Genomic DNA, 72089 nt, shown 5'->3' with positions numbered 1-72089 from the left:
TTGGCTTGCGAATTCAATCGTACAATAAATCAATCCGGAGTGCTCAAGCTGCCTGGTTAAAAGGCGTTCACACCCTATATTTTAGGAATTTTACAGACTTCTTGCCTCAACATTAGGTTCACCGTATCGGATCACGAGCACCGCTCCCATTGTCCGGTAATGGTTCTGCTGTTCTCACTAACACCTCCTATGGACCATCCTTTGCTACGTTATTCCCCGATTACCACCCACTTTGTCGTTTCCCATTGTGCTATTGATTAATTAATCACTCTTGCGTTCCACTGTATCACAGACGCTCGCTTTTGTCCTTTCTCGCTGCCTATATTTTCCAGGCTCTTTTTTGTTGAAAAATATCAGTAATCTTTAACTTTTCCCTAAAAGATCGGAATGATTATCCGACTGAACGTGATAACGTGTAAATTGGATTTGTCGGGTTGGTTTTACTTCCCTCCCTCCTTCCTGCCTGTCTATCACCTGGGGCTTCACAAGCGTTCCCAGCCCCACGCGGTCCTGAGCCCCACGCTCATTCACGCATAACCCAATTGCCTTCAGGAATTATAGAAGTCTCACTTTATTCTTTTAAAAGTGAACTGCTGTCAGTCAAGGGTCATTCTGTCTCTGTGTAAGAGGGATAGGCTTCAAGTCCCGGATCATTCGGTGTCTGTTTAAACCGGATAGTTGTCAGTTCCGGTTCATAAATTGCACCTTTCAGTCCGATTTTCTCATAATGCCGGATCATCCTGTATATTTAAAAGGAGTGTGATTTCAGCTGCGATAAACGAATTGTTAAACTGTTGTGTTTCAAGCTACATTGAGGTTGCCTGTGCCCTTGTGCATCCATATCGCAGCGCATCTATTCATTGCTCGAAATATGCTCATGTATTTCGAAATCCACCCCTTGATAGAACCCTTGTCCCAAATTTGCTCTCAATATAAACAACAACAAATGTTGTGCCGACGGTAGCTGCTTCGTGGCGTAATGGACAAGGCGTCTGACTTCGATTGTTAAGCGCAATGTTATCAGAAGTTTGAAAGTTCCAGTCCTGATGGCGGTCAACCATCTCGCCGCGTGAAATTTTATATTCTTTGTTTTGATTTTGCCTCAAAACGAACCATCTCATACAGTCACTCACCTGAAGTAAAGGAAAGCTTTAAGAAGCTAATGGCACATTTTCATCACTGCCGATCTGGTTGCAGTGGCAGAACAGGCGGTGTAGTAGACTTTCGTCCACATTATTTCTGTTTGGAAGCAAAACGTTGGGGATGGATGTCTGACGTTGCTGTAAATGAGGGACGAGGTGGCCGAGATGTTCAGGCGATGGATTGCTAATCCAGTGTGATCCCACCCTCGTCGTTATTGTGTTAAACATTTGACCCCTTTGGGTTTTTTGTCAATCACATTTGACCTCAAAATTCAACTTTCACTGACAAGGTTGCTGCACTTTGTTTATGTTGTGTCTCAAATTAATAATACATTCATCAAAGGGAAAACATTAGCAGGACGATGGAGCGGGGAGCTCATTAGATCGGCCTCTGAGAAGCAGCACAAGCACGATGGGCCGAATAGTAAACTACCGTCAGAATCTGAGAGCTACGCTCCTCACTGTCGGTGGCTCGCTTTTCTCGAAGTATGATTCTCACTTAGCGATATTCATAATTAAAATGCGAGAGGACACGGGTTCAAATCCGGGGCTAGCCCTGCCAACTTTCAGTCAAAGTACCGCTTCTCTGCCAATTAACATGTGAGAAAACAGACATATTTCAGATTAAACGTGTGATTTTGCTCCGTTTTTCCCATAGCGTGCAAATCATCGAGTTTCAGAGGAGCAAAGTGAAACTCAACGCACTGAGTAAAGTTAAAGTATCTCAGATGTACTCGGCTTTGTGTTCATTGGACAACCTAAACCCATGTTTGTTCCGGCCAATACTTGATCAGTATACCTTCCTTTCTGCACACATGAAATCACCTCCATTGGAATAAACATACATTCCGCGTCTATCTCCACTTCAACATGAAATATACTCTTCCCTCAATATGAGTGCGTCCTGTTTCTCGAGCACTGAAAAGATGTGAGAAGCTGGCTTTTGAATTAGTCCCTTGGCTGCTGAATTCAAACCGTACAGGAAATCATTCCGGGGTGGCCAAGCTGCCTAGTTTGATTAAAAGGCATTCACAACCTATATTTCAGGCATGTTATAGTTTTCTTGCCTCAACATTAGGTTCAACGCATCGGATCAGAAGCACCGCTCCCATTGTCTGATAATGGTTCTGCTGTTCCCACTAACACCTCCTCTGGACCATCCTTTGTTACTTTATTGTCCGATTATCATCCACTTTACCTTTTCGCATTCCGCCATTTATTATTTAATCACTCCTTAGCTCCACTGTATCACAGACATTCCCTTTTGTCCTTCCTCGCTGCCTATTTCTTCCAGGCGCTACTTTTGTTGAAATAAATCAGTAATCTTTAACTTTTCCCTAAAAGATCGGAATGCTTATCCGACTGAACGTGAAAATGTGTAAATTGGATTTGTCGGCTTGGTTTTACTTCCCTCCCTCCTTCCTGCCTGTCTATCAACTGGGGCTTAAACAGCCGTCCCAGCCACACGTGGTCCTGTGCCCCACGCTCATTCACGCACAACCCAGTTGCCTTCAGGAATTATAGAAGTCTCACTTTATTCTTTTAAAAGGGAACTGCTGTCAGTCAAGGGTAATTCTGTCTCTGTGTAAGAGGGATATGCTTCAAGTCCCGGATCATTCGGTGTCTGTTTAAACCGGATGGTTGTCAGTTCCGGTTCATAACTTGCACCTTTAAGTTCGATTTTCTCATAATGCCGGATCATCCTGTATATTTAAAAGGAGTGTGATTTCCGCTGCGATAACCGAATTGTTAAACTGTTGTGTTTCAAGCTACATTGACGTTGCCTGTGCCCTTGCGCATCCATATCACAGCGCATCTATACATTACTCGAAATATGCTCATGTTTTTCGAAATCCACTCCTTGATATAATGCTTGTCCCAAATTTGCTCTCCATATAAACAACAACAAATTTTGCGCCGGTGGTAGCTGCTTCGTGGCGTAATGGACAAGGCGGCTGACTTCCATTGTTAAGCGCAATGTTATCAGAAGATTGAAAGTTCCAGTCCTGTTTGCGGTCAACCATCTCGACGCGTGAAATGTTATATTCTTTGCTTTGATTTTGCCTCAAAACCAACCATCTCTTACAGTCACTCACCTGAAGTAAAGGAAAGCTTTAATAAGCTAATGGCACATTTTCCTCACTGCCGATCTGGTTGCAGGAGCAGAACAGGCGGTGAATAGACTTTCGTCCACATTCTTTCTGTTTGGAAGCAAAAAGTAGGGGATGGATGTCTGACGTTGCTGTAAATGAGAGACGAGGTGGCCGAGATGTTCAGGCGATGGATTGCTAATCCAGTGTGATCCCACCCTCGTCTTTATTGTGTTAAACATTTGACCCCTTTGGGTTTTTTGTCAATCACATTTGACCTCAAAATTCAACTTTCACTGACAAGGATGCTGCGCTTTATTTATGTTGTGTCTCAAATTAATAATACATTCATCAAAGGGAAAACATTAACAGGACGATGGAGAGGGGGACTCATTCGATAGGCCTCTGAGAAGCAGCACAAGCACCATGGGCCGAATAGTAAACTACCGTCAGAATCTGAGAGCTACGCTCCTCACTGTCGGTGGCTCGCTTTTCTCGAAGTATGATTCTCACTTAGCGATATTCATAGTTAAAATGCGAGAGGACACGGGTTGAAATCCGGGACCAGCCATGGCAACTTTTAGTCAAAGTACCGCTTCTCAGCCAATCGACATGTGAGAAAACAGACATATTTCAAATTAAAACGTGTGATTTTGCTCCGTTTTTCCCATTGCGTCCAAATCATCGAGTTCCAGAGGAGCAAAGTGAAACTCACTGCACTGAGTAAAGTAAAAGTATCTCAGATGTACTCGGCTCTGTGTTCATTGGACAACCTAAACCCGCGTTTGGTTCCAGCCAATACTTGATCAGTATACCTTCCTATCTACACACATGAAATCACCTCCATTGGGATAAACATACATTCCGCGTATATCTCCACTTCAACGTGAAACATACTCTACCCTGAATACGAGTCCGTCCTGTTTCTCTGAAAAGATGTTAGAAGCTGGCTTTTGAATTAATCCCTTGGCTGCTGAATTCAAACCGTACAGGAAATCATTCCGGGGTGGCCAAGCTGCCTGGTCTGATTAAAAGGCATTCACACCAGATATTTAAGGCATGTTATATAGTCTTTTTGCCTCAACATTAGGTTCCATGTATCCGATCATAAGCACCGCTCCCATTGTCTGGTAATGGTTCTGCTGTTCCCACTAACACCTCCTCTGGACCATCCTTTGTTAATTTATTGTCCGATTACCACCCACTTTGCCTTTTCGCATTGTGCCATTTATTATTTAATCACTCCTACGCTCCACAGTATCACAGACATTCCCTGTTGTCCTTCCTCGCTGCCTATTTCTTCCAGGCGTTACTTTTGTTGAAAAAAAATCAGTAATCTTTACATTTTTCCGAAAATATCGGAATGATCATCCGACTGAACCTGGACCCGGGTTCTTCATCCACAGAATCTGCACGACGTGCTGAGTTTTACAGAATTCTCTGTTTTTGTTCATTCTGTTTCCGTATCCCTTTTGAGGTGATGTGCTGTCTATCCGGGGTCATTCTCTGTGTCTCTAAAACGCTGTGCTATCATTCCCGGATCAATCTGTGTCTGTTTAAAGGGACGTGCTGTCTGTCCCGGATTTCAAATTTCAAAAACTGCCTTTGGAGTGTGCAGGAATTTTAGTTTATTTGTGTGTTTGTGTAAGCGAGAGAGTGCCTGCAAACGTGCTGTCCAATCTTACTGTGCATTTCATGTCATGTGAGAAAAAAGGCATTACATGCAACTTGAAGCCATACTGATTTGATTGAAGGCGCATTCGAGGACTGCCTGACAGGAGAAAAATCTGCTGTGTGATTTTGCTTTTCCACATCTTAAAGAAGGTAAATTACATAAGTTACAAACATACAAACATTGAAAATAGGTGCAAGAGTAGGCCGTTCGGCCCTTCGAGCCTGCACCACCATTCAATATCAAGGCTGATCATTCTCTCCGTACCCCTTTCCTGCTTTCTCTCCATACCCCTTGATCCCTTTAGCCATAAGGGCCATATCTAACTCTCTCTTGAATATATCCAATGAACTGGCATCAACAAATCTCTGCGGCAGGGAATTCCACAGGTTAACAACTCTCTGAGTGAAGAAGTTTCTCCTCATCTCAGTCCTAAATTGCCTACCGCTAATCCTAAGACTGTGTCCCCTGGTTCTGGACTTCCCCAACATCGGGAACATTCTTCCCGCATCTAACCTGTCCAGTCCTCTCAGAATCTTCTATCTTTCTATGATATCGCCTCTCATCGTTTTAAACTCCAGTGTATGAAGGCCCAGTTGATCCAGTCTCTCCTCATATGTCAGTCTAGCCATCTCGGGAATCAGTCTGGTGAACCTTCGCTGCACTCCCTCAATAGCAAGAACGTCCTTCCTCAGATTAGGAGACCAAAACTGAACAAAATAATCAAGGTGTGGCCTCACCAAGGCCCTGTACAACTGCAGTAAGAACTCCTTGCTCCTCTTCTCAAATCCCCTTGCTATGAAGGCCAACATGCCATTTGCCTTCTTCACTGCCTGCTGTATCTGCATGCCAAATATCAATGACTGATATATTATGACACCCAGGTCTCATTGCACCTCCCCTTTTCCAAATCTGCCGCCATTGAGATACTATTCTGCCTTCATGTTTTTGTCACCAAAATAGATAACCTCGCATTTATCCACATTATACTGCATCCGCCATGCATTTGCCCACTCACCTCACCTATCCAAGTCACCCTCAGCCTCTTCACGTCCTCCTCACAGCTCACACCACCAACCAGTTTAGTTTCATCTGTAAACTTGGAAATACTACACTCAATTCTTTCATCTAAATGATTAATTTTTGTAGTAAAGAGCTGGGGTCCCAGCACTGAGCCCTGCAACACTCCAGTAGTCACTGCCTGCATTCTGAAAAGGACCAGTTTATCCCGGCTCTCTGGTTCCTGTCTGCCAAACAATTATCTATCCACGTCAGTACGTTACCCCCAATACCATGTGCTTTGAGTTTGCCGACAAATCTCTTGTGTGGAACCTTGTCCAAAGCCTTTTGAAAGTCCAAATACACCACATCCACTGGCTCTCCCTTGTCCACTCTACTAGTTACGTGCTCAAAAAATTCCAGAATTTGGTCAGGCATGGTTCTCTTTCATTAATCCATGCTGACTTGGAACGATCCTGTCACTGCTGTCCAAATGTGCTCCTATTTCATCCTTAATAATTTATTCCAACATTTTCCCCACGACTGATGTCAGGCTAACCGGTCTATATATAACCGTTTTCTCTATCCCTCCCTTTTTAAAAAGTGGTGTTACATTAGCTACCCTCCAGTCCATCGAAACTGATCCAGAGTCGATAGACTGTTGGAAAATGATCACCAATGCATCCATTATTTCTAGGGCCACTCCCTTAAGTACTCTGGGATGCAGACTATCAGGCCCCGGGGATTTATCGACCTTTAATCCCATCAATCTCCCTAACACATTTTCCCGCCTAATAAGGATATCCTTCAGTTCCTCCTTCTCACTAGATCCTCGGTCCCCGAGTACTTCCGGAAGGTTATTTGTGTCTTTCTTCATGAAGACTGAACCAAAGCTTTTGTTCAATTGGTCTGCCATTTCTTTGTTCCCCATTATGAATTGACCTGAATCCGACTGCAAGGGACCAACATTTGTCTTCACTAATCTTTTTCTCTTCACATATATATCGAAGTTTTGCCATCAGTTTTTATGTTCCCGGCAAGGTTCCTCTCGTACTCTATTTTTTCACTCTTAATTAAACCCTTTGGCCTCCTCTGCTAAATTCTAAATTTGTGCGAGTCCTCAGGTTTGCTGATTTTTCCGGCTAATTTATATGCCTCGTCCTTGGATTTAACACTATCCTTAATTTCCCGTGTTAGTCACGGTTGAGCCACCTTCCTCATTTTATTTTTACTCCAGGTAGGGATGTACAATTGCTGAAGTTCATCCATGTGATGTTTATAAGTTTGCCATTGCCTTTCTAACGTCAGCCCTTTAAGTATCATTTGCCAGTCTATTCTAGCCAGTTCACGCCTCAAACCATGGAAGTTACCTTTCCTTAATTTAGGACCCTAGTTTCTGAATTAACTGTGTCACTCTCCATCCGAATGGTTCGCTGGCTGTGAGAATTCTGCATTGTGATTGGCTGCTAGACAGTTTTTAACGTCACAACACCTCATGCGATGGATTTCCCACTAAACTCTACTGATTTTAACTGCACATCGAAAAAGTCAGACTTCTCGCTACTGAGATCATGAGATTTTTACTTGCACCACTGACATTGTTAGGACACTGTAATGGCAAATTAAACTGTCGCTTTCAAATCAGAACTTCAGCCAGTGTGCTGTGCGCAACTGCTACAGTTAATACGACCTGCGATGTAGGATGCTCATCACTCTATTTAAATACGCCGCAAATGCTGCCTGCTGCATCCTGCGAATGTCTGGTTTTTCAGGCGTTTCCTGGGGAGGGCGTATAATGAGGCGTTAGGGCCTAATCTTCCATCCGGGGTGCTGGCAGAGCAATGCATGACGATTGACATCATAATTTCAATGAAACTAGAAGGCGGGCCGGTAAGCTTTTTCACCGCCGCAAATCATGAGCTGAATTTTCCAGCCCAGTGGTAAAAGCTGGATAAAAAATAGCGATTTTAGCGTGAGCTTGCGTGCGGGGTGTGTGACATGTTGAACTCCTTCCCCCTTATTTTCAAATACAAATCAAAGCAAGACAAGACAAGACATGACTGACTGACTGAATTTGTTAATGTATATACATATGTAAATATTTATATATAAGCAAATTTACATACATTCCCTACTTTTTAACTTTGACTACAAATGTGCTTTTTCTGTTCTGCCTGCACTGGGCTCTATTACATTTGACATCTTTCACAGCACACGCAGCTGCTGTCAGATCCAGCAGAAAGGCACTCGCGACTTTAAAAGATCGCCTTTGTTGCCTAGATCTTCCCTCGTGGTTTGTCTTCCACCATGGGCTTACTGAGTTTGGGTATTTACTGACTGCACCCCTGATTTCCAATGGAATTCATCCAGTCACCCAGCCTTCGTCCAAGCAAAAATATACAGATTATGAAACAATTATTTATTTATTTAAATCAAATCAAATTCAATTTTTGCAATAAAATTGTAAATTTATTTACTTTTTTATTATGATAAATATATATATAGTTTAAATTGGCTTTTTGTCTGGTTTGGTTTTACTTCCCTCCCTCCTTCCTGCCTGTCTATCACCTGTGGCTTCAACAACGGTCCCAGCCCCGACTGGTCCTGAGCCCCACACTCACTCACGCACAGCCTTCAGGAATGATAGAAATCCCGTTTTATTCTTTGAAAAGGGAACTGCTGTCCGTCAAGGGTCATTCTGCATCTGTGTAAGAGGGATGTGCTTGCAGTCTCGGATCATTCGATGTCTGTTTAAACGCGAAGGTTGACAGTTCCCATTCATAATTTTCCCCTTTAAGACGTATTTCCTTATAATCCAGATCATCCTGTATAGTTTTAAAAGGAGTTGATTTCAGCTGCGATGACCGAATAGTTCAACTGTTATGTGTCAAGCTACATTGACGTTGCCTGTGCCCGTGCGCATCCATATCGCAGCGCATCTATTTATTACTCGAAATATGCTCATGTTTTCCGAAATCCACAACTTGATTTCACCCTTGTCCCAAATTTGCTCTCTATATAACCAACAACAAATTTTCTGCAGCCAGCAGCGGCCGCGTGGCCTAATGGATAAGCGTCTGATTTCATTTGTAACTGCGATGTTATCAAAAGATTGCAGGCTCGAGTCCTGCCATGGTCAACTAACTCGCCTTGTCGAATTTTATATTCTTTGTTTTATTCTGCCTCAAAACCAACCATCTCGTACTGTCATTCACCTAAAGTTAAGGAAGGCTGTTTGCTTTCAGAAGCTAATGGCACATTTTCATCACTGTCGATCTGGTTGCACGGGCAAAACAAGCGGTGAAGTAGACCTTCATGCACATTAGTTCTGTTTGAATGCAAAAATAAGGGATGGATATCTGACGTCGTTGTAAATAGGAGACGAGGTGGCCGAGAGGTTCAGGCGATGGGCTACTGATCCAGTGTGCTCCCACCCTCGTCGTTATTATGTTAAATATTTGACTCCTCTGTTTTTTTTATTAATCTCATGGCAAAATTCAACATTTACTGACAAGGATACTGCAGTTTGTTTATGCTATGTAATAATACATTCGTCAAAGGGAAAACCTAAGCAGGACTATGAAGAGGGGGCTCATCAGATCGGTCTCTGAGAGTGAGCACAGGCAGGATGGGCCGAATAGTAAACTACCGTCAGAATCTGACAGGTACGCTCCTCGTTGTCGGCGGCTCCTTCGTGTACAGGTATGATTCTTGTTTAGGGATGTTCATATTTGAAATGCGAGAGATCCTGGACGAGCGCTGCCAACTTTTAGTCAAAGAAACGGTTCTGATCCGGTCGACATGTGAGAAAACAGATATATTTAAAATTAAAACGTGTAATTTCGCTCCGTTGTTCCCACAGCGTCCACATTTATAAACTGCCTTTGGAGGGTGAAAGAATTTTAGTTTGTTTGTGTGTTTGTGTAAGCGAGAGATTGCGTGCAAACGTGCTGGGCGATCTTACTGTGCATTTCATTTCATGTGAGAAAAAAGGCATTATATGCAACTTGAAGCCATACTGATTTGATTGAAATACGCATTCGAGGACCGCCTGACAGGAGAAGAGACTGCTGTGGGATTTAGCTATTCCACATCTGAAAGAAGGCAAATTTCAAAAGTTAGAAACATAGCGATTTTAGCGAGAGCTTGCGTATGGGCTGTGTGACCTGATGACGTTCTTCGCCCTTATTTTCAAATAAAAATCAAATCAAGACAAGACAAGACATGATTGACTGACGACTTTGTTGATATATATATATATTTATATATAAATATTTATATTTACGTATATTTACATACATTCCCTACTTTTTAACTTTCACAATAAATGTACCTATTCTGTTCTGCCTGCACTGGGCTCTATTACATTGGACGTCTTTTACATCACACGCAGCTGCTGTCAGATCCAGCAGAAAGGCACTCGCGAATTTAAAAGATGACCTTGTTGTCCACATCCTCCCTCGTGGCATGCTCTCCATCATGGGCTTTCTGTGTTTGGGTATTTGTTGACTGCACCCCCTGATTTCAAGTGAAATTCATGCAGTCACACAACTTTCGTTCAACCAAAAGTATATAGATTATGAAACAATTATTTATTTATATAAATCAAATCAAATTCAATTTTTTGCAATAAAATTGTACAATTATTTATTTACTTATTATGATAAATATATATATATTTTAAATTGGCTTTTGGTCTGGGTTGGTTTTACTTTCCTCCCTCCTTCCTGCCTGTCTATCACCTGTGGCTGCAACAACAGGCGCAGCCCCGCGTGGTCCAGAGCCCCACGCTCAATCACGCACAGCATAATTGCCTTCAAGAATGATAGAAATCCCACTTTATTCTTTTAAAAGGGAACTGCTGAGGTCAAGGGTCATTCTAGGGATGTGCTTGCTGTTCTGAATTATTCGGTGTCTGCTTAAACGGGATGGTTGTCAGTTCCGGTTCATAATTTGCCCATTTATGACGTATTTTCTCACTATGCGGATCATCCTTTATAGTTTTAAAAGGAGTGTGATTTTAGCTGCGATGACCGAATTGTTAAACGGTTATGTTTCAAGCTACATTGACGTTGCCCGTGCCCGTGCGCGTCCATATCGCAGCGCATCTGTTCATTACTCGAAATATTCTCATGTTTTCCGACATCCATTCCTTGATATAACTCTTGTCCCAAATTTGCTCTCAATATAAAAAATAGCAAATTTTCTGCGGACTGCAGCGGCCGCGTGGCCTACTGGATAAGGCGTCTGACTTCGGTTGCAACCCGTGATGTTATCAGAAGATTGCAGGTTCGAGTCCTGTCGCGGTCAACTTACTCGCCGGGTGAATTTTTATATTCTTTGTTTTTATTCTGCCTCAAAACCAACCATCTCGTACAGTCACTCATCTGAAGTAAAGGAAGGCTGTTTGCTTTAAGAAGCTAATGGCACATTTTCATCACTGTCGATCTGGTTGCACGGGCAGAATAGGCGGTGAAGTAGACTTCCTTGCACATTATTTCTGTTCAGATGCAGAAAGTAGGGGATGGATGGCTGACGATGCTGTAAATAGCAGACGAAGTGGCCGAGAGGTTGAGGCGATGGACTGCTGATCCAGTGTGCTCCCACCCTCGTCATTGTTGTGTTAAACATTTGACCCTTCTGTTTTTTTCTCAATCACATTTAACCTCATTGCCAAATTCAGCATTTACTGACAAGGATAGAACTCTTTGGTAATGTAATGTCTCAAATTAACAATATATTCATCAAAGGGAAAACATAAGCAAGACGATGGAGTGGTGTACTCATTTGATATGTCTTTGAGAGTCAGCACAGGCACGATCGGCCGAATAGCATACTACCGTTAGAATCAGAGCTACGTTTCACACTTTCGGCGGCTCGTTGGTCTAGGGGTATGATTCTCACTTTGGGATTTTCATAATTGAAATGCGAGAGATTCCGGACGAGCCCTGTCAACCTTTAGTCAAAGAATCGCTTCTGAGCCGGTCGACATGTGAGAAAAAAGACATATTTCAAATTAAAACGTGTGATTTCGCTGAGTTGTTCCCACAGCGTCCAAATCCTGGAGTTTTGCAGGATCAAAGTGAAACTCAGCGAACTAAGTAAAGTTAAACTATCTAAGATGTACTCTGCTCTGTGTCTCATTGGACGACCTAAACGCGTGTTTGGTTCCGGCCAATACTTGATCAGTATATCTTTATTTCTGCATGCATGAACTCACCTCCTTTGGGATAATCATACATTTTGCGTCAATCTCCACTTCAACGTCAAACATTCTCTGCCCTGAATCTGAGTGCGTCCTGTTTCTCGAGTGCCGAAAGGATGTAAGAAGTTGGCTTGTGAATTAGTCCCTTGGCTGCTGAATTCAAACCGTACAGGAAATCAATCCGGGGTGGCCAAGCTGCCTTGTCTGATGAAAAGGCGTTCACACCCCATATTACAGGCATATTATAGTCTTCTGGCCTAAACATTAAGTTCAACGTGTCGGATCATAAGCACCGCTCCCATTGTCTGGTAATCGTTCTGCTGTTCCCGCTACCACCTCCTCTGGATCATCCTTTGTTACTTTATTGCACGCTTACCACCCACTTTGACTTTTCGCATTGTGCCATTTATTATTTATTCACTCCTACGCTCCACTGTATCACAGACATTCCCTTTTGTCCTTCCTCGCCACCCATTTTTTTCCAGGAGCTATTTTTGTTGAAAAAATCTGTAAACATTCAATTTTTCCTAAAATATCGGAATGATCATCTGACTGAACGTGAACCCGGTATCTTCATCCACAGAATCTGCACGACCTCCTGAATTTTAAAGCTTTTGTTCATTCTGTTTCAGTATCCCTTTTAAGGTGTTGTGCTGTCCATCCGGGGTCATTCTGTGTCTCTCTAAAATGATGTGCTATCAGTCCCGGATCATTCTATTTCTGTTTAACAGAGATGTGCTGTCTGTCCCGGCTTTCAATTTCAAATTTCAAAAACTGCCTTTGGAGGGTGCAAGAATTTTAGTTTGTTTGTGTTTTTGTAAGCGAGTGAGTGCGCGCAAACGTGCTGCGCGATCTTACTGTGCATTTACTTTAATGTGAGAATAAAGGCATGACATGCAATTTGAAGCCATACTGATTTGATTGAACACGCATTCGAGAACTGCCTGACAGGAGAGTAAACTGCTGTCGGATTTTGCTATTCCACATCTGAAAGAAGGCAAATGATATAAGTTCGAAACATAGCGATTTTAGCGAGAGCTTGCGTATGGGCTGTGTGACATGATGACCTCCTTCCCCGTTATTTGCAATTACAAATCAAATCACGACATGACTGACTGACTGACTTTGTTCATATTTATATATATATATGTATATATTTATATATACGTATATTTATAAACATTCCCTACATGCTAACTTTTACAATAACTGTACTTTTCTGTTCTGCCTGCACTGGGCTCTATTATATTTGACCTTTTTCACTGCACACGCAGCTGCTGTCAGATCCAGCAGAAAGGCACTCGCGACTATAAAAGATCGACTTTGTTGCCCACATCTTCCCTCGGGGCTTGTCTTCCACCATGTGCTGACTGTGTTTGGGTATTTACTGACTGCACCCCCTGATTTCCAGTGGAATTCATCCAGTCACACAGCCTTATTTCAATCAAAAATATATATAATATGAAACAATTATTTATTTATTTAAATCAAATCAAATTCACTTTTTTGCAATAAAATTGTAAAATTATTTATTTTCTTATTATGTTAAATATATATAGATATTAAACAGGCTTTTTGTCTGGGTTGGTTTTACTTCCCTCCCTGCTTCCTGCCTGTCTATCACCTGTGGCATCAACAACCGTCCCAGCCCCGCGTGGTCCTGAGCCCCACGCTCACTCACGCACAGCACAATTGCCTTCAAGAATGATAGAAATCCCACTTTATTCTTTTAAAAGTGAACTGCTGTCAGTCAAGGGTCATTCTACATCTTTGTAATAGGTGTGTGCTTGCTGTTCAGGATCATTCGATGTCTGCTTAAACGGGATGGTTATCAGTTCCGGTTCATAATTTGCCCCTTTATGACGTATTTTTTCATAATCCGGATCATTCTGTATAGTTTTAAAAGGAGTGTGATTTCAGCTGCGATGACGGAATTGTTAATCTGTCGTGTTTCAAGCTACATTGACGTTGCCTGTGCCCGTGCGCATCCATATCGCAGCGCATCTATTCATTACTCGAAATATGCTCATGTTTTCCTGCATCCATTCCTTGCAATAACCCTGATCCCAAATTTGCCCTAAATATAAATAACAACAAATTTTAAAAATTGAAATGCAAGAGGTCCCGGGTTCAAAACCTAGACGAGCCCTACCAAATTTTAGTAAAAGAACCGCTTCTGAGCCGGTCGACATGTGAGATAACGGACATATTTCAAATTAAAACGTGTGATTTCGTACCGTTGTTCCCACAGCGTCCAAATCCTGGAGTTTCCCAGGAGCAAAGTGAAACTCACCGAACTGAGTAAAGTTAAAGTATCTCAGATGTACTCGGCTCTGTGTCTCATTGGACAACCTAAACCCGTGTTTGGTTCCGGCCACTACTTGATCAGTATATCTTCCTTTCTGCATGCCTGAGCTCACCTCCATTGGGATAAGCATACATTCGGCGTCAATCTCCACTTCAACGTGAAACATACTCTGACCTGAATATGAGTGCGTCCTGTTTCTCTAGTGCCGAAAAGATTTGAGAAGCTGGCTTTTAAATTATTTCCTTGGCTGCCGAATTCAAACCGTACAGGAAATCAATCCGGGGTGGCCAAGCTGCCTGGTCTGATTAAAAGGCGCTCACACGCTATATTTCAGGCATGTTATAGTCTTCTGGTCTCAACATTAGGTTCAGCGTATCGGATCATAAGCACCGCTCCCATTGTCTGGAACTGGTTCTGCTGTTCTCACTAACAACTCCTCTGGTCCATCCTTTGTTAATTTATTGCCAGCTTACCACCCACTTTGCTTTTTTGCATTGTGCAATTTATTATTCAATCACTCCTACGCTCCACTGTATATCAGACATTCCATTTTGTCCTTCCTCGCTGCCTATTGTTTTCCAGGCTCTATTTTTGTTGAAAAAACATGTAAACTTTACATTTTTCCGAAAATATCGGAATGATCATCTGACTGAACCTGAACCTGGGATCTTCATCCACAGAATCTGCACGCACTGGTGAGTTTTACAGAATTCTCTGTTTTTGTTCATTCTGTTTCCGTATCCCTTTTAAGGTGATGTGCGGATCGCCGGGGTCATTCTCTGTCTCACTAACATGGAATGCTATCAGTCTCAGATGATTCCGTGTCTGTTTGAAAGGGATTGTGCTGACTTTACCGAATTTCAAATTTAAATTTCAAAAACTGCCTTTGGAGAGTGCAGGAATTTTAGTTTGTTAGTGTGTTTGTGTAAGCGAGTCAGTGCGCGCAAACGTGCTGCGCGATCTTACTGTGCATTTCATGTCATGTGAGAAAAAAGGCATCACCATGTAACTTGAAGCCATACTGATTTGATTGAACATGCATTCCAGAACTGCCTGACAGGAGAAGAAACTGCTGTGGGATTTTGCTATTCCACATCTGAAAGAAGGCAAATAACATAAGTTAGAAACATCGCGATTTTAGAGAGCGCTTGCGTATGGGCTGTGTGACATGATGAATTCCTTCCCCCTTATTTTTAAATATAAATCAAATTAAGACAAGACACGACATGACTGACTGACTGACTTTGATTATATATATATATATATATATATGTATATATTTATACATACGTATGTTTATAAACATTCCCTACCTTTTAACTTTCACAATAAATGTACTCTTTCTGTTCTGCCTGCACTGGGCTCTATTACAATTGACCTCTTTCACATCACACGCAGCTGCTGTCAGATCCAGCAGAAAGGCACGCGCGACTTTAAAAGATCGACTTTGTTTCCACATCTTCCATCGGGGCTTGTCTTCCACCATGGGCTTACTTTGTTTGGGTATTTGCTGACTGCAACCACTGATTTCCAGTGGAATTCATCCAGTCACACAGCCTTCGTTCATTTAAAAATATATAGATTATGAAACAATTGATTATTTATTTAGGTCAAATCAAATTCACTTTTTTGCAATAAAATTGTGAAATTAATTATTTTCTTATTATGATAAATATATATATATCTGTTAAATTGTCTTTTTGTCTGGGTTGGTTTTACTTCCCTCCCTCCTTCCTGCCTGTCTATCACCTGTGGCATCAACAACCTTCCCAGCCCCGCGTGGTCCTGAGCCCCACGCTCACTCAGGCACAGCACAATTGCCTTCAAGAATGATAGAAATCTCACTTTATTCTTTTAAAAGCGAACTTTGTCAGTCAAGGTTCATTCTACATCTTTGTAATAGGTATGTGCTTGCTGTTCAGGATCATTCGGTGTCTGCTTAAACGGGATGGTTGTCAGTTCTGGTTCATAATTTGCCCCTTCATGACGTATTTTCTCGTTATCCGGATCTTCCTGTATAGTTTTAAAAGTAGTGTGATTTCAGCTGCGATGACCGAATTGTTAAACTGTTGTGCTTCAAGCTACATTGACGTTGCCTGTGCCCGTGCGCATCCATATCGCAGCGCATCTATTCATTACTCGAAATATGCTCATTTTTTACGACATCCATTCCTTGCAATAACCCTTGTCCCAAATTTGCTCTCAATATAAAAAACAACAAAGTTTGAGCCAATGGCAGCGGTCACGTGGCCGAATGCATAAGGCGTCTGACTTCGATTGTAACCACGATGTTATCAGAAGATTGCAGGATCGAGTTCTGCCGACGTCAACTAACTCACCGATTGAAATTTTAATTCGTTGCTTTGATTCCAGCTCAAAACCAACCATCTCAGCCGGTCACTCACCTGAAATAAATGAAGGCTATTTACTTTAAGAAGGTAATGGCACATTTTCATCACTGTCGATCTGGTTCCACGTGCAGAACAGGCGGTGAAGTAGAATTTTTTGAGCGTTATTTCTGTTTGGTTGCAAAGGGGATGGATGTCTGACGCTGCTGTAAATAGGAGACGAGGTGGCCGAGAGTTTCAGGCGATGGACTGCTCATTCAGTATGCTCCCACCTTCGTCGTTATTGTGTTAAACATTTGACCCCTTGGATTTTTTTGTCAATCACATTTAACCTCATTGCCAAATTCACTTTTTACTGAAAAGGATGCAACTCTTTGGTAACGTAATGTCTCAAATTAATAATATATTCATCAAAGGGAAAACATTAGCAGGGCAATGGAGAGGGGGACTCATGAGATTGGTTTCTGAGAGTCAGCACAGGCACGATGGGCCGAATTGTAAACTACCGTCAGAATCTGAGAGCCACGCTCCACGTTGTTGGTGGCTCGTTGGTCTCTGGGTATGATTCCCGCTTTGGGATTTTCATAATTGGAAATGCATGAGGTCCCGGATTCAAATCTCTGACGAGCCCTGCCTACTTTTAGTCAAAGAACCGCTTCTGAGCCGGTCGACATATGAGAAAAAAGATATATTACAAATTAAAACGTGTGATTTCGCTCCGTTGTTCCCACATCGTCCAAATCTTTTAGATCCCCAGGAGCAAAGTGAATCTCACCGAACTGAGTAAAATTAAAGTATCTCAGATGTACGCGGCTCTGTGTCTCATTGGACAACCTAAACCCGTGTTTGGTTCCGGCCAATACTTGACCAGCACATCTTCATTTCTCCATGCATGAGCTCACCTCCATTGGGATAAGCATACATTCGGCGTCAATCTCCACTTCAACGTGAAACATACTCTGCCCTGAATCTGAGTGCGTCCTGTTTCTCGAGTGCCGAAAAGATGTGAGAAGCTGGCTTGTGAATTAGTCCCTTGGCTGCCGAATTTAAACCGTACAGGAAATCAATCCGGGGTGGCCAAGCTGCCTTGTCTGATGAAAAGGCGTTCACACCCTATATTTCAGGCATGTTATAGTCTTCTGCCCTCAACATTAGGTTCAGCGTATCGGATCATAAGCACCGCTCCCATTGTCTAATAATGGTTCTGCTGTTCCCACTAACACCTCCTATGGACCATCCTTTGTAACGTTTACCACCCACTTTGCCTTTTCGCATCGTGTTATTTATTATTCAATCACTCCTACGGTCCATTGTACCACAGACATTCCCTTTTGTCCTTCCTCGCTGCCTATTTTTTCCAGGCGCTATTTTTGTTGAAAAAATCTGTAAACTTTACATTTTTCCTAAAATATCGGAATGATCATCTGACTGAACGTGAACCCGGGATCTTCATCCACAGAAATAGCACGAACTGCTGAGTTTTACAGAATTCACTGTTTTTGTTCAATCTGTTTCCGTATCCCTTTTAAGGTGATGTGCTGATGGTCGGTGTAATTCTCTGTCTCTCTAAAATGGTGTGCTATCAGTCCCGGTTCGTTCTGTGTCTGTTTAAAAGGGATGTGCAGTTTGTCCCGGATTTTAAATTTCAAATTTCAAAAACTGCCTTTGGCGGGTGCAGGAATTTTAATTTGTTTGTGTGTTTGTGTAAGCGAGATAGTGCGTGCAAACGTGCTGCGTGATCTTACTGTGCATTTCATGTCATGTGAGAAAAAAGGTTTTATTTGCAACTTGAAGCTTCACTGATTTGATTTAACACGCATTCGAGGACTGCCTGACAGGAGCAGAATCTGCTGTGGGATTTTGCTATTCCACATCTGAAAGAAGGCAAATGACATAATTATAACCATAGTGATTTTATTGAGAGCTTGTGTATGGGCTGTGTGACATGATGACCTCCTTTCCCCTTATTTTCAAACACAAATCAAATCATGACAAGACAAGACATGACTGACTGACTGAATTTGTTTAGATATATTCATATATATATATTTCAATATTTATATCGATGTATAGTTATATACTGTTGGAGCGGATTTTTGGACATATATTTGGTTGTATACGGGACCAAACTTTTGTTTTATTTTCCCCTTTAAATGAATTTTATAAGGGATATTACTGATGCGTTATGCTTTAAACAGTTAAACTCAAGGTATAATGGCCTTGAGTTAATGGAGATTGGAAAGTGAGATAATGAACACTGGAGAGCTAAGTATGTTTGTTTGTACCGGTGTCAAAAGCCTGCACTTGTTTATACTGCCCTGTCACAATGCAGGGTGGGTTATATCAAAAGCTTAGCCTTCGATAGTAACAGCTTTGTAGTGCTAAAGCATGTGTTGTAAAGTGACGTAATTTGTAAGATAAAAGGACTTCACTGCAGATACAAATTTGAGAAGATGGCTCAAAGACCGGGGTCTTTAACACTTCTCCCAAAGCTTTGTCTCCGATTTAACAAACCTCTCTTGAAATATTATACAGTCTAGGAAATATTTTTCCACAACAAAATGGCGTCACGACAGGATACTGGCTGATCAGACGTGATCACTTAAGGCAGTATCTGGAATCTGGTGTTAGAGACTGAAAAGAAAGGTGTACGGGCACGACGGGATAGTGTATAAGATACGTGTAAACAGGTAGCTGGAAGCGGCTGACTAACCAGTTTGAGTTGTCCCTTTAGTAAATAAGGTCGGTGCGGAAGGGAACTGATCGATCCAACCGAGAGCCGAAAACTCCGGTGGTAAGGAAATACGCTAGCTTTGTTGCGAAGACAAAGGCTCTCCACAGAGTAGTCGTGGCCGTGACTATTACAGAAACAAAGGGCAACGTCCGAGACTGGCGTACATGGAAGGTAAGGAAGGGAATATAAAACGCGGGCTGCCCGGGTCATTAATTAATTCCTATCATTAATTGTAACTTGCGTAATTACGTAATGCCTTAAAAAAAGCTGATAGTGACTATCTTAAGTGACATATGGATCCAAACATAAGCTTTGTTGAATGAAGAGATACTTTTGTGAGTATCTATTTTGAATGAAGAGAATACTCGAGTGATTTTGACTGTGGAATGAATGAAAGCCTGTTTGGGAAGGTGTGTAGTTGCCTGCCTGTTTTAGCTACACCCACTCTTTCCAAACAAAGTGAAATGCTGTTTTAACCCTTCGTAGTGTTGTCCTGTATGTGGGAAGTGTAAGAAACTGTGACCCTTAAGTTTTAAGTTAGAAACGAAGGTGTGGATATATTTGGATGATAACTTATGGAGCTAGGAAATGCACAAAGGATAGGTTTGTTGAGTAAAAGATAAAAATCCATGGTCCCGGTCGTAGAAAAAAAAGAATTTGACACGCTCACTTACTTGTCGAAAAAAAACATGCAATTGTGTTGAAAGACATAAATTTAGTCAAGGAATGAGATAAATAATGCCTTTTAAAACGCTTCATTTTCCTTTATATAAAACCTTGACAGGAAAGCTTCGAGCTCAGTGAAAAAAAAAGAGTTTTAAATTTAGAAATACTTCAGGGATCAGGTCAAACTCCTGGGCGAGTGCTGAGCTATCTGTGAAGGTGTAAAGGGGAATTTTGAAAAAGGCTGAAAGAGTAAGCTTTTGCAGTTTAGGAAAGACAAAAATAAAGCAGGAAAGGGTCTCTGCCACGGGAACAGGAGGAGGGCAGAAAAGGGGGACTTGCCATAATACCCGAAGCTAGAATAGTGGTTGTAGAAATAGTAAAAGGGCTAGTGGAAAAGGGTATCTAAAAAGAAACAGTTAGCACCACTAACTCCACAAAAGGCCCAGGATGGGAAATCCCAGGTCCTGTACCTAGGGTACTGCCTCTCAAGGAGCTGAAAGAAATGCCCTCGGATAGGAACAATGCTGTCAAGGACATGCCTAGACCAGTAACGGTAAGGGGGGTGAGGAAGGTACTTGGCCTCTTGAATTACAGCCAAAACTTTATCCCTGATAAAAGAAGACCTACAGCCTATTACTCTACCACAGAAAGCTCGGTGGTGACTGGGTTATCCAGATGTATAGCCGCGCTAGATTGCGCAGCTTGGGCAGTAAAATTAAGCGATCCTGTCGTGATGACTGGAAACATCATTCTCCACACTAAACACACATTGGTAGAAATGTTAAACACAGGAAAACTGAGAACCGTATCTAATATGAGATGGGCAAAGTGGGAAGCATTCCTCTTAACACCCAACAAAGCGATAACCATTATTTGGGATGTAGGAAACGACCTGCAGAACGTATGATGGGTGAAGGGGAACCCCACTTTTGCGAAGAGGTATGTGAGGATATGGAAGAGGATAGAAGAAATGACGCCCCCCCTTCAAACCGCAGAACAAACCTTGTTTGTGGACGGCTCCCGAAAATACGTAGAGGGACTACCTCGTACCGGATGGGCCGTAGTTAACCAGGATCGAGAGACAGTTAAATCAGGGCGAATTAATGGGAGGTCGTCAGCTCAAGTGGCAGAACTGGTAGCCCTCACCCGGGCACTGGAATGATTGTTAATATCTATACGGACAGTAGTTATGCATTCGGAGTAGTACACGATTATATGACAGCATGGGGAAGAAGGGGTGTTTGCGATGGATAAAGACATAACTTACTAAATGCCAGTTGATATCAGCTGTGAAAAAGATATTGGTTTAATTGAAAACAAAAGAAATTGAAGAGGTAAAAAAACCACTCTGCATTGATAATGATTTTAAATTATTAAAATTAAGTCAGTGCGGCTGGTGCCCGAGACGAACAGATAAGTATTGAGAAACTACACCAGGACATTTCTGAGGAGGAAATAGGTATGTGGACAAAGCAGGGCGCAACGCAAGGGAAGGATAACGTTTGGAGACGAAACGACAAGGTAATGGCGCCTGAATGCATACAGAATACCTTATTGGAGTTGCATCATGGCCTGTCTCATTCAGGTTGAGAGGCCATGACCGGGAATCTTGGGAGAGATTGGTGGTGGAAAGGGATGGGGAGAGATATCGCCAAATATTGCCAAGTGCGCACAATATAATCCAGGCAGGCACATTAAAATTAAAATGGGACACGAGCCCCGTCCACGGAGGTCATGGAACACGTACAAATTGATTTCACAGGCCTTTTTCCCCCATCCCATGGAAAAAGATATTGCCTAGTGATTATAGATCAATTTACCCGGGAGGTGGAAGCTTTCCCCACACGTGATTGCACTGCCTCAACAGTGGCAAGGATATTGCCCGAGCATGTCATTCCCCGATGGGGAGTGCCTCTTCAAATAGATTCCGACCAAGGCACCCACTTCACTGGAAAAATTGTAAAAACAATATGCCAGTTGATGGGCATAAAATAAAAATTCCACATCCCCTACCACCCGCAGAGTTCTGGGATCGTAGAGGCGTTGAACCGTACCCTTAAGAACGCCCTGGCAAAGGCCATGCAAATGTCAGCAAAAACTTGGACAGAAGTATGAACTAATGGATAGGACCGTATGAGGTTTTAATCAGCCTGCCTTGATGTTAAAGGGAATGGACAATGGAAGCATTGGACCCAGCTTAAAGTTTTTGAACCAGCCGTTTAGCACACGTAATATTTGTTGTTGTTTGTCTATTTACAGATTGACAGCGAGAGATTCTTCTAGCAAGCCATACGGCCATTTTGCCTTTGACTATTTGTTAATTGTAGAGTAATAAGATGAAACTATATATTGCGATCGGTACGATTATCATAGTTCGTGTTCGGTCCGTCCTGCTAGCTAGACCGAAACGAGAGTTACATGTGAATACCTTTTTGTACATGTCTTCTGTTTATGCGCAAAATGAGAACTTTTCTAGTTGCTGGGTATGTTCGCAAATCCCCATACATAGCAAGTAGGCATCCCCTTGAGGTCAATCTCCCTTAACATTTCGGAAGTAGCGGAGTGGATAAGGCGACAAAACGATACAGGGGAAGTAAATGATACTTGGAACAAGAGTGGGTAATAAAGAAACATGGAGATCGGGGTGTCACCTTTTATATGCATTTGACGGATGGTACCAGCCGGAATACAATAGGTAGGTACGACCCCCGTTCCTGGTTTTGACCAACACCTCAGGAGTTGGAAGGCCCACCGCTGACATTTGTTTCACTAGAAACCTGACTGTTGAGGAAACAGATTTTGCAGCAGGATACTTTAACCTCACCAGGTGGAACATAATAGCCAGCGAAACAACAAACCAGGGGCTCTTTGAAAGAGAAGGTTGAAAGAATCAGACAAGTAGCCAGGACTGGGACCCTAAGATTAGGTGGCGACGGGGGCTGAGAGAGAGATTGGGATCGAATCTAACAGCATAGAATGGCATTATTTTGTGTGTGGGCATAAGGCCTACCCCTGGTTGCCTCAGAACTGGAGGGGGTCCTGTTATTTGGGATATGTGGTCCCTTTTGTCAGACCGGTATGTGCTTTAGCAGAAGTACAGACACCAGTCGACAAAGACGAGATCTTACCCCGGTAGAGAGGCTATTTGGGGTCATGATGCTCCCATTCGGGATAGGACGCACCATGGATGAATTCCGTAACCTAGAGAGGGTACTGGAACAGAAAGTGAACAAAACTGCTGAAGCAATAGAGGGCATAACGGCTGAAATGGTAGCCATACGCACAATGTGCCTTAATTGGAGCTTAATGTTGCACTTACATTCCCGATAATTCAGAAAACATAACCAACCTCGCCGATCACATAATAAGGGAGGTAAAGAATGTATCCACGACAGCAGTAGGATCTGGCTGGTTTGACTGGCGGTTAGGGGGAATCCTGGGGGTCCTATCTTATGCATGGAGTAATTATTCTGCTGTACTAATAATTACTTGCTGTCTGATTATCAGGTGTTTTAATATCTGCTGTAAAGTTATGATGGCTCGACTGATACCAGTAGCCAGTGTAATCGCCGAAGAAGAGGCATACCTGATGGAAATACCTGAAGACACCGTGGATGAAGAAACAGACGACGATGACACCGACCACTATCTTTGAACCGTAGCCTCGAGCTACAGGCAAGGTGGACATACGGAACATCAGGGAAGTAACATACCCCAAAGGACGAATATATGCTACTATCATTGTGGTCATCTGGATTTCATAAACATCCTCCAGGACCAAAAGGGGGAATATTGTTGGAGCGGATTTTTGGACATACATTTGATTGTGTACGGGATCAAACATTTGTTTTATTTTCCCCTTTAAATGCATTTTGTAAGGGATAATACAGATGCATTATACTTTGAACAGTTAAACTTCAAGGTATAATGGCCTTGAGTTAATGGAGATTGGAAAGTGAGATAATGAACACTGGAGAGTTAAGTGCTAGGTATGTTTGTTTATACCGTTGTCAAAAGCCTGCACTTGTTTATACTGCCCTGTCACATTGCAAGGTGGGTTATATCAAAAGATTAGCCTTCGATAGTAACAGCTTTGTAGTGCGAAAGCATGTGTTGTAAAGTGACGTAATTTGTAAGATAAAAGGACTTCACTGCAGATACCAATTTGAAAAGATGTTTCAAAGACAGGGGTCTTTAACAATTCTCCCAAAGCTTTTTCTCCGATTTAATAAACCTCTCTTTATATATTATACATTCTCGGAAATATTTTTCCACAACAAATACTTTCCCTACTTGCTAACATTCACAATCAATATGCTTTTTCTGTTCTGCCTGCACTGGGCTCTAATACATTTGACCTATTTCACAACACAAGCAGCTGCTGTCAGATCCAGCAGAAAAGCACGCGCGACTTTAAATAATCGCATTTGTTGCCCACATCTTCCCTCGTGGCTTGTCTTCCACCATGGGCTTACTGACTTTGGGTATTTACTGACTGCACGCCGTGATTTCCAGTGGAATTCATCCAGTCACACAGCCTTCGTTCAATCAAAAATATATAGAATATGAAACAATTATTTATTTATTTAAATCCAATCAAATTCAATCTTTTCAAATAAAATTATAACTATATTTATTTTCTTATTATGATAAATATATATGTATATTTCAAATTGGCTTTTTGTCTGGGTTGGTTTTACTTCCCTCCCTCCTTTCTGCCTGTGGCATCAACCATCGTCCCAGCCCCGCGTAGTCCTGAGACCCGCGCTCACTCACGCACAGCACAGTTACCTTCAGGAATGATAGAAATCCCACTTTATTCTTTTGAAACGGAACTGCTGTCAATCTTGTGTAATTTACATCTGTAAGAGGGATGTCCTTGCAGTCCCGGATCATTCAATGTCTGTTTAAACGGGGTGTTTGTCAGTTCCGGTTTATGTTTTGCCCTTTTAAGACGTATTTGCTCAAAATGCCGGATCATCCTGTATAGTTTTAAAAGGAGTGTGATTTCAGCTGCGATGACCGAATTGTTAATCTGTTGTGTTTCAAGCTACATTGACGTTGCATGTGCCAGTGCGCATCCATATCGCAGCGCATCTATTCATTACTCGAAATATGCTCATGTTTTCCCACATACTTTCCTGTCCCAAATTTGTTCTCAAGATAAAAAAACAAAAAATTTTGTGCCGATTTCGCTGGCAGTGGCCGCGTGGCCTAATGCATAAGGCGTCTGACTTCGATTGTAACCACGATATTATCAGAAGATTGCAGGATGGAGGTCTGCCGTTCAACTAACTCGCCGCTTGAAATTTCAATTCGTTGCTGTGAATCTGCCGAAAAACCAACCATCTCGGACAGTCACTCACCTGAAATAAAGAAAGGCTGTTTGCTTTAAGAAGGTAATGGCACATTTTCACCGCTGTCGATCTGGTTCCTCGTGCAGAATAGGCGGTGAAGTAGACTTATTTGCATGTTATTTCTGTTTGGTTGCAAAGGGGATGGATGTCTGAAGTTGCTTCAAATCGGAGACGAGGTGGCCGAGAGTTTCAGGCGGTGGACTGCTAATTGAGTGTGCTCCCACCCTCGTCGTTATTGTGTTAAACCTTTGACCCTCTGGATTTTTTTGTCAATCACATTTAACCTCATTGCCAAATTCACTTTTTACTGACAAGGATGCAACTCTTTGGTCATGTAATGTCTCAAATTAATAATATATTCATCAATGGGAAAACATTAGCAGGACAATGGTAGGGGGACTCATCAGGCAGGTCTCTGAGAGTCAGCACAGGCACGATTGGCCGAATAGTAAACTACCGTCAGATTCTGAGAGATGCGCTTTTCGTTGTCGGCGGCTCGTTGGTCTAGGGGTATGATTCTCGCTTTGGGATTTTCATAATTGGGAATGCGAGATGTCCAGGGTTCAAATACCTGACGAGCTCTGTCAACTTTTAGTCAAAGAACCGCTTCTGAGCCAGTCGACATATGAGAAAAAAGACATATTACAACTGAAAACGTGTGATTTCGCTCCGTTGTTCCCACATCGTCCAAATCTTTTTGATAGCCAGGAGCAAAGTGAATCTCACCAAACTGAGTAAAATTAAAGTATCTCAGATGTACTCGGCTCTGTTTCTCATTGGACAACCTAAACCCGTGTTTGGTTCCGGCCAATACTTGATCAGTATATCTTCATTTCTCCATGCATGAGCTCACCTCCATTGGGATATGTGTACATTCGGCGTCAATCTCCACTTCAACGGGAAACATACACTGCCCTGAATACGAGTGCGTCCTGTTTCTCTCGCGCCGAAAAGATGTGAGAAGCTGGCTTTTGAATTAGTCACTTGGCTGCCGAATTCAAACCGTGCAGGAAATCAATCCGGGGTGGCCAAGCTGCCTGCTCTGATTAAAAGGCGTTCACACCCGATATTGCAGGCATGTTATAGTGTTCTGGCCTCAACATTAGATTCAGCGTATCAGATCATAAGCACCGATCTCATTGTCTGGTAATGGTTCTGCTGTTCCCACTAACAACTCCTCTATACCATTCTTTGTTACTTTATTGCCCGCTTACCACCCCCTTTGCCTTTTCGCATTGTGCCATTTATTATTTAATCACTCCTACGCTCCACTGTATCGCAGACATTCCTTTTTGTCCTTCCTCGCTGCCTATTTTTTCCAGGCGCTATTTTTGTTGAAAAAATCTGTAAACTTTACATTTTTCCTAAAATATCAGAATGATCATCTGACTGAACGTGAACCGGGGATCTTCATTCACAGATTCAGCACGACCTGCTGAGTTTTACAGAATTCTCTGTTTTTGTTCAATCTGTTTCCGTATCCCTTTTAAGGTGATGTGCTAATGGTCGGGGTCATTCTCTGTCTCTCTAAAATGGTGTGCTATCAGTCCCGGTTCATTCTGTGTCTGCTTAAAAGGGCTGTGCTGTCTGTCCCGGATTTGAAATTTCAAATTTCGAAAACTGCCTTTGGAGGGTGCAGGAATTTTAATTTGTTTGTTTGTTTGTGTAAGCGAGAGAGTGCGTGAAAACGTTCTGCGCGATCTTACTGTGCATTTCATGTCATATGAGAAAAAAGGCATTATTTGCAACTTGAAGCCACACTGATTTGATTGAACACACATTCGAGGACTGCCTGACAGGAGAAGAATCTCCTGTGGGATTTTGCTATTCCACATCTGAAATAAGGCAACTGACATAAGTTAGAAACATAGCGATTTTATTGAGAGCTTGCGTATGGGCTGTATGCATGATGACCTCCTTCCCCCTTATTTTCAAATACAAATCAAATCAAGACAAGACAAGACATGACTGACTGACTGACTTTGTTTAGCTATATATTTATATACATTCCCTAGTTGCTGACATTCACAATAAATGTGCTTTTTCTGTTCTGCCTGCACTGGGCTCTATTACATTTGACCTCTTTCACAGCACAAGCAGCTGCTGTCAGATCCAGCAGAAAGTCACTCGCGACTTTAAAAATCGCATTTGTTGCCCACATCTTCCCTCGTGGCTTGTCTTCCACCATGTGCTTACTGTGTTTGGGTTTTTAACGACTGCACCCACTGATTTCCAGTGGAATTCATCCAGTCACACAGCCTCCGTTCAATCAAAAATATATAGAATATGAAACAATTATTTATATATTTAAATCAAACCAAATTAAATTTTTTGAAATAAAATTGTAAATTTATTTTTTTTCTTATTATGATAAATATATATATATTTCAAATTGGCTTTTTGTCTGGGTTGGTTTTACTTCCCTCCCGCCTTTCTGCCTGTGGCTTCAACAATCGTCCCAGCCCCGCGTGGTCCTGAGCCCCACGGTTACTCACGCACAGCACAGTCGCCTTCAGGAATGATAGAAATCCCACTTTATTCTTTCGTAACGGAACTGCTGTCAATCATGAGTCATTCTACATTTGAAAGAGGGATGTACTTGCAGTCCCAGATCATTCAGTGTCTGTTTAAACGGGGTGTTTGTCAGTTCCGGTTTATGTTTTGCCCTTTTAAGACGTATTTGCTCAGAATGACGGATCATCCTGTATAGATTAAAAAAGAGTGTGATTTCAGCTGCGATGACAGAATTGTTCAACTGTTGCGTTTCAAGCTACATTGACGTTGCCTGTGCCCGTGCGCATACATATCGAAGCGCATCTATTCATTACTCGAAATATGCTCATGTTTTCCCACATCCATTCCTGTCCCAAATTTACTCTCAAGATAAAAAAACAACAAATGCTATGCCGGTGGCAGCGGCCGCGTGGCCTAATGCATAAGGCATCTGACTTCGATTGTAATCACGATGTTATCAGAAGGTTGCAGGATCGAGTTCTGCCGCGGTCAACTAACTCGCCGCGTGAAATTTTAATTCTCTGCTTTGATACTGCCTCAAAACCAATCATCTCGGACAGTCACTCACCTGAAATAAAGGAAGGCTGTTTGCTTTAAGAAGGTAATGGCACATTTTCATCACTGTCGATCTGGTTCCACGGGCAGAACAGGCGGTGAAGTAGACTTTTTGCACGTTATTTCTGTTTGGTTGCAAAGGGGATGGACGTATGACGTTGCTGTAAATATGAGACGAGGTGTCCGAGAGTTTCAGGCGAACGACTGCTAATCCAGTGTGCTCCCACCCTCGTCGTTATTGTGTTAAACCTTTGACCCCTCTCGATTTTTTTGTCAATCACATTTAACCTCATTGCCAAATTCACTTTTTACTGACAAGGATGCAACTCTTTGGTAATGTAATGTCTCAAATTAATAATATATTCATCAAAGGGAAACCATTAGCAGGGCTATGGAGGGGGGGACTCATTAGATAGGTATCTGCGAGTCAGCACAGGCACGATGGGCCGAATGGTAAACTACCGTCAGAATCTGATAGCTACGCTTTTCGTGGTCGGCGGCTCGTTGGTCTAGGGGTATGCTTCTCACTTTGGGATTTTCATAATTGAAATGCGAGAGATCCCGGACGAGCCCTGCCAACTTTTAGTCAAAGAACCGCTCCTGAGCCAGTCGACATGTGAGAAAACGGATATATTTCAAATTAAAACGTGTGATTTCGCTCCGTTTTTCCCACATCGTCCAAATCCTGGAGTTTCCCAGGAGCAAAGTGAAAATCACCTAACTGAGTAAAGTTAAAGTATCTCAGATGTACTCGGCTCTGTGTCTCATTGGACAACCTAAATCCGTGTTTGGTTCCGGCCAATACTTGATCAGTAGATCTTCATTTCTGCATGCATGAGCTCACCTCCATTGGTATCAGCGTATATTCAGCGTTCGTCTCCACTTCAACGTCAAACATACTCTGCCCTGAATATGCGTGCGTCCTGTTTCTGTCGTGCCAAAAAGAACTAAGAAGATGGCTTTTGAATTAGTCCATTGGCTGCCGAATTCAAACCGTAAAGGAAATCAATCCGGGGTGGCCAATCTGCCTGGTCTGATTAAAAGGCGTTCAGACCTTATATTGCAGGCATGTTGTAGGCTTCTGGCCTCAACATTAGGTTCAGCGTATCGGATCATAAGCACCGATCCCATTGTCTGGTAATGGTTCTGCTGTTCCCACTAACAGCTCCTCTATAGCATTCTTTGCTACTTTATTGCCAGCTTACCACGCACTTTTCCTTTTCGCATTGTGCCATTTATTATTAAATCACTCCTAAGCTCCACTGTATCACAGACATTTCCTTTTGTCCTTCCTCGCTGCCTATTTTATTTCAGGCGCTATTTATGTTGAAAAAATCTGTAAACTTTACGTTTTTCCTAAAATATCGGAATGATCATCTGACTGAACGTGAACCCGGGATCTTCATCCACAGAATCTGCACGATCTGCTGAGTTTTACAGAATTCTCTGTTTTTGTTCATTCTGTTTCCGTATCCCTTTTAAGGTGATGTGCTGCCTGTCCGGCGTCATTCTCTGTCTCTTTAAAATGGTGTGCTATCAGTCCCGGTTCATTCTGTGTCTGTTTAAAAGGGATGTGCTGTCTGTCCCGGATTTCAAATTTCAAATTTCAAAAACTACCTTTGGAAGGTGCAGGAAATTTACTTTGTTTGTGTGTTTGTGTCAGCGAGAGAGTGCGTGCAAACGTGCTGCGCGATCTTACTGTGCATTTCATGTCATGTGGGGAAAAAAGGCATTGTTTGCAACTTGAAGCCACACTGATTTGATTGAACACGCATTCGAGGACTACCTGACAGGAGAAGAATCTGCTGTGGGATTTTGCTAATCCACATCTGAAAGAAAGCAAATGACATAAGTTAGAAACATAGCGATTTTAGCAAGAGCTTGCGTATGGACTGTGTGACATGATGACCTCCTTCCCCCTTATTTTCAAATAGAAATCAAATCAAGACAAGACAAGACATGACTGACTTACTGACTTTGTTTATATATATATATATATATATATATAAATATTTATATATATGTATATTTTTATACATTCCCTACTGTTTAACTTTCACAATAAATGTGCTTTTTCTGTTCTGTCTGCACTGGGCTCTAATACATTTGACCTATTTCACAACACAAGCAGCTGCTGTCAGATCCTGCAGAAAGGCACTCGCGACTTTAAAAGATCGCCTTTGTTGCCCACATCTTCCATCGTGGCTTGTCTTCCACCATGGGCTTACTGTGTTTGGGTATTTACTAACTGCACCACCTGATTTCCAGTGGAATTCTTCCTGTCACACAGCCTTCGTTTGATCAAAAATATATAGATTATGAAACAATTATTAATTTATTTAAGTCAAATCAAATTCAATTTTTTGAAATAAAATTGTCAATGTATATATTTTCTTATTATAATAAATATATATATATTTCTAATTGGCTTTTTGTCTGGGTTGGTTTTACTTCCCTCCCTCCTTCCTGCCTGTTTATCACCTGTGGCTTCAACAACCGTCCCAGCCTCGCGTGGTCCTGAGCCCGAGCTCACTCACGCACAGCACAATTGCCTTCAGGAAAGGTAGAAATCTCACATTATTCTTTTCAAAGCGAACTGCTGTCAGTCAAGGGTCATTCTACATCTGTGTAATAGGGATCTGCTTCCTGTTCAGGATCATTCGCTGTCTGCTGAAACGGTGTCTGCTTAAACTCCTTGTCCCAAATATAATCTCAATATAAAAAACAACAAATGTTGCGTCAACGACAGCAGCCGCTTTCCCTCATGGATCAGGGGTCATACTTCGGTTGTAACCGCAATGTTATCAGAAGATTGCAGGTACGAGTCTTGCCGTGGTCAACTAACTCGCCCCGTGAAATTTTATATTTTTTATTTTGATTCTGCCTCAAAACCAACCATCTCGTGCAGTCCCTCAGCTGAAGTAAAGGAAGGCTGCTTGCTGTAAGAAGCAAATGGCACATTTTCATCACTGCCGATCTGGTTCCACGGGCAGAACAGGCGGTGAAGTCGACTTTTTGGCTCGTTATTTATGTTGGATGCAAAGGGGATGGGTGTCTGACTTTGCTGTAAATAGGAGACGAGGTGGCCCAGCGTTTCAGTCGGTGGACTGCTAATCCAATGTGCTCCCACCCTCTTCGTTATTGTGTTAAACATTTTACCCCTCTGGTTTTTTTGTCAATCGCATTTAACCTCATTGCCAAATTCAACATTTACTGACAAGGATGCAGCTCTTTGGCAATGTAATGTCACAAATTAATAATATATTCATCCAAGGGAAAACATGAGCAGGACTATGGAGACGGGGACTCATGAGATAGGTCTCTGAGAGTCAGCACAGGCACTGTGCCGGATCTGGGAGCTACACTCTTCGTCGTCGGTGGCTCGTTGTTCTAGCGTTATGATTCTCAGTTAAATATCCTCATAATTGAAATGCGAGAGATCGCGGGTTCAAATCCCGGACGAGCCCTGCCAACTTTTAGTCAAAGAACCGCATAAGATCCGGTCGACATGTGAGAAAACAGACTTTTCAAATTAAAACGTGTGATTTCGCTCCGTTGTTCTCACATCGTCCAAATCCTGAAGTTTCCCAGGAGCAAAGTGAAACTCACCGAACTGAGTAAAGTTAAAGTATCTCAGATGTACTCGGCTCTGTGTCTCATGGGACAACCTAAACCCGTGTTTGGTTCCGGCCAATACTTGATCAGGAAATCTTCATTTCTGCATGCATGAGCTCACCTCCATTGGTATAAGCGTATATTCAGCGTTCGTCTCCACTTCAACGTCAAACATACTCTGCCCTGAATATGCGTGCGTCCTGTTTCTCTCGTGCCAAAAAGCTGGCTATTGAATTAGTCCCTTGGCTGCCGAATTCAAACCGTACAGGAAATCAATCTGGGGTGGCCAAGCTGCCTGGTATGATTAAAAGGCGTTCACATCCTATATTTCAGGCATGTTTTAGTCTTCTGTCCTCAACATTAGGTTCAACGTATCGGATCATAAGCACCGCTCCCATTGTCTGGTAATGGTTCTGCTGTTCCCACTAACACCTCCTCTGGAGCATTCTTTGTTACATTATTGCCCGCTTTGTGCCATTTATTATTCAATCAATCCTGAGCTCCACTGTATCGCAAACATTCCCTTTTGTCCTTCCTCGCTGCCTATTTTTTTCCAGGCGCTATTTTTGTAAAACAAATGTTTAAACTTTACATTGTTCCTAAAATATCGGAATGATCATCTGACTGAACGTGAACCTGGGATCGTCATCCACAGAATCTGCACGACCTGTTAAAATTAAATAAATCTCTGTTTTTGTTCAATCTGTTTCCGTATCCCTTTTAAGGTGATGTGCTGATGACCGGGGTCTTTTTCTGAGTCTCGAAAATTGTGTGCTATCAGTCCCGGATCGTTCTGTGTCTGTTTAAAAGGGATGTGCTGTCTGTCCAGGATTTCCAATTTCAAATTTGGAGGGTGCAGGAATTTTAGCCTGTTTGTGTGTTTGCGTAAGTGAGAGAGTGCGTGCAAACGTGTTGCGCGATCATACTGTGCATTTCATGTCATGTGAGAAAAAAGGCATCACGTGCAACTTGAAGCCATACTGATTTGATTGAACACGCATTCGAGGACTGCCTGACAGGAGAAGAATGTGCAGTGGGATTTTCTATTGCACATCTGAAAGTAGTCAACTTACATATCGTAGCCAAGTTTGCTGACGATAAAAAATGTGAGGAAAAGCAATGTGTGAGGAGGACACAAAATATCTGCAAAAGGACAAAGGCAGGCACAGTGAGTGGGCACAAATTCGGCAGCTAGAGTATAATGTTTGAATGTGTGAGATCATTCACTTTTGCATAAAATTCACGAGCAGATTATTATTTAAATGGAGAAAGATTGCAAAGTGATGCAGTACAGCGGGAACTGAGGGTACTTGCATGAAACACAAAATGATAGCATGCAGGTATAGCAATTGATCAGGTAGGCCAATGGTATCTTGGCCTTTATTGCAAAGGGGATGGAGTATAAAAGCAGGGAAATCTTGCTACAGCTATATAATTTATGGGTGAGGCCACACCAGGAATACTGCGTGCAGTTTTGTTTACCATATTAACGAAAGGATATACTTGCTTTGGAGGCAGTTCAGAGCAACTTCACTGGGTGTATTCCGGGGATGAGGTGGTTGACTTATGAGGAAAGTTTGAGCTGGCTGGGCCTCTACTCTTTGGAATTCAGAAGAATGAGAGGTGATCTTATTGAAAAGTATAAGATTATGAGGGAGCTTGACAAAGTGAATGCAGAGAGGTTCTTTCCACTGATGGGAGAGACTAGAACTAGAGGGCATGATCTTAGAATAAGGGGCCACCCATTTAAAACAGAGATGAGCACTGTTCGGATATAATTCCAGCCTCTCCCTTTAAAATGAAGGGAACACAAAATAACGAGAAATTACCAAAACCCAGGATTGAACCATGGCCTTTGAAATCTCCAGTCTACTGCTCTCGAACTGACCTATTACACCCGACAGCAACCATACGAAAACTTTCTCACACATTTCTGAAAGAAATTCTAACCCCGGGAGGAATTGCCCCGCCCACTCAATCCTCACTTCGGGGCATTGGGTCCCAAACAAATCTCGGATCTCAGCTTGTGTTACTGTAATGTAAAACGATAATGAAAATCTCTATGCTCAGGTTAAGTTATCGCTGCCTATGGCGCAGGCACACTTTGATTACAGTCTTGTACACGTTGCTAAGTTCAAAATGATGCATGTGTCCACACTGGCAATGAATTGCCTGATAGTCGTGCTGTGATGAGCGAGTTTTTTTTAGGGTGATGCAGCGCCAGAACGTACACGGAAGACTAATGATAATTGTGATTGTTCTCGCACTGCAGTTAACTGTTGGTAAAACTTACAGTGTCAATCAGCAATGTTGAGTGAGGTCGAGTTGTTTACTGCTGAACTTAAAGCAATAATCGGGGAAGTATGTTGTATCGCTGCAACGAATGATGCGCTGCTGATGTTAGGGGCAGCAGCAGTGTGGTGAGCTGCAAGTTTGTTCAGGTGCAGCCACAGTGCGGCTAGGCATCCACTGAAATCTATTTCATTCTGTCCTTTTCTCTGGATTTTTCACTCTTGGAGCCGGTGAACATTTGATTTGGTTTGCCCGTCTCTGGGACAGAGCTGTTCTGTCAGTCTATTCCTGCTTATGACCATTTACGGGACCAGGCCACTGCTTCAACTTTTATCAGCATCCCAGCAATACAAATAAACAGAAGGTTTGCCTCTCTGCCCCAGCGGCAAACAAGAAATGGATGTTATTCCAAATAATTCCCAACCCTTGGGATTCTGTGTGGATTTGTTTTATTTTGAAATATTGGATTTTAAATGTTAGGAAGAATCGAAAAAAATATGAGAAACACTTGAATGGCGCGTAAGGGGATAACGGCATCATTCGCACCAACTGAGCTCACCAGCCACAAAGTGCGTTAAAGATCAGTGCCAGCCCAGCCTGAGGGGATTGTGTTTCCGGCTTACACTGGGTGACCGATTTGCTGCAAAAACATTGAACACATGACACCGCTTAAACATTGTTCACTGTTCATATATAAAACTGGGCAGGGTGTAAATAAGAAGTAACAGAAAAACAGCGCATGAATCTAACAATTCGTTTTTGAAATTAATATCATGCAAGCGCTGAGCAACCCATCTCTCAAGTATTGTCCAGATATAAAACCAGCTTCTCCCCATAAAATGAAAGGAACACAAAATAATCAGCAATTGACGAAACCCGGGACCTTTAAATCATCAGTCTAATGCTCTCCCACCTGAGCTTTTTCGGCCCGACAGCAAATGAAGCAAAACTTCCTCACAGCTTTTTGAAAGAAAAGCTAACTCCGGGAGGAATTGCCCCGCCCACTGAGTCCTCATTTCGGGGCAATGCATCCCAAAGAGATCTCGGAGTTCAGGTTGTGCTAATGTAATATATAATGATAATGAAAATCTTAATGCTCAGGATAAGTTATCAGTGCCCATTGGCCAGCATTATCTGATTCCAATCTTGCACACGTTGCTAAGTTTACAATGTTGAATTTTCCACACTGGCAGTACGTTGACTGATAGCCGTGCTGTGATAAGCAAGGGTGGTGTGGTGCAAAAAGGTACACTGAAGACTAATGATGGACATGACTGGCAACATTTACTGTGTCAATCAGCAATTCTAGTGTCAGTTGTTGAGAGAGGTCTAGTCATTGACTGCTGACTTTAAAACAGCAGGCACAGAAGTGTATGTTGTATAACTGCAACAAATGATGCGCTGCTGATGGTTGGAGCAGCAGCAGTGTGGTGAGCTGTAAAATTGTTCAGGAGTACCACTGTAAAGAGCCGAAAATACACTGTACTCTGAAACAAACCGAGGCTGCAGCGGTAAAAGCACCAAATCCTCACAATTAGTCCACCGGGGAAGCTACTGCAAATATCTTTGCCAGCAAACAGTTTGTTATGTATGCACGCCTACAATATTATGATGTAATGTTATGATGTACTGTAACACTGAATGTACCCTCACCCTGTACATACCTTACCTGTACACCAGAGGCTGCTGCTGCTAGAGACCTAAGGGTCACCTGCACACTGCAGGTAACGCTGTATAAAAGGGAGCTCACCTCTTGGTGTCATCAATCTAGGTGCTGCAATAAAGGACTACAGTCTTCACAGTTTAAGTGTCATACCCCTGCCTCGTGGAATCATTAACAGAATGTCTACCTACACAATAACTGGCGAAGAGGTCACGAACTACACGCACAACATTTCGAATGTCAGCAACTGTCAACTATTCACCGATGAGGAAGATATGGACGCCTTCGTGGAAAGTTAAAAGCACTTCTTCAGAATCAACGACCTGGATGGGGACACACCGGCTACACTGCCGCACAAGTGCGGGGCCGTCCTGCTTATTAGTTGTGGGCGCACTATCCATGGCCTTGTCAGGGACTTGCTAGCCCCAGCGAAGACAACAACCAAGAGCTATGGGGAACTTTAAATTTAATACATGAGTAACTAAAACCCAAAGACAGACCCTCACAGACAGGGACCGGTTCTACACTCACCGGCGACCCGAAGGACAAGAAATTGCTAAGTATGCTGCAGATTTAATCAGATCACCATGTGATTTTGGCGACCACCTTAACGAAGCACTGAGGGACATATTTGTCAGTGGAATCGGCCACAAGGGCCTCCTCCACACACTGCTCTCTGCGGAAAGCACAGTCACCTAGCAGAATGCAATTAAATTGAGCCAGGCCTACGTGATTTCAGTCGGCGACTCCAAGCGAATAATGACCCACACCCAGAACTCTAAACTAACGAATTCAGTGAACTGAATGGCTACTTCTAAAGTCAGAATTGCTGCCCCGAGTCCCGCAGCCCTGAGCCCACTACATGGGCAAATCGGCTAGCCCCATGCTGGCGCTGTGGAGGAAACCACAGGCCCAGCAATGCCGCTACAAAGTCTATAGATGCAGAGGCTGCAAAGCGAAAGGGTAGCTTCAGAGAATGTACAGAAAAAGCTTTACTCACCACGTCGCTGAAGAATTGTCTGATCACCTGGGCTCCGACATAGATGAAGACGAAGCTGCTCAACCCCTAGAAGAAGAGTGTGGAATTTATACCCGCTGCACTGAAAGTGCCCCATGGAAGATGGAAGTAGATATCATAGTAGTTCCAGTTTCGATGGTGATCGAAACAGGGGCGAACCAGTCTTTAATGAGCCAGCCGACCTTTGAAAAACTTTGGATCAATCTCGCCAAACGAGCAAAACTGTCTCCGGTCCAAGCGAAGCTGCTCACCTACACCAAAGGCAAACCACAGTCGTTGGCAGCGGGGATGTCTACCTCTTCCAGGGCAGTGTAATGAACAAACCCCCCCTGTGCATCACTGCCATCGATGGTCCAACACTGCTGGGAAGAAGTTGGATGAAGCAGGTCCAAGTCAGTCGAAGTGATGACGGTCTCCGGGCTCCAGCAATCCACATCCCATTCACTAGAGAACGTGGATCCATGGCTGCACCTAGAAATCCTACCGTCCAGCTCAACTGCGCGGCGACAACTTCACAACACCATGGCGAGATCATCAGAACCAAAGGTCCAGACTTCACCTTCCGGGCCAAGGCAGAACTCCAAGGGAAGCAAATCGTCGTGAAAAATGGATTCCCGGAGTCTGTGGCTGTACCTGAGAAGGAAAGATCACCACAGCCTAACTGGAGGAGAGCGAGAAGATGGCAGCCGCACCACGAGGCGAAGAACCTAAATTCAGTATGGCCACGACCTGACCACGAGGGGCAGCGTTGGAGGAGCGACACGTGGCAACAAGCGGCGAAGCAGATTGGAAGGCCCCCTTAAAGGAGACCGGTAACTGAAAGAATTTAAAAGGACAGTTTCACTGTAAAGATGAGAAGGACTTTAAAGTTAAAAATGCAGTTAGCAAATGCGGGTATGATAATGTAACGTTGAATTGTGATGCCGGAGTAACTGATGAGAAAATGTAATGAATGCTTGTGTAAGTGATGTTGATAACAAGTTTGTAACGCGTAATGATGATGATAGAAATTTAAAAATGCCAAATGCAACCATGTATGGAGAGACCAAGATAAAATAAATTGATTTAAATGTTGGAAGTGACAATGTAAAGAGAGAAAGCAGTTTTGATTGGACTATGTATGAATGGAGCCAATGTGTCATGTATAGAAGAAGTATACTGTTAAAGGACACCGGGTTCAACAGGGACAATGTTTATGCCAGAGGAATACCCCAGTGGGAGATCCGCAGGTCCAGCGGGCTACCTGTCCATGTAGCCTGGTCTTTTGGGACAAATGTGATGACCCAGGAAGGGCTTACACACACACAGTGTGTACAGACCCACTGCCGGGACAGGGACAGTGGTCAATGGGCAGCACAGCCACCAATACTGGCGACCTGCCCCAGATCGGCCCTACATCCCCGATGAGGGTAGCAGCAGACCGGATCAGACCTACTGTGTCCAAAACGGAAGCGATCCAGAGAGCATCCAGACCCCGTAACACGACGGAGTTGCATTCATTCCTGGGGCTCCTGAATTATTTTGGTCACTTTCTTCCCAAATTGAGCAGGCTGTTAGAGCCGCTACACGTGCTCCTGCACAAAGGTCGTGATTGGGTCTGGGGGGGACAGCCAGGAAAGGGCTTCTGATTGAGCACAAAATGTGTTATGCTCCAACAATATGTTAACGCTATATGACCCATGTTAGAAACTTGATTTAACATGCGATTCGTCGTCCTATGGGGTCAGGTGTGTGTTGCAGCATGTGAATGCCAATGGTCAGTTACAGCCGGTAGCTTATGCCTCCAGATGTCTGTCGCAGGCAGAACGGGGCTACGGGATGGTAGAAAAGTAAGCGATTGCATGGATATATGATGTAAAAAAATTCACCAGTACCTGTTTGGCAGGAAGTTTGAGCTGGAGACAGATCACAAACCCCGAACGTCCCTTTTGGCCGACAACAAGGCCAAATATGCAAATGCATTGACCCCCATACAGAGGGGGCACTCACGTTGGCCGCCTATGACTATACAATTCAGCACAGACCGGGCACTGAAAACTGCACCGATGCACTCAGCAGGCTTCCACTAGCCACCACCGAGGGGCCAACCGAGAATCCTGCTGAGATGGTCATGGCTGTTGAAGTTTTCGAAACGAAGGCTCACCTGTGACAGCCCGTCAGATCAAGATCTGGACAAATAGAGACCCACTACTGTCTTTAGTCAAGAAATGTGTCCTAAATGGGGACTGGGCAGCCACATACGGGGCATTCCCTGAGGAATTCAAACCATTTCACAGACGCAAAGATAAACTCTCGATTCAGGCAGATTGCCTACTATGGGGAAACCGTGTAGTCATGCCCCAGATGGGCAGAGAGATGTTCAACAGAGAACTCCACAATGAGCACCCGAGCATTGTCACGATGAAGGCAATTGCCAGGTCACACGTTTGTTGGCCAGAGATAGATGCAGAAATGGAATTTTGTGTTCACAGATGCAACACGTGTGCCCAGCTGGGCAATGCGCCCAGGGTAGTCCCCCCTTAGCCCCTGATCCTGGCCCGCCAAACCATGGTCATGTATCAATGTGGACTACGCAGGTCCTTTCATGAGAAAAATGTTTTTGTTTGCAGTAGACGCCTACTTCAAATGGATCGAGTGTGACATTCTCAATTCAAGCACATTCGCCGCCAAGGTAGAAAGTCAACGTGCAATGTTCGCTGCCCATGGTCGACCGGACGCCTTGGTCAGCGACAATGGCCCGTGCTTTACAAGCATTGAATTCCAGGACTTCATGGCAGGAAATGGTATCAACCATGTCAGAACGGCACCGTTCAAGCAGGCCTCAAATGGTCAGGTGGAACGAGCAGTGCAGATAATCAAACAGGGAATGCTCAGAATCCAAGGGTGTTGCCTACAAAGCCGCTTATCATCCTCCTGTTGGCCAATAGATACCGACCACACTCGCTCACAGGTGTTCCACCCACAGCGCTGCAAATGAAAAGGACACTCAAAACCAGGTTATCCATTATACACCCCAGCATGAAAGAAATTGTTGAGAGCAGGCGCCAGTCACGATGTGACTACCATGACGGGAATGCGAGGGTGCGATGTATTGAAGTCAATGACTCTGTCTTTGTCCTCAACTACGCTGCAGGGCTTAAATAACTCGCAGGCACTGTGATTGCCTAAAGAGGGGAATAGGATTCTGATAGTTAAACTTATCAATGGACAAATCTGCCTCAAACACGTGAATTAATTAAAAAGGGGGTTCAGCAACCCCATAGAAGAAGCAGAGGAAGAACACGATATGGAGTTCACTCCTCCACAGGTGACCGAATATCGGAATCAAGCGGAGGAGAGCCCAGTCACTGTGGGCAGTCCGGACAGGCCTGAAGCAGCATAAACAGCAGACACTCAGACCAGCGTCCAACAACTGGATCCCCAACTCAGGCGCTCTACAAGGGAGCGTAAACCACCAGAGAGACTTAACCAATGATCCCAATAAGACTTTGGGGAGAGGTGATGTCATGTATTCAACTGTCATTGTAACCCATGTATAAACTGACCTAAGTTGTACACCGTGAGAACATTGACCACAAGGGGGTGAACTTGTGGGGGACAATCCTAACCTGGACTTTCAGGTATCAAAGGGGAAGCTCCACCCATTATCTTCACTTCAGTGCTGGCTAATAAATGTCACTGGTCACAGAGTGACCTTCTCTCAAGTATGGGCCTCGTGTGCATTTATAGTCTGTAGTAAGGACATATTAGACAGAGTGTTCAAACTGCCCCGGTTCTGGTCTCTGTAAGAACTCCCATTCTGGATTGTTATACTGCGGGGAGTGTCGGGTTAATAAACGGACTAACGCAACAGGAATTGAAAAATAACTTTGATAAGTACTTGCGAGAGAGAATGTGTGACTGAAATCTGAGTCTCAGCTTCTAAACATGCTTTTAATTCGGCAGGCGTTGTAAATGAACAGGTCTGAGAGTGAAGCTGCTTATCTGAGAATTCAAAACTAAATCTACAGCTGGAACTCCAAAGGTTCACACACTTATTCAGGAAATAATTAGTGATTTAAGTTTAAAGGGAGATGCGTTTGTGCAGCTCTTTCAGAGAAGTTGTGAATGGCTCTTAAAAGAGCCGTTATGTTTGGGTTTGATCTCTCAGGACAGCGCACAGTTTTACTTGGAGCATGTGTACTTGGGCACCGCCTTTGTCGATTCCGACACGGCGTGCTTGGCCAGCTCCCCGGGCAGCAGCAGACGCATGGCGGTCTGTATCTCCCGGGAGCTGCTGGTGCGGCGCTTGTTGTCATGGGCCAGGCGGGAAGCCTCACCCGCGATGAGCTCCAAAATGTCGTTCACAATCGAGTTCATGATGCCCATGGCCTTGAAGAGATGCCAGTGTCAGGGTGAACCTGCTTTGTCACTTTGTAGCTCTAAATGGAGTAACTCTCCTTCCTCTACTTTCTGCGCTTCTTGCCGCTCTTCGGTGGCATTTTAGTGACTGTTTTCTGGGAGCCTTTCTTGGCAGTAACTAATAAGAACATAAGAACATAAGAATTAGGAACAAGAGTAGGACATCTAGCCCCTCGAGCCTGCTAAACCATTGAACACGATTATGGCTGATCTGGCCGTGGAATCAGCTCCACATACCCGCCCGCTCCCCGTAACCCTTAATTCCCTAATTGGTTAAAAATCTATCTATCTGTGATTTGAATACATTCAATGAGCTAGCCTCAACTGCTTCCTTGGGCAGAGAATTCCACAGATTCACAACCCTCTGGGAGAAGAAATTCCTTCTCAACTCGGTTTTAAATTGGCTCCCCCGTATTTTGAGGCTGTGCCCCCTAGTTCTAGTCTCCCCGACCAGTGGAAACAACCTCTCTGCCTCTATCTTGTCTATCCCTTTCATTATTTTAAATGTTTCTATAAGATCACCCCTCATCCTTCTGAACTCCAACGCGTAAAACTGTTTCTCCTGGTGGTGGGAGCGTGCTCAGCGGCCGCCATATTGGTCAGGGCGGTCTCACGGCGCATGCACGGTCATTTGTGCAGGGACAAAGGGTGGGCGGGGCTTCAGCATGTCTGTCAGTTTGATTGGTCACATGTTTATGTCCAGCTCAGTGGCCCCTGAAAGGTAGCCTTGTTGTTCTGATAGTCGTCTGGTGAACCTGCGCCAGCATGCCTCACCCTATTGGGTCAGACCAGCCCAAGCTAACCCTATTTGGCCAGCCCAGGCTCACCTTAATGGGCCAACACAGTCTCATCTCCTTGGGTCAGCCCGGGCTCACACTATTGGGCCAGACCGAGCTCACCCTTTTGGGTCACCCAGGCACATCCTATTGGGCCAGACCGGGCTCACCCTATTGGGTCACCCAGGCACATCCTATTGGGCCAGCCCGGGCTCACCCTATTGGGTCACCCAGGCACATCCTATTGGGCCAGCCCGGGTTGACCCTATTGGGCCAGCACAAAAGGCCCAGGGATCAGCAGAGAAAATCAGCAGCTCATTATTCTCACTTTGCGTACTTACCCAACCATGTTAGCTCGAAATGATGAATAACATCTGCCTTTCAATGTGGAAGGAGAAACATTTTTCATTCTGTCTGTGGGAAAATATTTCAAACATCAATGTGACTGGAAAAGCAGCGACACACACATATCCTATCCGAGTGAGAATGTTCCAGAGTACTGACTGTGGAAAGAACTTCAACCAGTTACACAGCCTGAAAAACATCGTAACATTCACAGCGGGGAGAAACTACACGTGTTCTGTGTGTGGACGAAACTTCAACTGATCGTCCAAACTGGGGAGAGACAAGTACATCTGCTCCACGGAGAAATCATGGAAATGAGAAGACTCTGGGAAAGGGATTCAGTTCCCCGACTGATCTAGAAATCCATCATCGCAGTCACACTGGGGAGAGACCATTCACCTGCTCTGTGTGTGGCCAAGGTTACACTCAGTCATCTGATCTGCTGAAACTCCAGCGAGTTCACACTGGGGAGGTGTGGGAAGGGATTTACTCAGTCATTTGTATTGCGAGTTCGCAAGTCACTGCAGGAGTTGGGTTCTACTGTCATTACTGCTGTAAATCACATCCTGACTGAATCGTGTTCATTCTGTGAGTTGGGATTTGTTTCTGCTGATCTTACCTACCCATAAAACTGGGCTGGAGTTTACTATTTTGATATTTCAAATAACACAGTGTGTCGATACTTGATGTCTCCATGATAAGAGGAAACACATTTGTGTCTTGTTATCGACTGCTTTATTTTGCGCCTTTACTCCTTTCTAACTGTAGATTGTTTCATTTCTCAGATCTTTGATTATTCTCAGGACAAGTTCCAGTTCCCGATACCGTCCAGGCAGCCTTGATGTCCAGGGTAGGGTTAGCTAACACGCCCGGGATCACTAAACACAAAATCCAGTCTGTTAATCACTTACACATACTGGAATTTTCAGGTGTACACAGCATCTCTGTCACCTTCAATGTTTGAGTAGAGTGTCACCCCTGCAAAGCTGGTTTCAATTTAAATTTGAATCCACACAGTAAATGTATTTTTTTAAATATCTACAATTAAACTGATCACATCAACTAATTGGCAAAGGTTTACAGTCAACTAGATGAACAAGTAAAAACATCATGGCCCAATAACACAGCTCTATATTCACTGGAGAAACTCTGTTATCTCATCCTCGAATGTCAGTTGGTGAGATGAGAGACTGAATCTCTTTCCACACTCAGCTGGTAAATGACCTCTCCCTGATGTGTTTCCACCCAACGCACATCTGCATCGATTCCCACAGTCCCCACATTTACAGTATTTAGTCAGCTGGGCACAAGAGTCTGAGAGGTTGACGAATGGTTGAAGTTCTATCCACGCACAGAACATGTGTACTGTTTCTCAGCGCTCTGATTGTTGTTTTTCCAAAGGCTGATGATAAGGTTATCCTGATGAATCTGGTGAATCTCTCAAATCTTGATGTGATGTTTGGTTTGAGTTACCAAGTTGCAGATCCTCCCATTCTAATACCCTGCAAATGTATGTTACAAAAGTTGTTAATTTAAGTACAGGATATAAATTCAGAATAAACAAATCTAGATTCTATAGGACATTCTGTCCCCTCCTGTCCCTCCAAATATGTAAAAGCCTTATTCTAGACACTCTCCCTCCATCCTTACGGTCTAAAATCAACTGCGAGTTACTTTCTCCAGGAAGTGCTGAATCTGGCTGGGTTAAATCCACAGAAATGTGTTAACCTCTGGTGCTTCACCATCAGTCGACTCAGAGAATGTCAGCAGGATTTCCACCGTGGTAGTCATCAGAGCCGAATCCAATCCAACCTCCAAATGACATCCACAAACCTCCAAATTGATGTCACTGGATCAGTATCAAGAGCAAGGGTAGTGGCTAATTTTTACTCATATTTCGCCCAGTGGTTATGAGGACAATTATAACCCCTGAACTGCTGCATTGGCTGAGAACAACTAACAGCCCAGACCAAGGACCGAACTTGGGAACTTCCCAGTCAGTATTGCAGAGTGTTCTAAAATTTGGGGGGTTGAGGGAGGGTTGGAAAGAATATTTTGAAACACATTTTACTCCACCTTTAAACAAAACCTTCGTCACACTGCACAATTCTGAAATTTTTCCAAATTAAACAAGCAAGTCAAATGGATTATAAAAACAATGTGGCATTTTCGAAAGACTCAAGTCACTCGAATAGACAGCTTTACAATCACAGGACAATACAGAAGGGAGCGAATGTTAATGGGAGCTCGGTTAGTGAAGTCCGCCAACACTCTGAGATAAACTGGGCTGATCCTTTAAGTATAAATAGGCAGAGAAAAGAGAGTCCCTGTCCCTTTAAATAGCTGCCCCATTCCCCCGGGCAGTGGGAGGAGCAACGGCGCGCAACCTCTTGAGATACTGACACAGCAAACACCGCCGAATGGCTTCCCGCAGGTTCCTAAAGTGGTAAGAAATAAATTGCCTCAGGGTAAGTAGAACAACTGAAAAAAATTCACACAGGGTCGTTGCTATGTGCGTGTGTGTGTGTGTGTAAACAAAACACATCATTCCTAAACTTTGCGAGAGATAAGCTACTTTCTGCACCAGCGATCATCCAGCATTTTATTTCCTATTATTTACAATGCAATTGCAGAGTGTTTAATTCAGTTACCATTTATTGATGACCCATTTTCTTGTGTGCTATTGTTTAGAAAGTAATGACAGAATGACCATTCAGTTACCAAGGTGACCATGTCTGTCCGCAGTATTCATTGGGAAGGGGATTAAATCATTGCTCTGGGATTTGGATGCTGTGGGAACATCGGCGCAAAATCACACGTTTTAATGTTAAATATGTTTGTTTTCTCACATGTCGACCGGCTGTGAGAAATGGAACTTTGAGTAACAAATGGCGGGGCTCGTCGGCGAACCTCTCACATATCAAATGTGATTTTCCCGAAGCAAGAATCATACCCCTAGACCAACGAGCCGCCGACAGTAAGGAGTGCAGCTCTCATATTCTGACGGTAGTGAGAAAATATATTAGGCCCATCGTGCTTGTGCTGTCCCTCAGAGAACTATCTAATTCGTCCCCCTCTCCATCGTCCTACAAATGTTATCCTTTTTACGAATATATTATTAATTTGAGACATGACATGAGCAAAGTACAGCATCATTGCAAGTAAAAGGGGAATTTGGCGATGAAGTTAAATGTGAATGACAAAACGACCAGGAAGGTCAAAGCTGTAAGACAATGATGACGAGAATGGGATTCGCACCCATTGCACAGAGCGCATTAGCAGTCCATCACCTTAACCTCTCGGCCAAACCGTCTCTGCTTCAAAACATCGTCAGCCATGCAATCTCTTGCTTTGTGTATCCAAACAAAAATAATGTGCAAGAAAGTCCACTTCACAGCTTGCTCTGCCCTTGCATGCAGATCGACAAAGATTAAAACGTGTCATTAGATTATTTAAGCAATCAGCCTTCCTTTACTTCAGGTGAGTGACTGGAAGAGACGGTTGGTTTCTCGGCAGAATCACAACAAAGAATGTAAAATTTCACACAGCGAGCTAAGATGACCGCAGCACGTCTCGAACCTGCAATCTTCTGATAACTTCGCGGTTATAATCAAAATCATACATCTTATCCATTGGGTCACGCGTCCTCTGCCAACACCATCCATTGTGTTGTTGTTTATATTGCGAGCAAATTCGGGGCCACTGCAATATCAAGGACTGGATTTAGGAAAAGATGAGCATATTTCGAGTGAATGAACAGATGCACGGAGATCTGGGTGCGCACCGGCGCAGGCAAGCCCAAACAATACAGGATGACCCGGGTTTATGAGAAAATCCGTTTCAAAGTTAAAGATTATGAACCGGAACTGACAACCAGCCCGTTTAAATAGACACAGAATGATCGGGCACTGCAAGGAGATCGCTTTTACCCAGATGCAGAATGACACTTGACTGACAGCAGTTCTCTTTTAAAAGAATAAAGTGAGATTTCTATCATCCCTGAAGGCAATTGTGTATTGGGCCTCAGGACCACGCGGGGCAGAGACGGTTATTGAAGCCACAGGTGATAAACAAGCAGGAAGGAGGGAGGGACGTAAAACCAGCCCAGACTGAAATATATATATATTGAACATTTTAAGAAAATAAATGCATTTAAATTTCATCTAAAAAAAATTGAATTTGAGTTGCTGGAAATGAGGTGTGCAGTCAATCATTACCCAAACACAGTAAGCCCATGGTGGAAGACAAGTCACGAGGGAAGATGTGGGCTACAAAGGCGATCTTTTAAAGTCGCGTGTGTCTTTCTGCTGGATCTGACAGCCGCTGCTTGTGCTGTGAAAGACGTCAAATATAATAGAGCCCGGTGCAGGCGGAACAGAAAAAGCATATTTATTTTGGAAGTTCAAGATTTGGGATTACATATCAAGGACTAGATTTCGGAAAAGATGAGCATATTTCGAGTGAATGAACAGATGCACGGCGATCTGGGTGCGCATCGGCGCAGGCAAGCCCAATGTAAATTGAAACACAACAGTTTAACAATTCGGTCATTGCAGCTGAAATCATACTCCTTCTCAAACTATACAGGATGACCCGGGTTTATGAGAAAATCCGTTTCAAAGGGAAAGATTATGAACCGGAACTGACAACCAGCCCGTTTAAACATACACAGAATGATCCGGAACTGCAAGGACATCGCTTTTACCCAGTTGCAGAATGACCCTTGACTGACAGCAGTTATCTTTTAAAAGAATAAAGTGAGATTTCTATCATCCCTGAAGGTAATTGTGTATTAGGCCTCAGGACCACGCGGGGCAGAAACGGTTATTGAAGCCACAGGCAGGAAGGTGGGAGGGACGTAAAACCAGCCCAGATTGAAATATATATATATTTAACATTTAAAGAAAATAAATGCATTTAAATTTTACATTTAAAAAATTGAATTTGAGTTGTTTTAAATAAATAAATAATTGATTCATAATCTATATATTTTTTGTTTAAAGGAAGGCTGTGTGACTGGAAGAATTTCATTGGAAATGAGGTGTGCAGTCAATCATTGCCCAAACACAGTCAGCTCATGGTGGAAGACAAGTCACGAGGGAAGATGTGGGCTACAAGGCGATCTTTTAAAGTCGCGTGTGTCTTTCTACTTGATCTGACAGCAGCTGCTTGTGCTGTGAAAGAGGTCAAGTGCAATAGAGCCCGGTGCAGGCGGAACAGAAAAAGCATATTTCATTTGGAAGTTCAAAATTTGGGATTACATATAAATATACACATATTTATACATGTATAAACAAAGTCAGTCAGTCAGTCATGTCTTGTCTTGTCTTGTCTTGGTTTGATTTGATTTGAATTTGAAAATAAGGATGGAGGATGTCGTCATATCATACAACCCACACGCAAGCCCTGGCTAAAATCGCTATATTTCTTACTTGTGTATTTTCCCTTCTTTCAGATGTGGAATAGCAAAATCCCACAGCAGATTCTTCTACCGTCAGACAGTCCAGGAAGGAGTGTTCAATCAAATCAGTCCGGTTTCAAGTTGCATGTAATGCATTTTTCTCACATGACAGTAAGATCGCACAGCACGTTTGCACACACTCTGGCTTACACAAACACACAAACAAACTAAAATTCCTGCACCCTCCAAAGGCAGTTTTTGAAATTTGAAATTGGAAATCCGGGACAGACAGTACATCACTTTTAAACAGGCACAGAATGATGCGTGTCTGATAGCACACCATTTTAAAGAGACAGAGAATGATCTCGGACAGACAGCATATCCCTTTAAAAGGGACACGGAAATAGAATGAATAAAAACAGATAAATATGTAAAACTCGACAGGTCGTGCAGATTCTGTGGAGGAAGAATCCGGTTTCACGTTCTGTCGGATAATCATTCCGATATTTTAGGAAAAAGTTAAAGATTACAGATTTTTTCAACAAAAATAGCGCCTGGAAAAAATACGCAGCGAGAAAGGTCAAATGGGAACGTCTGTGATTCAGTGGAACACAGGAGTGATTAAATAATAAATGGCACAATGGAAAAAGGCAAAGTGGGTGGTAATCGGGCAATAACGTAACAAAGGATGGTCCAGAGGAGGTGTTAGTGGGGATAACAGAACCATGACCAGGCAATATAGGGTGTCACCGCCTTTGAACCAGACCAGGCAGCTTTGCCAGCCCGGATTGATTCCCTGTCCGCTTTGAATTCGGCAGACAAGGGACTAATTCAAAAGGCAGTTTCTCTCATCTTTTCAGCTCTAGAGAAACAGGACGCACTGATATTCAGGGCAGAGGTGGAGATTGACGCTGAATGTATGCTTATCCCAATTGAGGTGAGCTTATGCGTACAGACAGCAAGATATACTGATCAAGTATTGGCCGGAACCAAACAAGGGTTTAGGTTAACCAACGAGTCACAGAGCCGAGTACCTCTGAGATATTTTAACTGTACTCAGTTTGGCGTGTTTCACTTTGCTCTGGGATTTGGATGCTAAGCGAACACCGGCGCAAAATCACACGTTTTAACGTGAAATATGTCTGTTTTCTCACATGTCGAGTGGCTGTGAGAAGCGGAACTTTGAGTAAAACATGGCGGGGCTCGACCGGGATTTGGCCCGAGACCTCTCACATTTCAAATCTGATCATTCCTAAGCGAGATTCATACCCGTAGACCAACGAGCTGCCGACAGTGAAAAGCGCATCTCTCAGATTCTGACGGGAGTGAGAAAAGATATTGGGCCCATCGTACTTGTGCTGTCCCTCAGAAACCTATCGAATTAGTCTCCCTCGCCATTGTCCTGCAACTGTTCTCCTTTTGACGAATATATTATTAATTTGAGACATGACATGAGCAAAGTACAGCATCCTTGTAAGCAAAAGGGGAATTTGGCGATGAGGTTAAATTTGAATGACAAAACGAGATCAAAGCTGTAAGCCAACGACGACGATGGGATTCGAACCCATGCGTGCAGAGCACAATGGATCAGCAGTCCATCGCCTTAATCTCTCGGCCACCTCGTCACATGTACAGCGTGTCGTCAGCCATTCAATCTCCTGCTTTTTGTATCCAAACAAAAATAATGTGCAAGAAAGTCCACTTCACAGCTTGCTCTGCCCGTGCATGCAAATCGACAATGATGAAAACATGTCATGAGATTCTTTAAGCAAACAGACTTCCTTTACTTCAGGTGAGTGACTGGAAGAGATGGTTGGTTTCTCGGCAGAATCACAACAAAAAAAGTAAAATTTCACGCAGCAAGCTCAGTTGAACGCGAATCTGCAATCTTCGCGGTTATAATCGAAGTCAGACGCCTTATCCATTAGGCCACGCGGTCGCTGCCAACACCATCCATTGTGTTATTGTGTATATTGATAGCAGATTCGGGGCAACTGCAATATCAAGGACTGGATTTAGGAAAAGATGAGCATATTTCGAGTGAATGAACAGATGCACGGCGATCTGGGTGCGCATCGGCGCAGGCAAGCCCAATGTAAATTGAAACACAACAGTTTAACAATTCGGTCATTGCAGCTGAAATCATACTCCTTCTCAAACTATACATGATGACCCGGGTTTATGAGAAAATCCGTTTCAAAGGGAAAGATTATGAACCGGAACTGACAACCAGCCCGTTTAAACATACACAGAATGATCCGGAACTGCAAGAACATCGCTTTTACCCAGTTGCAGAATGACCCTTGACTGACAGCAGTTCTCTTTTAAAAGAATAACTTGAGATTTCTATCATCCCTGAAGGCAATTGTGTATTGGGCCTCAGGACCACGCGGGGCAGAGACGGTTATTGAAGCCACAGGCAGGAAGGAGGGAGGGACGTCAAACTAGCCCAGATTGAAATATATATATATTTAACATTTTAAGAAAATAAATGCATTTAATTTTTTTAAATTCAATTTGAGTAGTTTTAAATAAATAAATAATTGATTCATAATCTATATATTTTTTGATTGAAGGAAGGCTGTGTGACTGGAAGAATTTCATTGGAAATGAGGTGTGCAGTCAATCATTGCCCAAACACAGTAAGCCCATGGTGGAAGACAAGTCACGAGGGAAGATGTGGGCTACAAAGGTGATATTTTAAAGTCGCGTGTGTCTTTCTGCTGGATCAGACAGCAGCTGCTTGTGCTGTGAAAGAGGTCAAATGTAATGGAGCCCGGTGCAGGCTGAACAGAAAAAGCATATTTCTTTTGGAAGTAAAAAATTTGGGATTACATATAAATATACACATATTTATATATGTATAAACAAAGTCAGTCATGTCTTGTCTTGTCTTGTCTTGGTTTGATTTGATTTGAATTTGAAAATAAGGATGGAGGATGTCGTCAAATCACACAGCCCACACGCAAGCCCTGGCTAAAATCGTTATATTTCTTACTTGTGTATTTTCCCTTCTTTCAGATGTGGAATAGCAAAATCCCACTGCAGATTCTTCTACCGTCAGACAGTCCACGAAGGAGTGTTCAATCAAATCAGTACGGTTTCAAGTTGCATGTAATGCATTTTTCTCACATGGCAGTAAGATCGCACAGCACGTTTGCACACAATCTGGCTTACACAAACACACAAACAAACTAAAATTCCTGCAACCTCCAAAGGCAGTTTTTGAAATTTGAAATTGGAAATCCGGGACAGACAGCACATCACTTTTAAACAGACACAGAATGATGCGGGTCTGATAGCACACCATTTTAAACAGACAGAGAATGATCTCGGACAGAGAGCACATCCCCTTAAAAGGGACACGGAAATAGAATCAATAAAAACAGATAAATATGTAAAACTCGACAGGTCGTGCAGATTCTGTGGAGGAAGAATCCGGTTTCACGTTCTGTCGGATAATCATTCCGATATTTCATGAAAAAGTTAAAGATTACAGATTATTTCAACAAAAATAGCGCCTGGAAAAAATACGCAGCGAGAAAGGTCAAATGGAAACGTCTGTGATACAGTGGAACGCAGGAGTGATTAAATAATAAATGGCATAATGGGAAACGGCAAAGTTGGTGGTAATCGGGCAATAACTTAACAAAGGATGGTCCAGAGGAGGTGTTAGTGGGAATAGCAGAACCATTACCAGACAATGAGTGCGGTGCTTTTGATCCGATACGTTGAACCTAATGTTGAGGTCTGAAGACGAGAACATGCCGACAATATAGGGTGTCACCGCCTTTTAATCAGACCAGGCAGCTTTGCCAGCCCGGATTGATTTCCTGTCCGCTTTGAATTCGGCAGCCAAGGGTCTAATTCAAAAGCCAGCTTCTCTCATCTTTTCAGCTCCAGAGAAACAGGACGCACTCATATTCAGGGCAGATGTAGAGATTGACGCTGAATGTATGCTTATCCCAATTGAGGTGAGCTTATGCGTACAGAGAGGAAGATATACTGATCAAGTATTGGCCTGAACAAAACAAGCGTTTAGGTTATCCAACGAGTCACAGAGCCGAGCACCTCTGAGAAACATTAACTATACTCAGTTTGGCGGGGTTCTCTTTGCTTTGGGATTTGGACGCTAAGGGATCATCAGCGCAAAATCACGCGTTTTAACGTGAAAGATGTCTGATTTCTCACATGTCAAGCGGCTGTGAGAAGCGGAACTTTGAGTAAACAATGGCGGGGCTCGTCCGGGATTGAGCCCGAGATCTCTCGCATTTCAAATGTGCTCATTCCTAAGCGATAATCGTACAGCTAGACCAACGAGCCGCCGACGGTGAAGAGCGTAGCTCTCAGATTCTGACGGTAGTGAGAAAAGATCTTCGGCACATCGTGCTTGTGCTGTCCCTCAGAGACCTACCTAATTAGACCCCCTCTCCATCGTCCTTCAAATATTATCCTCTTGACTATTATATTATTAATTTGAGACATGAGATGACATGAACAAAGTACACCATCCGTGTCAGTAAAAGGGAAATTTGGTGAAGAGGTTAAATGTGATTGACAACACGACCCGGGAAATCAAAGCTGTAACACAACGACGACGAGGATGGGATTCGAACCCATGCGTGCAGAGCACTCTACATTAGCAGTCCTGTGTCCTGAATGGGGACTGGGCAGCCATGTACGGGGCATTCTCTGAGGAATTCAAACCATTTCACAGGCACAAGGATAAACTCTCGATTTAGGCCGATTGCCTACTATGGGGAAACTGTGTAGTCATGCCCCAGATGGGCAGAGAGATGTTCATCAGAGAACTCCACAATGAGAACCCGGGCGTTGTCATAATGAAGGCAATTGCCAGCTTACACGTTTGGTGGCCAGGGATAGATGCAGACCTGGAACTTTGTGTTCACAGATGCAACACGTGTGCCCAGCTGGGCAATGCGCCCAGGGACGCCCCCCCTTAGTCACTGGTCCTGGGCCGCCAAACCATGGTCACGCATCCATGTGGACTACGCAGGTCCTTTCATGAGAAAAATGTTTTTGGTTGTAGTAGACGCCTACTCCAAATGGATCAAGTGTCACATTCTCAATTCAAGCACATCCTCGGCCATGATGGAAAGTCGACGTGCAATGTTCGCCACCCATGGTCTACCGGACGTCTTGGTCAATGGCCAGTGCTTTGCAAGCATTGAATTCCAGGACTTCATGGCTGGAATTGGTAATAACCATGTCAGAACGGCACCGTTCCAGCCGGCCTCAAATGGTCAGGCGGAACGAGCAGTGCAGATAATCAAACAGGGGATGCTCAGAATCCAAGGCGGTTCCCTGCAAAGCCGCTTATCATGTCTCCTGTTGGCCAATAGATCCCGACCATACTCGCTCACAGGGGTTCCACTCGCAGAGCTGCTAATGAAATGGACGCTCAAAACCATGTTATCCCTTATGCACCCCACCATGAAATAAATTGTTGAGGGCAGGCGCCAGTCACAATGTGACTACCATGATGGGAATGCGAGGGCGCGATGTATTGATGTCAATGACCCTGCCTTTGTCCTCAACTACGCTGCAGGGCTTAAATGTCTCGCAGGCACTGTGATTGCCAAAGAGGGGAATAGGATTCTGATCGTTAAACTTAACAATGGAAAAATCTGCCGCAAACACGTGGATCAAATAAAAAAGAGGTTCAGCAACCCCATAGAAGAAGCAGAGGAAGAACACGATATCGAGTTCACTCCTCCACAGGTGACCGAACACAAGAACCAAGCGGAGGAGAGCCCAGTCACTGTGGGCATTCCGGACAGGCCGAGGCACCGCAAACAGCAGTCACTCAGGCTAACGCCCAACAACTGGATCCCCAACTCAGGCGCTGTACAAGGGAGCGGAAACCACCAGAGACTTAACCTGTGATCGCAATCAGACTTTGGGGAGAGGTGATGTCATGTATTCAACTGTCATTGTAACCCATGTATAAACAGACCTAAGTTGTACACCGTGAGAACATTGACCACAAGGGGGTGAACTTGTGGGAGACACTCCTAACCTGGACTTTCAGGTATAAAAGGGGAAGCTCCACCCACATTCATCACTTCAGTGCTGGCTAATAAATATTACTGGTCACAGAGCGACCTTCTCTTAAGTATGGGCCTCGTCTACATTTATACTATATAGTAAGGACATATTAGACAGAGTGATCAAACTGACCCGGTTCTGGTCTCTGTAAGAACTCCCATTCTGGATTGTTCCATTTCGGAGAGTGTCGGGTTAATAAACTGACTGACGCAACAGGAATTGAAAAATAAACTTGATAAGTACTTGCGAGAGAGAATGTGTGACTGAAATCTGAGTCTCAGCCTCTAAACATGCTTTTAATTCGGCAGGCGGTGTAAATGAATAGGTCTGAGAGTGAAGCTGTTTATCTGAGAATTCAAAACTAAATCTATAGCTGGAACTCCAAAGGTTCGCACACAATTGTTGAGGAAATAATTAGTGATTTAAGTTTAAAGGGAGCTGCGTTTGTGCAGCTGTTTCAGAGAGGTTGTGGGTGGCTCTTAAAAGAGCAGTTGTGTTTGGGTTTGACCTCACAGGCCAGCGTGTAGTTTTACTTGGAGCTGGTGTACTTGGGCACCGCCTTTGTCCCTTCCGACAAGGCGTGCTTGGAAAGCTCCCCGGCAGCAGCAGGCGCATGGTGGTCTGGATCTCCCGGGAGCTGATGGTGCGGCGCTTGTTGTAATGGACCAGGCGGGAAGCCTCACCAGCGATGCGCTCCAAAATATCCTTCACAACCGAGTTCATGATGCCCATGGCCTTGGAGGATATGCCAGTGTCAGGGTAAACTTGCTTCATCACTTTGTAGATGTAAATGGAGTAACTCTCCTTCCTTGACTGTCTGCGCTTCTTGCCGCTCTTCGGTGTTGTGTTAGTGAACGTTTTCTTGGCGCCTTTCTTGGCAGTAACTGGTGGTGGGAGCATGCTCAGCGGCCGCCATATTGGTCAGGGCGGTCTCACGGCGCATGCACGGTCCTTTGTGCAGTGACAAAGGATGGGAGGGGCTTCGGGATGTCTGTCAGTTTCATTGGTCACATGTTTATGTAAGCTCCGTGGCCCCTGAAAGGGAGCATTGTTGTTCTGATAGTTGCCTGATGACCTTGGGCCAGCACGCCTCACCCTATTGGGCCAGCCCAGCCCAGGCTAACCCTATTGGGCCAGCCCAGGCTCACCCTATTGGGCCAGTCCGGGTTAACCCTTTTGGGCCAGCCCGGGTTCACCCTATTGGGCCAGCACAAAAGGCCCAGTGACCAGCAGAGAAAATCAGCAGCTCATTGATTTTATTCTCACTCTGCACACTGTATCCAACCATGTTAGCTGGAAATGATGAATACCATCGGCCTTTGAATGTGGAAGCAGAAACATTTTTCTGTTCTGTCTGTAGGAAAATATTTCAAACATCAGTGTGACTGGAAAAGCAGCGACACACACATACCCTATCCGAGTGAGCATGTTCCAGTGCACTGACTGTGGAAAGAGCTTCAACCAGATACACAGCCTGAAAAACATCACACCATTCACAGCGGTGAGAAGCTACACGTGTTCTGTGTGTGGACGAATCTTCAACTGATCATCCAACCTGGAGAGACACAAGGACACCTGCTCCATGGAGAAATCATGGAAATGTGGAGACTGTGGGAAGGGATTCAGTTCCCCGACTGATCTAGAAATCCATCGTCGCAGTCACACCGGGGAGAGACCATTCACCTGCTCTGTATGTGGCCAAGGTTTCACTCATTCATCTGATCTGCTGAAACTCCAGCGAGTTCACACTGGGGAAGTGTGGGAAGGGGTTTACTCAGTCATTTGAATTGCTAGTTTGCAAGTTACTGCAGAGGTTGGATTCTACTGTTATTACTGCTGTTAATCACATCCTGACTGAATCGTGTTCATTCTGCGAGTTGGGATTTGTTCCTGCTGATGTTAATCACCCATAAAACTGGGCTGGAGTTTACTATTTTGATATTTCAAATATCAGAATGTGTCGATACTTGATGTCTCCATGATAAGAGGAGACAAATTGATGTCCTGTTACTGTCTGCTTCATTTTGCGCCTTTACTCCTTTCTAACTGTAGATTGTTTCAGTTCTCAGACCTTTGGTTACGCTCAGGACAAGTCTCAGTTCCCCATACCGTCCAGAGTGCCTTGATGTCCAGGGTAGGGATAGCTAACACGCCTGGGATCACTAAACACAACATCCAGTGTGTTAATCACTTACACATACTTGAATGTTCGTGTGCCCACAGCATCTCTCTCACCTTCAATGTGTGAATAGAGTATCACACCTGCAAAGCTGGTTTCAATTTAAATTTGAATCCACTCAGTAAATGTATTTTTTTTAAATATCTACAAGTAAACCGATCACATCAACTAATTGACAAAGGTTTACAGTCTACTAGATGAACAAGTAAAAACATCGCGGCCCAATAACACAGCTCTATATTCACAGGAGAAAGTCTGTTATCTAAGTCCTTGAATGTCAGTTGTTGAGATGAGAGACTGAATCTCTTTCCACACTCAGCTGGTAAATGGCCTCTCCCGATGTGTTTCCACCCAACGCGCATCTGCATCCATTCCCACTGTCCCCACATTTACAGTGTTCAGTCAGCTGGGCACACGAGTCTCAGAGGTTGACGAATGGTTGAAGTTGCATCCACACACAGAATATGTGTCCTGTTTCTCACCACTGTGATTGGTGTTTTTCCACTGATGATAAGGTGATCCTGATGAATCCAGTGAATCTCTCAAATCTTGACATGATGTTTGGTTTGAGTTACCAAGCTGCAGATCCTCCCCTTCTAATATCCTGTAAATGTAGGATACAAACGTTGTTACTTTAAGTACAGGATAGAAATTCAGAACAGACAAGTCTAGATTCTATAGGACATTCTGTCCCCTCCTGTCCCTCCAAAGCTGTAAATTCCTTTTTCTAGACACTCTCCCTCCATGCTTACTGTCTAAAATCAACTGCGAGTTACTTTCTCCAGGAAGTGCTAAATCTGGCTGAGTGCAATTCCACAGACATTTGTTAACCTCTGGTGCCTCATCATCAGTCGACTCAAAGAGTGTCAGCAGCATTTCCACCATGGTAGGCATCAGAGCCGAGTCCAATCCTACCCTCAAATACATCCATACACTTCCCAATTGATGTCACTGGATCAGTATCAAGAGTAATTGCGCTGGCTAATTTTTACTCATATTTCGCCCAGTGGTACTGAGGACAATTATAACCCCTGAACAGCTACCTTGGCTGAGATCAACTAACAGCACTGATCAAAGACTGAACTTGGCACCTTCCCAGTCAGTATTGCAGAGTGTTCTAAAAAAAAAAATTTGGGGGGGGTGAGGGAGGGTTAGAAAGATTATTTTGAAACAAATTTTACTCCACCTTTAAACAAAACTGCACAATTCTGAAATCTTTCCAAATTAGACAAGCAAGTCAAATGTATTATAAAAACAATGTGACATTTTAGAAAGGCTCAAATCACTGAAATAGACAGCTTTAAAATCACAGCACAATACAGAAGGGAACGATTGTTAATGGGAGCTCGGTTCGTGAAGTCCTCCGAAACTCAGAGATAAACTGGACTGTTTCTTTAAGTATAAATAGGCAAAGAAAAGGGCATCCCTGTCCCTTTAAATATCTGCCCCATGTCCAAGGGCAGTGGGAGGAGCAACGGGGCGCGATCTCTTGAAATTCTGACACAGGAAGCGCCGCCGGATGGGTTCCCGCAGGGTCCTAAGATCCTAAATATTATTGCATTAGATTAAAACCATCAACTGAAAAGAATGCACACAGAATCGTTGATATGTGTGTGTGTGTGTGTAAACAAAACACATCATTCTTAATGTTTGCTTGTCAATTCCACAGAGATAAGCTATTATCTTCACCAGTTATTATCCAGCATTTTATTTCCTATTATTTACAATGTAATTGCAGTTTTTTTAATCCCTTTACCATTTATTTATGACCCATTTTCTTGTGTGCTCTTGTTTAGAAAGTGATGTCACAATGACCATTCGGTTGCAAAGGTGACCGTCTGTCCACAGTATTCAGTGGGAAAGGAGATTAAATCTCACCGAGGGAATTGAGATACCACCCATCAGTCTCTGCACTTTATTGTCCAGTGATCACCTCACCCTCACACAGAAGATCCTAGATTTACCTCCAGTGTGGATGACTTGTGTAAGTGATGTTAAAAATGAAATTGTAGCAGTAAAACAGGAGTTGTGTGAGTGGTGTTTGGGGTGTAGGGGTGAAAGAGGAGTTGGGGGGAGGCGTTTGGAGAGAAGGGTTGAAAGAGGAATTGGTGTGAGAGAAATGGGGTGATTGAGGAGATGGGGTGAGGGGTTGGAGAGTAGGGGTGAAGAAGGTGTATAAGTGAGGGGGATTTACTGCCCATTACTTGCCTCTGTTGAACTATGATGGGGTGTGTCTTTCCTTTAAAATGTTTTGTATAGTGTGTTTCACTGAAGTTAGACTTGGAGCTGCAGTTCCTTGTAGGCACGGAACTGTTTCTGTTGAATTAATGCGGGCAGTGGGAATAGATTTGAGTGGGAACATTCTGTGCTGAATGCGATGCTGGGCTGTAGGTTTTCCCTCAGTCCCAGTGACGAGGTGCTGTTGACACCAAATCCAGGGACCGCCTTCATTGTGACACCAAATCCAGGGACTACATACATTGTGACTTTAAATCCAGGGACTACTTACATTGAGGCAGCAAATCCAAGGACGACTTACACTGATGCATCAAATCCAGGGAATCCTTACACTGAGGGACCAGTAACAATGAGACATCAAATCCAAGATGAATTACAACGTGACATCAAATGGAGGGATTACTAATTCCGTGACAAAAAATCCAGGGACCACATACACTGAGACATCAAATCCAGGGACCACTTACACTGAGACATCAAATCCAGGGACCACTTACACTGAGACATCAAATCCAGGGACCAATTACACTGAGACAACCACATTACATAGGATATACGGCACAGAAATGGACCATTCGGTCTAACCAGTCCATGCAGTTGTTTTAGCTCTGTTCGGGAATTAGAGAGCCTCAGTATGGGGAATGGTCTTGCAGGTGAAACCAGCTCTCATTAGGGTGAAAGGTGGGTAATGAATGAAGATATGATGGTGGAATCAGACGGTGACTGGTTGGGCCTGGTGACAGATTATTGTCAGAAGCCCTTTTCAGGCAGGCTGATGATTAGATGTAACCAGCACAACAATTGTATTCGTCTGTTATTGTATAAAAATCCCCAAATCTAATGTCACTGATATATTTTTCTGTGAGAAATGTAGAGATGTGAAAGAAGGGAAGAAATAAGGCTTGCACAGGAAAGAAGGTTACTTGAATGAACACATTGTGAGGCTGTTTTGTGACTCGTCTCTGTGAGGTTAAAAACATGAAATGGAAAAATGCACGTCCAGTTACACTTATATTGCCAATAGTGCTTTCTAATTTAATCATTATATCCTAAGCCGAATATCCTACTGACTATCCCAATCACTAATCCCAATACTAACAATTAACCACAAACCACACCCCTAACCCCTAAACCTACATCTAAACACAGCACCTAACCAAGGCTAAGAACATAAGAAATAGCTGCTGAAGTAGGCCATCTGGCCCCTTGAGTCCACTCCACCCGTTAATAAGATCATGGCTGATATGATCTTGGCCTCAATTCTACTTCCCTTCCTTCTCCCCATAACCCTTGACTCCCCTATCTTTCAAAAAGCTGTCTATCTGCAACTTAAATATATTCAATGACCCAACCTCCAATGCTCTCTGGGGCAGAGAATTTCAAAGATTCACGACCCTCTGAGAGAAGAAATTCCTTCTCATTTCCGTTTTAAATGGGTGACCCCTTGTGCTCAGACTGTGCCACCTAGTTATAGATCCCCCACAATACGAAAAAGTGCTCAGTGGGGGAGCTAAATACCTGATAAAGGAAGTGTTTAAAGAATTATTTTGATGCAAAAAATACTGCAAGATATGTTTGTAACAAGTAATTATAATCAACTAACTGATCCAAATTAGCAAAGACAATTACAAATACAAAGATTTAAACATTTCAAATTGATCACAAGCAGTACGTGTGGACGAAAACAATTGTTGTGCTCATTCAAAAATCGTTAAACAATACGGAAAATAACAGATTTCCATTCTTATGCAAGATAGTTCTTTCAAGCATTGGTTTAAAACAATTTCAAATGAGAGTAAAGTGATACACGCCGGTTCAGTGTAAGACTCCAACAAGCTGTATACTCAAACGAAACAAGTTTAGGATTTGATGTGGTAAAAGATAAACTGGGTGAGAAGTGAAATAATCTAGAGTAAGAAAAGGCCCAAAATGGAAGTGAAGGGAACATTAATTAGTCTCTTATTATGGAGAAATCAAATATTCGACACACGGTGTTTGAAACAAGCTGATTTATTCAATATTGAGACAGAACATTAATCTCCAGCTCAGGTAAAGGGTTATTCAGAGCAGCAGAAACAAAGTCTAAGTGCCAGAATGAACATGGTTCAGTGCCCAATGGGAGCCCAGTAGTTCCTGCTCCATTCACTGAAGTGGTCTTTGACATTTACCCAGCATTCCCGGCGACGGGGGCCGTATCGAGCCCAGACTTCAGGGGCCCAGTGCGCATGCGCAGGGACTGGCTGTGTATGGAGCATGCGCAGTGCGTTTAATGGCGGAGCGGACATGGTGAGCACTGATCCGCAAACGTGATCCCTGTTAGCGGGGCGGAGGTGAGTAATGGACCAGCGGGTAGACGGTGATGCTTCATAAACAACTGATGCCCGCCGGAAGCCCCGAATAATAACCGGAATATCGGCGACTGCAGCCTCGAGGCTTTCTCCCGCTCACAGGCCCAGGGCAACGGCAGCCATCTTTGTATAGGACGGTAAATTAAGCCATCTGCCATCTTGATTCACGGAGCAGCAAAGCGCATGCGTGGCCATCTTGGTAAAGTAACAACTAAATTAATCTCGCTCTTCACACCTCGGATTTCTCACCATCTCCGAAAGGCGCTGCTCAGTGTAACAGGAAAGCCCCAGAGCTGTTGAGTCCCAGGGTTAGAGTCCCCATTTACAGTCCCAGGGTTATTATCTCATAAGAACATAATAACAAAAGAAATTGGAGAGGAAGTGGATCATTTGGCCCTTGGATCCTGCTCTGCCATTCAATAAGATCATGGACTCAGCTCCACTTCCCATAACCCTTTCTCCCTTATCGCTGAAAAATCTGTCTATGTCTGCCTTAACTATATTCATGACCCAGCCTCCACAGCTCTCTGGGGCAGAGAATTCCATAGATTTACCCTCTGAGCGAAGACATTTCTCATTTCAGTTTAAATGGGTGACCCCTTATTCTGAGATTATGCTAGTTTTAGTTTACTCGATGAGTGGAAATATCCTCTCTGGATCCACCTTGTCGAATCCCCTCGTTATCATATGTTTCAATAAAATTACATCTCATTCTTTTGAACTCCAATGTGTATCGGCCCAACCTACTCAACCTATCCTCATCAGACAACCCCCTCATCGCTGGAATCAACCTCTGAATAGCCTCCAATGCAAGTATATCCTTCCTTAAATACGCAGACCAAAACTGCATGCAGTATTCCAAGTGTGGTCTCACCAATACCCTGTACAGTTGTAGCAGAAATTCTCTGCTTTTATACTCTATCCCCCTTGCAATAAAGGCCAATATTACATTTGCCTTCCTGATTACTTGCTGTACCTGCATACTTGTGTTTTATGCAAAAACACCCTCAGGTCTCTCTGTCCTGTAGCACTTTTCAATTTTTCTCCATTTTACTTATAATTTGCTTTTTTATGATTTCTGCCGAAGTGGATAACCTCACATTTTCCCATGTTAAACTATGTCTGACAATTTTTTGCCCACTCATTTAGCCTGTCTATATCCCTTTGCAGATTTTTTGTGGTCCTCAATTTGCTTTCTCACCCACGTTTGTATCATCAGCAAACTAGGCTACATTACACTCGGTCCCTTCTTCCAAGTCATTAATATAGATTGTATACAGTTGAGGACCCAGCACCGATCCTGCGGCACCCCACTAGTGACCATTTGCCAACCAGAAAAAGAACCATTTATCCCGACTCTGTTTTCTGTTGGCGAAACAATCCTCTATCTATGCTAATATACTGCCCCCAACCCTATGATCTTTTATCTTGTGCAGTAACCTCTTATGTGGCACCTTATCAAATGCCTTCTGGAAATCCAAGTACACTACATCCACTGGTTCCCCCTTATCCATCCTACTCATTACATCCTCAAAGAACTCCAGCAAATTTGTCAAACATGATTTCCCTTTCATAAAGCCATACTGACTCTGTTTGATTGAATCATGCTTTGCTAAATGTCCCACTGCTGCTTCCTTAATAATGGTCTCCAGCATTTTCCCAATGACAGATGTTAGGCTAACTGGTCTATACTTACCTGCTTTTTGTCTGCCTCCTTTTTTAAATAGAGGCGTTACATTTTTGGTTTCCAATCTGGTGGGACCGCCCCAGAATCCAGGAAATTTTGGTAGATTACAACTAATGTGTCCACTATCACTGCAGCCTTAAGATCCTAGGATGTAAGCCATCAGGGCAAGGTGACTTGTCTGCTTTTAGTCCCATTATTTTACCGAGTACGACTTCATTATGAATAGTGATTGTATTAAGTTCCTGCCTCACTATAGCCGTTTGATTATCCAGTTCGGTATTACTCTCAGTGACCGAGTGTTTTTCTCTAATTAAACTGATTTTGGACTGTTTCTGTCAGATACTAACTCCTGCACGGAGCAAGCAAACACTCCCACTCCCTCGTCACTCCGATGTTTTTGCAGAATTGCTTTGTGAAGACGGGCTCATGGAGAGAAACACTCTGCATGGAATGATCCCAAATTGAGAATATCCAAGGGACAACACTCCCAGCTTTAATCATTCTCTGTTCTCTGTCCTTTCCCCCCAGGCCTCGTTACTTTACTCAGATTCTGATAAAAGTAAATTGGGAAAATTGCACTTTGATTTTTACAGGCTGAATTATTGCAGAGAGCTGCGCATGCGCGGTTCAGCCCCGCCCCCTGTGTCAAATCCCAGTGAGCAGAATAGCGCATGCACCCTCCCCTCCCCCAGCACTGCCTGTAATCGCCATTCAATCAGTGAGCGGTAGAAGATGGTTGTACAGGACTTTGGTGAGGCCCCACATGGAATATTGTGTTCAGTTTTGGTCTCCTAATCTGAGGAAGGACGTTCTGGCTATTGAGGGATTGCAGTGAAGGTTCACCAGACTGATTCCAGGGATGGCTGGGCTGTCATATGAGGAGAGACTGGATCAATGGGGCCTTTATTCACTGGAGTTTAGAAGGATGAGAGGGGATCTCATAGAATCATATAAGATTCTGACTGGACTAGACAGGCTAGATGCAGGAAGAATGTTCCCGATGTTGAGGAAGTCCAGAACCAGGGGACAAAGTCTTAGGATAAGGCCATTTAGGACTGAGATGAGGAGAAACTTCTTCACTCAGAGTTGTTAACCTGCGGAATTCCCTGCCGCAGAGAGTTGTTCATGCCAGTTCATTGGATATATTCAAGAGGGAGTTAGATATGGCCCTTACGGTTAAGGGGATCAATGGGTCTGGAGAGAAAGCAGGAAAGGGGTACTGAAGGAATGATCAGCCATGATCTTATTGAATAGCAGTGCAGGCTGGAAGGGCCAAGGGCCTACTCCTGCACCTATTTTCTATGTTTCTATGTTTCTAAAACAGCCAGGAATGGAGACACCATGGCCCCGGGGTAAGGCAGCGAGCAGCAGCCTCCTTACAGAAGCGCAGAGCTTTGGGAGCGTGTCTGCAGATGGGCTCAGAGATCGGCCCCAAGTCCGGGGGGAGTTCAGGGGGAGTCGGGGCTGTGTGCAAGAGGCAGAGTGGAGCAAGAACCAGTCTCAGTGTGTGGTGTGAGTGGGGGAAGGGAGAGGCCATTCTCGGGCTGTGTGTCGATAGTGTGTGTCCAGGGTAACATAGAAACATCGAAAAAAGGTGCAGGAACTGGACATTCAGGCCTTCTAGCCTGCACCGCCATTCAATGAGTTCATGGCTGAACATGAAACTTCAGTACCCCCTTCCTGCTTTCTCGCCATACCCCTTGATTCCCCAAGTAGTAAGGACTTCATCTAACTCCCTTTTGAATATATTTAGTGAATTGGCCTCAACTACTTTCTGTGGTAGAGAATTCCACAGGTTCACCACTCTCTGGGTGAAGAAGTTTCTCTTCATCTCGGTCCTAAATGGCTTACCCCTTATCCTTAGACTGTGACCCCTGGTTCTGGACTTCCCCAACATTGGGAACATTCTTCCTCGATCAAACCTGTCCAAACCCATCAGAATTTTAAACTTTTCTATGAGGTCCCCTCTCATTTTTCTGAACTCCAGTGAATACATGCCCAGTTGATCCAATCTTTCTTGATAGGTCATTCCCACCGTCCCGGGAATCAGTCTGGTGAATCTTCACTGCACTCCCACAATAGCAAGAATGTCCTTCCTCAAATTAGGAGACCAAAACTGTATACAATACTGCAGGTGTGGCCTCACCAAGGCCCTGTACAACTGTAGCAACACCTCCCTGCCACTGTACTCAAATCCCCTCGCTATGAAGGCCAACATGCCATTTGCTTTCTTAACCACCTGCTGTACCTGCATGCCAACCTTCAATGACTGATGTACTATGACACCCAGGTCTCGTTGCACCTTCCATTTTCCTAATCTGTCACCATTCAGATAATAGTCTGTCTCTCTGTTTTTACCACAAAGTGGATAACCTCACATTTATCCACATTATACTTCATCTGCCATGCATTTGCCCACTCACCTAACCTATCCAAGTCACTCTGCAGCCTCATAGCATCCTCCTCGCAGCTCACACTGCCACCCAACTTAGTGTCATCAGCAAATTTGGAGATACTACATTTAATCCCCTCGTCCAAATCATTAATGTACAATGTAAACAGCTGGGGCTCCAGCATAGAACCTTGTGGTACCCCACTAGTCACTGCCTGCCATTCTGAAAAGTACCCCTTTACTCCTACTCTTTGTAAGGGAGACAGAATGGTCAGAATCAGCTATTTACAATCTGCTGCTTTCTCTCTCCAAATCAGTAGTGAACATTCCTGGTTTAGTTCCATTGGGGGCTGTGTGTAAGAGGCAGAGTGGAGCAGGAACTAGTTCCTGAACATGATGTGAGTGGGGGAAGGGAGATACCATGCTCGGGCTGTGTGTGGACAGTGTAAGGTAAAAGAGAAAGTAAACCACCTCGCTCTATCAAATCATTGCTGCTTTCTTTCCCCAATTCAGCAGTGAATGTTCCTGAATCAGTTCCAATCTCACCGTGTCTCTTATTCATGGAAAGTGAGCAGTGGAAACACAGCCTGACAGTGAGGATGTGAGGAGTTTCACAAAGTGCATCTATGCAGGCACCAGGAGAGGAGTGTGGGAGAAGATATTTTAAAGACGGGTTATATTGTTTCGGTGAGCTGACTTCTGCAGAACGCGTTGCTGATGATCGAGAGCTACATTGTCACTCCTAAAGATACATCATATTCTCCCCTCATCCATACCTTACAACTAATAATGTTCTCGTATTATAATTCTCAGAGCAAAATTCTTCAACCAGCCTGAACAAATGTGATCTTTCCTCCTCCCGGAACACAAGGAACAGTGAAGGCAACTCCTTCTCACACACAGTAAGTAGATTATCACTCAAAGACTGCAGAGACATAGATCTGGCCTCAATCCTATTGTCACAGGCAGCAGAAGCAGTCAGTCCCACAGTGATCCAAAGTGGCAGAGTTACATTGTGAATCTTACAGCCACATGGAGCAGTAGAATCAGATGCTGTTTCAGCATTGAAAAAGATCACACTGACAGGTACATTAAACACCCACACTCAGTTACCAGAAACTGGCAGGTAGAGAATAAAAGACAATCAACTATCAGAAAAAATGTCAAATAGAACGTATAAACCACACTCGCAGATCAGAAGCTGATGAATACAGAGCAAAAGCCATATTCATGTTTCAAAATCTGACGGATTCAGTGTTTAACCCCTGAACATACCAGAAGATGACAAGTGCAGAATAAAACCCCCATTCCCGTACCATAGACTGACAGATACAGTATACAACACACACCCACATATATGAAAGTGACAGTAACAGAATAAAATCCCCACTTGCATACCAGAGAGTGACAGGTAAAATGTAAATCCCATGTGCATATATCGGAAAACTGAAAGGCAGTAAGTAAAATTGTTACTTGCATAGCAGGAACTGATAGGGGCAGAGTAAAACCCACACCCACACACATCAGAAAAATGACACGTAGAAGGCAACATTTTCATTCAGATATCAGAGAAATACAGGAAAAAAGTAAAATTGATTCTCACGTTCACATACCAGAGACTAGCCGATACAGAGTAAATTCTACACTCACATAGCAGGAAATGACAGGTACAGTCTAAAACACACAATCAAGTAGCAGGAACAAATACGTACAGTGCAACATAGAAGACACTGAGAGGCACAGATTAAACCTCAACATACACCAAAATCTGACAGTTGCAGAAAAATACACACACTTGCATATCAGAGACTGAGAGATACAATATAAAACCCATACTCATATCAGAGACTGAGAGATATAATATAAAACCCACACTCACATCCGAGCTGACATATTACAATCCGGAATCCCATAACAGAAATGGAGAGATACAGAGAAAGGCCCACACTCACATAACAGAGACAGATAGATACAGAGTAAAACTCAAACTCATTTACAAGAGATCGACAGATTCAGCATAAAACTCACCTCCATTTCACAAATTAACATAGTATTCATTTTATTTTCTATCAGGAATTAGGGGTACAGAGTAAAACAATACTAACATACTGGAGAATGCCGGGTATGGAGTAGAGCTCACATTCACATAACAGAGATGGACAGATACAGCGCAAAATACACATCACACACCAGGAATGGAAATATACATAGAAAATAGGTGCAGGAGGAGGCCATTCGGCCCTTCGAGCCTGCACCACCATTCAATATGATCATGGCTGATTATGCAACTTCAGTACCCCACTCCCGCTTTCTCTCCATACCCTCTGATCTCCTTAGCCATAAATACCACATCTAACTCCCTCTTGAGTATATCCAACGAACTGGACTCCACAACTTTCTGTGGTCGAGAATTGCACAGGTTTAACACTCTCTGGGTGAAAAAGTTTCTCCTCATATCAGTCCTATATGGCTTATCCCTTATCCTTAGATTGTTACTCCAGGTTCTGGACTTTCCCAACATCGGGAACATTCTTCCTGAATCTAATTTGTCCAGTCCCGTCATAATTTTACATGTTTCTATGAGATCCCCTCTCATTCATCTAAATTCCAGTGAGTATAAGCCTAGCCGATCCAGTCTTTCCTCATATGTCAGTCCTGCAATCCGGGAATCAGTCTGGTGAACCTTCGCTGCACTTCCTCAATAGCAAGCACTTCCTTGCTCAGATTAAGAGACCAAAACTGCACAGAATACTCAAGGTGTGGTCTCACCAAGGCCCTGTACAACTGCAGTAAGACCTCCCTGCTCCTATACTCAAATCTCCTCACTATGAAGGCCAGCATGCCATTTGCTTTCTTTGTTGCCTGCCGTAGCTGCATGCCTACCTTCAGTGACTTGATGTACCATGTCACCCAGGTTTCTTTGCACCACCCATTTTACTAATCTGTCACCATTCAGATAATAATCTGCCTTCCTGTTTTTGCCACCAAAGTGGATAACCTCACATTTATCCACACTATACTGCATCAGCCATGCAATTGCCCAATCAGCTAACCTGCCCAAGTCACCCTGCAGCCTCTTAGCATCCTCCTCACAGTTCACACCATCATCCAGCTTAGTGTCATCTGCAAACTTGGAGATATTACACTCAATTCCTTCATCTAAATCATTGATGTATATTGCAAATAGCTGGGGTCCCAGCACTGAACCTTGCGGCACCCCACTAATCACTGCCTGCCATTCTGAAAAGGACCCATTTATTCCCACTCTTTGCTTCCTGTCTGCCAACCAGTTCTCCCACCACGTCAATACATTACCCCAATACTATGTGCTTTAATTTTGCAGACTAATCTCTTGTTTGGGACCTTGTCAAAAGCCTTTTGAAATTCCAAATACACCACATCCACTGGTTCTCCCTTATCCACTCTATTGGTTACATCCTCAAAAAACGCGAAGATTTGTCAAGCATCATTTCCCTTTCATAAATCCATGCTGACTTGGACCGATCCTGTCACTGCTTTCCAAATGCTCTGCTATTACATCTTTAATAATGGATTCTAGCATTTTCCCAACCACCAATGTCAGGCTAACCCGTCTATAATTCCCTGTTTTCTCTCTCCATCCTTTTTTAAAAAGTGGGGTTACATTAGCTACCCTCCAATCCATAGGTACTGATCCAGAGTCCATGGAATTCTGGAAAATGAACACCAATGCATCCACTATTTCTCCGGCCACTTCTTTAACTACTCGGGGATGCAGACTTCCAGGCCCTGGGGATTTATTGGGCTGCAGTCCCTTCAATTTCCCTAACACCATTTCCTGACTAATAAGGATTTCCCTCAGTTCCTCCTTCCCGCTAGACCCTCAGCCCCCTAATATTTTCAGAATGTTATTTGTAACTTCCTTAGTGAAGACAGAACCAAAGTATTTGTTCAATTGGTCTGCCATTTCCTTGTTCTCCATGATGAATTCACCTGATTCTGACGGCAAGGGGCCTACATGAGACTTTACATATATTTTTCTCTTCACATATCTATAGAAGCTTTTGCAGTCAGTTTGTTATGTTCCCTGCAAGCTTACTCTCATATTCTATTTTCCTCCTCCTAATTACACGCTTAGTCCTGCTCTGCTGAATTCTAAATTTCTCCCAGTCCTCAAGTTTGCTGCTTTTTCTGGCCAATTTATATGCCTCTTCCTTGGATTTAACCCTGTCCCTAACTTCCCTTGTTAGCTACGGTTGAGCCACCTTTCCTGTTTTATTTTTCCGCCAGACAGGGATGTACAATAGTTGTAATTCATCCATGTGATCTTTAATTGTCTGCCATTGCCTATCTACCATCAAACCTTTAAGTATCATTCACCAGTTTATCCTAGCCAAACCACGTCTCATACCATTGAAGTTTCCTTTAAGTTCAGGACCCTAGTCTCTGAGTTAACTGTGTCGCTCTCCATCTTAAATGAAGAATTCTACCATATTATGGTCACTCTTCCCCAAGGGGCCACGCACGACTAGATTGCTAATTAATCCTCTCTCGTTACACCCAGTCTAGGATGGCCTGCTCTCTAGTTGGTTCCTCGACATATTGGTCTCGAAAACCATCCCTTATACACTCCAGGAAATCCTCCTCCACAATATTGCTACCAGTTTGGTTAGCTCAATCAATATCTAGTTAAAAGTTATCCATGTTAACTGCTGTTCTTTTATTGCATGCATCCCTAATTTCCTGTTTGATGCCATCCTCAACATCTCTACTATTGTTTGGTGGTCTGTACACAACCCCAACTAACATTTTCTTCCCTTTGGTGTTTCGCAGCTCTACCCATGTAGATTCCACATCATCCCAGCTAATCTCCTTCCTTACTATTGCATTGACTTCCTCTTTAACTATTAACACTACCCCACGTCTTTATCCTTACTGGCTATCCTTCCTGAATATTGAATACCACTGGATGTTTTGTTTCCAGCCTTGGTTACCCTGGAGCCATGTCTCAGTAATCCCATTTACATCATATAGCTATCTGTGCAGTTAATTCGTCCACCTTATTACGAATGCTTCTCGCTTTGAGACTCAGAGCTTTCAGGCTTGTTTTTTTTTTTAACACTCTCTGTCTTTTTAGAATTATGTTGTAATGTGGCCCTTTTAATGCAGAATGAAACCCACAGGCAATTACCAGAAATTGACAGGTACAGGATAAAATCCATGCTTTCGTGTCAGAAACTAACATACAGAGTAAAACCCTCATCCACATACCAGAGATGGACAGATTAGAGTAAAATCCACATTCACATACCAGACACCCACTATATAAGAAAATAAGAATTAAGAAATAGGAGCAGGAGTAGGCCATATGGCCCCTCGAGCCTGCTCCACCATTTAATACGATCATGGCTGATCGGATCATGGACTCAGGTCCACTTCCCTGCCCACTACCATTAACCGCTGATTCCCTTATCAGTTAAGAAACTGTCGATCTCTGTCTTAAATATATTCAATGTCCCAGCTTCCACAGCTTTCTGAGGCAGCGAATTCCACAGGTTTACAACCCTCTGAAAGAAGAAATTCCTCCTCACCTCAGTTTTAAATGGAGGCCCCCTCAATCCAAAATTATGCCTCCCAGTTCTAGTCTCCCCAATCAGTGAAAACATCCTCTCTGCTACCACCTTGTCAAGCCCCCTCATAATCTTATACATTTCAATAAATCACCTCTCATTCATTCTTCTGAATTCAATGAGTAGAGGCCCAACCCCCTCAAACTTTTCTAATAAGTCAACCCCTCATCTCTGGAATCAACCTAGTGAACCTTCTCTCAACTTCCTCCAAAGCAAGTATATCCCTTCATAAATATGGAAACCAAAACTGCACGCAGTATTCCAGGTGTGGCCTCACCAATAACTTGTATAACTGTAGCTAGACCTCCCTGCTTTTATACTCCAATCCCTTTGCAATAAAGGCCAAGATTGCATTGGCCTTCCTGATCACTTGCTGTACCTGCATACTAACCCCTTGCGTTTCATGCACAAGTAGCCCAGGTCCCGCTGTACTGCAGCACTTTTCAATCTTTCTCCATTTAAATAATAACTTGCTCTTTGATTTTTTTTCTGCCATAGTGCATGACATCACACTTCTACAGTATACTCCATCTGCCAAATTTTTGCCCACTCACTTAGTCTATCTGTGTCCTTTTGCAGGTTATGTGTGTCCTCCTCACACATTGCTTTCCCTCCCATCTTTATATCGCCAGCAAACTTGGCTACATTACAGTCGGACCCTTCTTCCAAGTTGTTAATATAGATTGTAAATAGTTGGGGTCCCAGCACTGATCCCTGTGGCTGATTGCCAAACCAAGAATGAACCATTTACCCCAACTCTCTGTTTTCTGTCAGTTAGCCAATTCTTTATCCATGCTAATATATTAACACCAGCCCCGTGAAATTTTATCTTTACAGTAACCTTTTTTGTGGCACCTTGTCAAATGCCTTCTGGGAGTCCAAATACACCACACCCACTTTATCCACCCTGTTCGTTACATGCTCAAAGAATTCCAGCAAATTTGTCAAACATGACTTCCCCTTCATAAATCCATGCTGACTCTGCCTGACCGAATTATGCTTTACCAAATGTCGTGCTAATGCTTCTTTAAGAATGAACTCTTCAACATTTTCCTATCCACAGATGTTAGGTTATAGTTTCCTGCTTTTTGTCTGCCTCCTTTTTAACCGAGTGCGGCTCTCAGTCCCCGGGCAACACCGAGTGTGGCTCTCAGTCCCCGGGCAACACCGAGTGTGGCTCTCAGTCCCCGGGCAACACCGAGTGCGGCTCTCGGTCCCCGGTCAACGCCGAGCGCGGCTCTCAGTCCCCGGGCAACACCGAGTGCGGCTCTCAGTCCCCGGGCAACACCGAGTGCAGCTCTCGGGCGCCGGGCAACACCGAGTGCGGCTCTCGGGCCATGAGTCAGAGCAACTGGGCCCGGCACCAGCAACCCTTGGGGGCAGCACCTCCCCCACACCAGGAAAAAACAACTTACATTTATACAGCAGGCCCAGCAATTCCCAGCTGCTTTGTATCAGGTGGGCGC

At 43.6% G+C, this 72089-nt stretch overlaps 1 protein-coding gene and 2 non-coding genes across 3 annotated transcripts; 1 reads left to right on the top strand and 2 right to left on the bottom strand.

Annotated features, from left to right (window-relative positions):
- The first annotated feature begins 11123 nt into the window (after window positions 1–11123).
- On the top strand, window positions 11124–11213 carry trnar-ucg (transfer RNA arginine (anticodon UCG)). The gene is given in 2 exon segments: window positions 11124–11160; window positions 11178–11213. It is a non-coding gene; the product is annotated as a tRNA-Arg (tRNA).
- A 30410-nt stretch (window positions 11214–41623) lies between these two features.
- On the bottom strand, window positions 41624–55070 carry LOC139239973 (histone H2B 1/2-like). Its single transcript, XM_070868429.1, has 2 exons — window positions 54704–55070; window positions 41624–41697 (listed from the first exon to the last, which is right to left on the bottom strand). The coding sequence occupies exons 1-2, from the start codon at window positions 55068–55070 to the stop codon at window positions 41624–41626; spliced, it is 441 nt and encodes a 146-aa protein (XP_070724530.1).
- Window positions 49645–49726, bottom strand: trnas-gcu (transfer RNA serine (anticodon GCU)). The gene has a single exon. It is a non-coding gene; the product is annotated as a tRNA-Ser (tRNA).
- Window positions 55071–72089: the final 17019 nt, after the last annotated feature.

Source organism: Pristiophorus japonicus, chromosome 29 (genome assembly GCF_044704955.1).
Source record: "Pristiophorus japonicus isolate sPriJap1 chromosome 29, sPriJap1.hap1, whole genome shotgun sequence".
NCBI classification, from domain to species: domain Eukaryota; kingdom Metazoa; phylum Chordata; class Chondrichthyes; family Pristiophoridae; genus Pristiophorus; species Pristiophorus japonicus.
The sequence above is the reverse complement of the archived record's forward strand: the minus strand, read 5'-3'. Positions and strand labels throughout refer to the sequence as shown.

What these genes read in the sequence shown, in the direction of transcription:
- LOC139239973 (XM_070868429.1), bottom strand. Translation starts at nt 55,070, where the DNA reads ATGCTCCCACCACCAGTTACTGCCAAGAAAGGCGCCAAGAAAACGTTC. An exon ending in CCCAAGTACACCAGCTCCAA is followed by an intron (nt 41,698 to 54,703) that starts GTAAAACTACAC and finishes TGTTCTTATTAG; the next exon opens with TTACTGCCAAGAAAGGCTCC.